Below are 72089 nucleotides of genomic sequence, written 5' to 3'. Positions count from 1 at the left end.
TTCTATATGGAGAATTAGATTTCTAAGTTTTAGAAATATTTAATGGATAATAATTAGCTTAAGTAAGAGTATGCAAGTTAGGAAATAAGAAAGAGGATGATATATGAAGTATTAAGCTGAAAAGAGTGGATTTTCGGGCATAAAAGAGGATTCTGGGCAGAGTGCATCGATGCATATTCATAGTGCATCGATGCATAAAGTTTAAAACCCAGAAATTATTTGAAGGTGTATCGATGCATTGGTAATGCATCGATGCACTCTTTTAAAATAGAAACATCGAATGCAATTAGTGCATCGATGCATAAGTCATGCATCGATGCATCCCAGTAATAATACAACATCGAATGCATTTTATGCACCGATGCATCAGTAGTGCATCGATGCATACCTTCATTAAAGGATGAAATTGGCTTTTCTATGAGTCTAAGGAATGATAGTTTAGAATATTAATTAGTATACTGATAAGTATCATTGAATTATTATATAGATACTGAGCCTACACGAGTTCGGGAACAATCTACAAGTAGGATCGATCGAGGAAAAGGCAAAGAAATATAGGTGAGTGCATATGCATAGCATAATTATAGAAATATACTCCATTCTAGACTTGTGATAAGTCTAGATTTTATATCTTGGTACATGAGCATATTCTGTATTATGAGACATGACATGAGTTCATATAAAATGCATTATATGACATGACTATGTGGGAAAAGTTATGAGCTATGTGAAAAGGTAAGAATTTACATGTCTACGCGATATAGACTACGTGAAATGTAAAAGCCCATGTTATGTAGATGAGAACTATAGGTATAGTTGGCATGCCAAGGGTAGAGGGTCTACGCGGTCCTTCGGGACATATGTATATTCTTTGGAACATGTGTGAAGTCTTGAAAGACACATACTTGATCCCTAGTATATGTATATGATTCTTAAGGAATTATATGTGGTCCTTATGGACATCATTATATGGCACTACGGTGCAATTCTACGCGGCACTTCGGTGCATTTATATGAGCTGTGGTAACAGCATAGTGCACAACCTCACATTACTCAGATACCTTAGGTTCTCAGTATGATATCATGGGCCAATAAACTTATTCATACAAATTCATGAATGCTAAAGTAATATGCTTACAGGTATGGATATTGATGATGTAGACTACATTGATTAAGTACATGTTTGCATCTCATTTCATTTCATTATGACATGGTCATTACATTGCTTTGTTATTATTATTACATTGCCTCACTAAGTCGATGACTTAGCGTGTGAGTGTTTCACATGTAGGATCCGAGAAAGTAGACGAGACAGGTTAAGCAGCTTGACAGCATTACTCCTGCAACCACCAGATCAGAAGCAACTTAATCAGTAGGTCATTTTGTTATGTAAATGGCAGTTGGCATGTAATTAAAGGGTTAAGTTGTGTATGCTCTGAATATTTTGGTAAACTTATATTACAATTTGTATATTATCGTATTTTCTTAATATAAGTTCAAATATTTTGCTATTATTTGATAAAAGTTGTGTTTTAAAGTCAATGTAGTATCTCTGACTCATATCCGGGTCGGGTACGGGTTGGGGGTGTTACAATGCTGTCGATGGTGGAGAGGTTGTCACGCAACGTCTCGTATATGTCAAGGAATTTGAAGAGCTTCCCCTTCGAACCCTTCACGGTGGCGACCGGTTATACGAAATTGAGAAGTTGGATAAACACGCGGCTAACGAGGTTATTGAAGTGGGCGGAGGACAAAGAAACGTGATCGGAGAAGACGGTTTCGACGAGCTTACACTCGCCGAAAAAGTAAAGGTTAACACATCATTTAAACACCGTGATCCATGGAGGAATCTGCTTCTCCAAAGCTTCCCATTGTATCTTTTTGTTGGTGCACATGGCACCGAAAGGTGTTGAAGAAAATAAAAAAAGGAATGAAGTCAAGAATTGTAGGCACCAAATGGTAGGTGCAGAATTTTTTGATTTTTCAACAATGGTAGAACCTCAATTTTAGCCATTATAATTTAGGGTATTTACAAATTAGTCCTTAAAGCTTCAACTATAAATACCCTAGCTCATTTAGCTTCAAAACCATCCCAAAGCATTCTAGCTTTTTCCACTACTAGAGAGAATTTAGAGAGTTTCTTGAGAGTTGTTTTCTCATTTTTATCAAGAGAGAATTATCATTGTTTTCTCCTTGGTAGATCGAGAGAAGTTATAATTCATATTTTCTCATAGTGAAATTCTTCTACCGTTGCCCGTGGTTTTTACCCTATAATATTTAGGGGTTTTCCACGTAAATTTTGTGTCTCTTTTATCTTCATTTTATTTTCTCAAATTATCAGTTGCGATTTTGCTCTATCTGATAGCAGTCTTCCTTAACAATTGGTATCATAGTCAGATTTGAGTGTGTAATATCTGCTTATTGTCTTTGTGGTTGCCACCAAAAGGTAGATCCTCCAACATAAGAAAGTAAGAAGGTATTACCCATTCTTTGAAGGTTCTAGAGAACTATCCACGATAGTGAAATAGTGGGAGCTATCCGTAAAAGAAGCTATGGCAACGAAATTTGATATTGAAAAATTCAATGGGAGAAATTTCTCATTGTGGAAATTGAAGATGAAGGTCATCCTGAGGAAAGACAGTTGTCTAGCAGCTATTAGTGAAAGGCCAGTGGATTTCACAAATGACAACAAATAGATCGAAATGGATGGAAATGCTATGACAAACTTTCATCTAGTATTAGCTTATGAAGTATTGTCAAGCATCGAGGAGAAAAAGACAGCTAAGGAGATATGTGATCATCTCACCAAACTGTACGAGGCCACATCGTTGCACAATAAAATTTTCCTTAAGAGGAAATTATATACTCTCCGTATGCCAGAATCTACTTCAGTGACAGAACACTTAAACACACTGAACACGTTATTTTCTCAGCTTACATCTTTAAGATGTATAATAGGAGAACAAAAACGTACTGAACTTCTACTTCAAAGTCTACATGATTCTTATGATCAACTCATCATCAACTTGACAAACAGTAATGTCACCAGTCTAGTCTTTGATGACGTTGCAGCTACTGTTCTACAAGAAGAAAATCGGCGCAAAAACAAGGAAGACAGACAAGTAAATCTGCAACAAGCAAAAGCGTTGACAACGATGAGAGGGAGATCAATGGAACGTGGCCAAAGCAGTAGTCACAATCATGGTAGATCAAAGTCAAGAAGTAAGAAGAATTTAAAGTACTATAACTGTAGAAAGAAGGGTCACTTGAAGAATGATTGTTGGAGTCTAAATAAAAACTCCAATCCATAAGGCAATACCGCAAACACTTCAGATGATGGAGATGCTCTATGCTGTGAAGCGTCAACCACCGTGGAAGGTATAAAGAGATATGCAGATATATGTCTCATTGATTCGGGAGCAACATATCACATGACCTCAAGAAGAGAATGGTTCCATCATTATGAACCTGTCTCAGGAGGATCTGTGTATAGTTTCAATGATCATGCCTTAGAGATCGTTGGTGTGGGAACCATCAAATTGAAGATGTATGATGGAACGATTAAAGTTGTTCGAGACGTGAGGCATGTGAAAGGTCTGAAGAAAAATTTATTACCCTACGGATTATTGGATAATAATGCGAGCAAGATTGAAACACAGAAAAGAATCATGAAGGTGTTCCGTGGAGCGCTTGTGGTATTGAAAGGCGAAAAGATAGCAGCAAACTTGCACATGCTGAAGGGAGAAACTTTGATAGAAGCAGAAGCCTCTGTTGCCTCATGTAGTTCAGATTCTGCAATGCTATAGCATCAGAAACTTGGACACATGTCAGAACAAGGAATGAAAGTCCTTGTAGAGCAAAAGCTACTTTCAGGCTTAACAAAGATATCACTTACTTTGTGTGAGCATTGCATAACAAGTAAGCTGCACCGGTTGAAATTCAACACATCAAATTCTAGAGGCAAAAGTGTTCTAGAATTCGTTCACTCTGACGTATGGCAAGCATCAGTTACATCCCTAGGCGGAGCAAAGTACTTTGTCTCATTTATTGATGACTACTCCAGGAGATGTTGGGTGTTCCCCATTAAGAAGAAGTCAGATGTGTTTTCAACTTTCAAAAACTTCAAAGCGCGGGTGGAACTTAATTCTGGAAATAAGATCAAGTGTTTCAGAACAGATAATGGAGGAGAATACACAAGCGAAGAATTTAATGACTTTTGCAGAAAAGAAGACATCAAAAGACAGTTTACAGTGGCGAACACTCCTCAACAAAATGGAGTGGTAAAGCGGATGAACAGAACCTTGTTAGAAAGAACAAGAGCAATGTTGAGGGATGCATGCCTAGAAAAATCATTATGGGCAGAAGCAGTCAATACCGCCTGTTATTTGGTGAATCGAGCTCCATCAACTGCAATAGAGCTGAAGACACCAATGGAGATGTGGACTGGTAAACCAGCTGATTATTCAAACCTCCATGTATTTGGAAGTGTTATGTATGTGATGTACAACTCCCAAGAAATTTCAAAGTTGGATCCAAAATCCAGGAAATGCAAATTCTTGGGGTATGCTGATGGTGTAAAGGGGTATCGCTTGTGGGATCCCACTACCCGCAAAGTGATCATCAGTAGGGATGTTATCTTTGTAGAATATAAACTAAAAGAAGACGGTGATAGCACTGAAAAGTCAGAGACTACGCAGATACATATAGAAAATAAGGTTGAACAAGGAGATTCTTCTGAAGCAGAACCAACACATGATGAACAAGAACTAGAGAGTTCTGAAGCTCCAACAACTCGTCAATCAGATCGTGTGAGAAGACGTCCCAATTGGCACTCAGATTATGTTATAGAATGTAATATTGCATACTGCCTTTTAACAGAGGACGGTGAGTCATCAACATACTAGGAGGCAATAAACAACTCAGATGCTTCATTATGGATGATGGCGATGCAAGAAGAAATTGAAGCCCTTCATAAAAATAATATATGGGACCTTGTGCCACTACCACAAGGAAAGAAATCAATTGGTAACAAATGGGTCTTCAAAATCAAGCGAAATGGTGACGATCAAGTTGAGAGGTATCGTGCAAGACTGGTGGTCAAGGGATATGCTCAAAAAGAAGGTATTGATTTCAATGAAATATTTTCTCCTGTGGTTCGACTAACAACAGTTCGAGTAGTTTTGGCAATGTGTGCTACATTGAACTTACATCTAGAGCAGCTTGATGTTAAAACAGCTTTTCTTCATGGAAATCTTGAAGAATAGATTTATATGCTCCAGCCTAAAGGTTTTGAAGAAGACGAAAAGAAGAACTTGGTTTGCAGGTTGAACAAATCTGTACGGTCTAAGGTAGGCGCCGAGGTGTTGGTATAAGAGATTTGATTCCTTCATTATGTGCCTTGGATACAACAGACTTAATGCAGACCCTTGTGCTTATTTCAAGAGATCTGGTGATAACGATTTTGTTATATTGCTGTTTTATGTGGATGACATGTTGGTTGCAGGACCCAAAAAAGATCATATTGACGAATTGAAGGCAGAATTGGCTAGGGAATTTGAAATGAAGGACTTGGGATCAACAAACAGGATTCTAAGGATGCAAATTCACCGAGACAGAAGTAATAGGAAGATTTGGCTTTCACAAAAGAATTACTTGAAGAAGATCTTGTCACGATTCAGCATGCAAGATTGTAAGCCAATTTCTACCTCTCTTCCTATTAACTTCAAATTATCCTCCAGTATGAGTCCTAGCAGTGAACAAGAGAGGATGGAGATGTCTCGAGTACCGTATGCATCAGCAGTGGGAAGTTTAATGTTCGCTATGATATGCACAAGACCAGACATTGCACAAGCAGTGGGAATAATTAGTCGGTACATGGCGAATCCAGGCAAAGAGCATTGGAATACAATAAAGAGGATCCTGAAATACATCAAAGGGACCTCAAATGTTGCATTATGTTACAGAGGATCAAACTTACTAATCAATGGGTATGTAGATTCTGACTATGCAGGGGATTTGGATAAAAGCAAATCTACAACAGGATATATGTTCAAAGTTGTTGGTGGAGCTGTAAGCTGGGTTTTAAAATTACAGTCAGTTGTGGCTACATCCATTACAGAGACAGAATATGTAGCAGCTACACAAGCCAATAAAGAAGTAATTTAGTTGAATATGCTATTGGAGGAGCTTGGGCACAATCAAGAGTATGTCTCTCTGTTTTGTGACAGTCAAAGCGCCTTGCATTTAGCAAGGAATCCAACATTTCATTCAAGGACAAAGCACATACGAGTTCAATACCATTTCATTCGTGAAAAGGTGGAAGAAGGGACGGTAGATATACAGAAGATCCATACCAAAGACAACATAGCAGATTTCATGACGAAAGCGATCAACACTGATAAATTTACTTGGTGTCGATCCTCGTGTGGTCTGTCAGAAACGTAAGCAACATGATGGTACAAGGTATAAAGAATGATGTGAAGATATGATTGTTCCAATCAAATCTTCAAGTGGGGGATTGTTGGTGCACATGGCACCGAAAGGTGTTGAAGAAAAAATAATAATGAATGAAGTCAAGAATTGTAGGCATCGAATGGTAGGTGCATAATTTGTTGATTTTTCAATAATAGTAGAACCTCAATTTTAGCCATTGTAATTTAGGGTATTTACAAATTAGTCCTTAAAGCTTCAACTATAAATACCCTAGCTCATTTAGCTTCAAAGCCATCCCAAAGCATTCTAGCTTTCTTCCAATACTAGAGAGAATTTAGAGAGTTTCTTGAGAGTTGCTTTCTCATTTTTATCAAGAGAGAATTATCATTGTTTTCTCCTTGGTAGATCGAGAGAAGTTGTAATTCATATTTCTTATAGTGAAATTCTTCTACCGTTGCCCGTGGTTTTTACCCTATATTATTTAGGGGTTTTCCACGTAAATTTTGTCTCTCTTTTATCCTCATTTTTATTTTCTCAAATTATCAGTTGTGATTTTGCTATATCCGATAGTTGTCTTCCGCAACACTTTGAGCATCATCAATGGTGATCTTCTCGTATCCAAGCTTATTCAAAGATTCTTTAACCATGTTCCTCTTGGTAATCATGTAAGCCTCACAGCATTCAGATTTATATCCTCCATAGACCATCTCCTTGGCGATCTTATTCAAGGTGATCAACACTTGATTATAATAGCCTAGATAGTTTTGTTCTTGATCGGAATGATGATCGACCGATTGATCTTCGCTAGCCTGATCTGAAGCCTCAAATTCTTCCATGAGAGACATGAATTCATCCGAACTGATTAGAATAACACATATCGTTGATCAAAGAACTGTGATCGGAGGTTTCTCTGGATCTTACACATGGCTCGCTGGGAGGCTTCTTCCATGGCATATTTGGTATGGAGATCTCCTTTATCTTGAGTTTCTTTCTCTGGTTTCTCTGTCTCTACAATGGAGGTTTCTTGATGGTGGTGGTGGTTGTCTTCCATGGCTGAAAATCATGAGGAGAAGTGCATGATTTTGTCGGAAGGGGAATTGAAATAGGCGTGGGTGGCAGTAATGTACGAAGGGACACTGAGGTTTTATTTTCGATGGTTGTAGTATCTGTTTTGTCGGAGGGTTAAGTCATAACCACATCACCTTGTAAGAATAAACATCGGTTCCCGGCAGAGCTGTTCATCCCTTGACTCATTGCCATCGACGTACGGAGAGTGCCTTCCCTTGACTTATTGGTGAATAGTCCCAGTAAGAAGAAGAAGAAGAAGACCCATGTGGGTGTTAAACAAACTAGGGTGTTTTTGAATTTTTTTTATTTTTTAGTTGTAAACTCAAACTTATATTAATGTATTAACGAAAGTTAACGATTGAAGTATTTAAACCGGATGAACCGATAAAGTAAGAGATCAAACACACTTAATTAAAAAAATCTGGTGACCAAAATCAATTTAACTGAAAATAAATGGAACTAGTGGCATAGTTTAGCTTTTTTTTTCATAAACGTAACTACTTAAACTGATATTTCTCTTCAATTCTTCAGGGTTTTTTTGGCCAAATAATCCATTACAAGATTAAAAATTAAAGGAATGTAGTGATCATGAAAAAGAGGAGTAATTATTATAATGAAGTAAACTCGAAGTTCAAACATAACGCATTTTAAAAGAATTTATTATTTTCAATGATTTTTTTTTAAAAAATTCTTTTAAATAATATAGTTTCTTAAACTCATCATATTATTACGATAAGTTCTATCTCCATTATAATAATTTTTTTCTCAAACTATATTTTTCTTATTTTTTTCCCCTTTCTTACATTATTTAAAAAAAATAAAATTCTAAATTATTCTAATTACGATCACTAACAATTCCAATTGATATAGTCAATGAAAATTGAGTGTGGTTGAAGCAAATTAATTATACTCTCCTGTAGACATGATCGAAAATTTGAATTGTTATGAATAGGGTTAAGCGTTCGATTAAATCAAATCGAGTAAAAAAATTTCGAATTATTCGAGTTGATGAGTCATTTTGTTTACAACTTGAAGTTACATAAGTTCAATTTGACTTCAAAAAAAAAAAGTTAGACTTGAAATTTTTTTCGAATCAAGTCGAATTTTCAAGTTTCTATTTAAATTTAATTGTAAATGTTTATAATATTATGATATTATTTGATTCTAATTTAAATGATTTTTTATAAACATATACAATACATACATATTTCTTCATATTTTTTTCATATGTGATAAACATATATCATACAAACTCGAGGGACTCGACTCAAACTTAAAAACAAATCCACTAATTACTAAAAATTTTGAGTTATTTAAGTTATTTGAGTTGTATTTTACAACTCGATCTGAACTTGAAATTTTTTTGATTTTAGTCGAATTTATGAAATTATAACTCAAAGTCAATTCAATCAAGTCGAGTTTTGTTCACCCCTAACTATGCATGTAATTGTAATCACTTTGAAATTCTTATATTAGTTTTGATAAAATGTTTAGTTATTAAATTTTAATCATATTTCATTTTAATTATTAAACTATAAAAAATTGAAGTATAGCATCAAATTTTTTCGAATTTGTTTTTCAGTTGTTGAGCTATTAATCTTGACTAGCGTGATGACATCTCATTTCCTTTGATATTTATTTTCGCAAAAATAGTAAAATTCTCTCCAATTATTGAAAATTAGAGTATTATAATCAATTCAAAATTACCTTTTAAATTATATTTTTATACAAATAGATTACTGTGAAAATAAAAACAAAACAAACTGTTATATTATATAACCAATCTTTAATTTTCATAATTTTCTTAGTATCTTAGACCAATGTTCATCAGCACATTTGGAATATGATAGAAGGAGCTAAAAATTAGAGAATAAAATGAAAAGAAAACAGTACACGGATGAACGTAAGGGGAGAGAATCTTCTCCTACAGAAGAACGTACAAAAAGATTTGAAACCCTTAAATTGGTGATTAAATATTTGTAAGAACAGAATGAGAGCCCAGCTGAGCAGATTCTCACTGCTGGTTTGACTGTTCCGGTTGCTTTTGCTGCACATCCTCTTGCTTCGCTGCTTCTTTAATCTCATCAGCTGCGTCTTCCTGATTAATTTCAATGAAATTTACATTTGAGATAGCATTACATTTGTATATGCTGGCAGGGAATTAAATTGCAGTTCCAGTTCCGGATATAGCGGGTGCTATAGAAGTCATTATGAATATTGTGTCATACAATAACAGTTTCGAACTAAGCAATTGATCAAGAGAAATTAATTTGTATTTACCTGCAAATCGGAGGTCCAGAGAGTGAGATTGTCGCGGAGGAGTTGCATGATGAGGGTGCTATCTTTGTATGATTCCTCGCCTAAGGTGTCCAACTCAGCGATTGCTTCATCAAATGCCTGTCCCGATCGCAAGGAACCACGTTAGCAACTCTAGATGTACGCGCAAACTATGTTTATTTTTGGGAGGAAAAAGATGAATTGTAACCAACCTGTTTTGCAAGATTGCAAGCGCGATCAGGAGAGTTGAGAATTTCGTAGTAGAAAACAGAGAAATTGAGTGCCAATCCGAGCCGGATCGGGTGAGTTGGAGCCAAATCGGCGCTGGCAATGTCCTATGAAACAAAAAGAAACCAAGCTTAATGTCGATAGAAATGCTTGAATCATGTTTCTAAGGGGGGAAAGGGCAGCAATCTTGAAAACCTGAGCAGATTTGTAAGCAGTGAGAGTACTCTCAGCAGCTTCCTTACGTTCGGCTCCAGTCTTGAACTCAGCCAAATACCTATGATAATCACCCTTCATCTTGAGATAAAAGACCTTGGAGTCTTTAGCGGAAGCCGAAGGGATGAGCCTGGAGTCAAGCAGCTTCAAGATCCCGCCACAGATGGAGGAAAGCTCGGCCTCTATCTTGGCCCGATAATCACGGATGACAGCCACGTGATCCTCGTTACCACGGCTCTCCTCTTTCTGCTCAATGGAGGAAACGATCCGCCACGAAGCACGGCGTGCGCCGATCACGTTCTTGTAAGCGACGGAAAGGAGGTTCCGTTCCTCGACGCTGAGCTCCTCGTTGTCGGCGGAGAGGGAGACCTTCTCCATGAACTCGACCATTTCGTCGTAGCGTTCGGCTTGCTCGGATAGCTTGGCCATGTAAACGAATTCCTCGCGGGAAGAAGGGGCGGCAGCCATTTCGTTAGATTATGGAATGGGGGCTTCGGAGAGATTAGGGAATGGAAGAAGAGGTAGGTTATGAAAAATGATTTAGATGTAAGATTACAGGGTTTGAGAGGATGGGAGAAGTGGGGGGCGATGATTGCGTTGAAGAAGGGAAGCTGGCAAACACGAGATTCTAAATTTTTGGAGAAATTCAAAAGGCTAATCTCACGCTCTCTCCTCTCCCCCTCTTTTTGAGGGAGGGATGGGATTTGATTTGAATTTTTTAATATATGATTTGAGCTTTTAAGTATTTACAGGCTTTCTTGGACCACCTCTTTTGCTCTCAATATTTTTTTTTTATAAATAACATACTATGATTATAAGATAATTTTTTCTTAATTTATTAATAATAATATATCCTACATATATATTCTTGAGATTTCAAGTCACTACGTGAAGTATATAACATTATGATCATTAGGCCAAACCTTAAAGTTTTTTTTGTTTTTTTAATTTTTTTTCCAAAATCAAACTCAAAACGTAAATAGTTCTAAACAATGTTATTAAAACCGGACCGGACCGGCCGGTTCGACCGGTTGAACCGTGAACCGATGGCCTGTCCGGTCCGGTTAACTCCCAAAACCGGATTAGCACAGAACCGGTAAAGAATCGGAAGAACCGGCTGAAAACCGGGAAAATAGGGGTGAACCGGCTGAAAACCAGCAAAACCGGTTTGAACCTGTCGGAACCGTCTTTCGGTTTGGGCCCCGGAATTGGACTTCGACTTGAATAATTGGGTTAGGAGTCGCCACCGACCATTTTAAAACGAATTTGGGTGGGTCGGACACCATCTTACCTGATCAGCGTTGTACCAGAAACGTGTCGGATTCGGGAGTCGGTTACGGTCAAAGAAGGATTAGCACCCTTGAACCGCCCTTTCGGTACCAATTAATTTGTCGGTTGTCTTAGTTGCGAAAATTTAAAATTTAAATTTAAATTTAAAACATCGATTTGAATAATTACCTTTGATCGATTGAAATTACTACAAAAAAATATATGTTAGATGAAATAAAATAAAATAAATAAAATAAAAATGAATATTAAAGAGAATGGTAAAATGAAAGGTTTGAGGACTGAATAATAATTAAACCTAAACGAGATGGTGACTAAAATGTAAAACAAGGTAATATTATAAGGACCTGAATGTGATTAGACGCAAAAATTTGGTGGTCAATGTGTAAAAACAAGACAGAAATGGAAGGGCTTAAACATGAATAGACCAACACTTTAAGCGATCAATATAAAATATGGTAAGAAATTTAAGGACCTTAACTAAGATTAACCCAAAATTAAATTAAAAGTAATTATCCTCTCCAAATAATTTGCAGAATGCGTGCAAAGCCAAATTAAAAAGGCTTTTCCTTTTCCTTTTCTCTCCTTTTATAATGATGGGTTTTCTCCCTTTTTTTTATTCATAAAAACAAAGAACCAACCGACAAATAAGAGTGCAAAATCAACAGATCTGATCAAATTCAACGAAAATATAAAGCATTCCAGTGTATTGGATAAATATAAATCTACAAGAAGAGAAAGAAATAAGAGAGGTGAAGCAGGAAAAATAGAAATACAAATCTGTGTCGCCGTTGCTTGACGCTTTTTCAGATCTCGTAGGTCACGGTCCGAAACTGACTCTCTCTTTTTCTTTTTCGGTTGATTTTTCTTTTGGTTTTTTCAATATTTTCTCTGGGTTTTGTATTCTGAATCTCTCTAATATTCCCCCTCGAAATGCTTTTGTATTTTCCGTTCGAATGAATATGTTTTTTTGTTCGGTGTTTTGTTCCACCCGTATTTTGTCCCCGAATGCTCTCCTTATTTCGTATGATTTTGCCTCGTAATCTTCTTCTCCCTAGTGTGTGAATTTACATCAATTTATAGGAATGAAATTCCTATTTTTAGACTCGATTGAGTGTTTCACTTTGAGTATAACACTAATGATTGGTGTTTGTTTCTTGCGCTGGATGTTGTGGACACGATCGAGTTGTTGCTGAGGCGCGAGACGTGCGGTCGTGATTCATGTGACGCTGGGGTGATGAGTTTGGGCTCCAAGTCAGCTGCTGGTCATCAGACGGGTCTACTGTTGGGCTACCTGTTGGACCAATGTTGGTGATGGTTCACTCCTTGTAAAAATATTGGGCTTGAGCTTGTAAAGCAAATGAAAACAAATTTAAATATAAATCATATATTATATAATATGATTTATAATGTAAATATATTATATAATATTATAATATTAGAGGTCGAAATTAGGTGTCTACAGCTGCCCTTCTTTGTCTTTTTTCGTGAAACGAAAAATATGACAAAGACAAAATGACACAAATTTCGTTCGGTGGAGTTGAAGAATAACTCCCTGTCGAATTGTGTTGTGGATGGCCCATTTGTTGCGAAGTCGAGTTCATCTTGAAATGATATGGAATTGAAGTCGTAGTCCGGAATTTGAATTGGAACGTGACTTCTCGTCGTCAAATTTTAGTTAACTTTGGTCTTCTTCTCGGTTTAAAAACTTTAGTTAAAAATCCGACTGGAAATTAATTCTTTGACTCCACGCTGTGGTTGACAGGCCCTTGAGCTGAATGAAATCGAACTCAAAGTCCTCGTTGACAGATAGCTTTTCTCGACTTAAGCTATGCTGCTGAAAAAACAGTTTCTTGTCATTAAGGTACGGTTAATCCAGGTCTTCTTTTCGACTTGAAAAACCTCGATTACAGTCGAACAGTAGTGTGATTCAAGTGTAATCGAGCTGAATGAAATCGAACTCGACAATCTTCTTGACAGATAGCCCTTCTTGCCTTGGGCTATGCTGTAAATGATGTGCCTAAGAGATGAGCGTAGTCGAACTTGAAGGTCTTTGTTGGCAGATAACCCTTCTAGCCTTGCGTTATGCCGCAAATGATGTGCCTTGGAGCTGAACGTAGTCGAACTCGAAGGTCTTTTGGTGACAGATAACCCTTCTAGCCTTAAGTTATGATGTAAATGATGTGCCTTGGAGCTGAGCGTAGTCGAACTCGAAGGTCTTTAGTTGGCAGATAACCCTTCTCGACTTAAGTTATGCTGCAAATGACGTGCCCTCGAAGCTGAGTGTAATCGAACTCAGGGGTCTTTGGCAGATAGCCATTCTCGACTTAAGCTATGCTGCAAATGATGTGCCTTGGAGCTGAGTGTAGTCGAACTCGAAGGTCTTGTGTTGGCAGACAACCCTTCTAGACTTAAGTTGTACTGCAAATGATATGCCTTGGAGCTGATCGTAGTCGAACTCGAAGGTCTTTTGTTGGCAGATAACCCTTCTCGACTTAAGTTATGCTGCAAATGATGTGCCGTTGAGCTGAGCGTAGTAGAACTCAAAGGTCTTTTGTTGGTAGACAACCCTTCTAGACTTAAGTTGTGCTGCAAATGATATGCCTTGGAGCTGAGCGTAGTCGAACTCGAATGTCTTTTGTTGGCAGACAACCCTTCTAGACTTAAGTTGTACTGCAAATGATATGCCTTGGAGCTGAGCGTAGTCGAACTCGAAGGTATTTGGTTGGCAGATAACCCTTCTCGACTTAAGTTATGCTGCAAATGATGTGCCGTTGAGCTGAGCGTAGTCGAACTCAAAGGTCTTTTGTTGGCAGACAACCCTTCTAGACTTAAGTTGTGCTGCAAATGATATGCCTTGGAGTTGAGCGTAGTCGAACTCGAAGGTCTTTGGTGACAGATAACCCTTCTAGACTTGAGTTATGATGTGAATGATATGCCCTCGAAGCTGAGTGTAATCGAACTCGGGGGTCTTTGGCAGATAGCCCTTCTCGACTTAAGCTATGCTGCAAATGATGTGCCTTTAAGTTGAGCGTAGTCGAACTCGAAGGTCTTTGGTTGGCAAATAGCCCTTCTTGTCTTGAGCTATATTGCAAATGTTGTCTTAAAAAAATGGCTTCTCTTCACAGGTCTAAGCCGGTCGTAGTTCTTTAGGTGGTTCCTCTGAGCGAGTCTGAACCAAATGAGACGATCTTTGAATGACTCCCCTTTTACGGGAAAGCCCGCTGATGAATTCTGTCAGCCGAATATCTTCCGTCGTGGAATTGAAATCTGGCTTGAAGACATTAACAGAAAACATGTTGTTCATTGTTGAGTTGAGATGAACCATATTTGATCTGAATTGGTTCTCGAACCAATCTGAAATTGATTCTGAGATCTGTAGATATGTCAAGTTGGTTGAGGTGTAGCTTCTTACTGCTGAGTTAAGCAACCACCATCGTTCTTCAAAGGCGCTTGTGAATCGAGTATCCTTCATCCTGAAGTTGAAACTTGATTCTAAAAGCTGCAAAAAATCATGTATGCCAAAATGACGAATGTGATGCACCTAAGTATGTCTAAGATGCATGCAACATGAATGAATTATGTGTTATTTCTTGGATGGAGTCTCATGTTTGGCATGTCATTCTGGTCGTTGGAATGGATCGTGCCCCATTTGCTTCCTGAGCTTTGGCTTTACAGACCTTTCATATCTGAGACTGTTCTGCTTGAAAATGTTTTTCTCCTTTTTATTGTTTTAGGAGAGAGAAATGATAAAAATGTTGTAAAATATTGTTCGCAATTAAATCAAATTGTAAATGTGAGTTCAAAAAATATCAAAGGAATCAAGAGCTCTTTTAATGCTTTCAGAGTTACAAATCTTTGAAAAATGTTCAAATGGATGAGTTGCCTTTAGGTTGGCCTCCTTTCTAAGGTTTTGGTAACCCAAAAATGTCATTTTTTTTAAATATCGAAATATGCTTTGGCATTTCATTTGGGTGCGGACAAAATGACGCAACTAGAATGACCAATTACTAGACATTTTATTTTGGTCCTCTGAAATCTTCCATTTGTTCAAGCTTTGTAGGCTCCTCCAACAAAGGCAGTGCAAAAAATATCGGTCTAAAAATGAAATTCTTGAGTGCTCGTGTGTAGTCGACTATAACAGGTGTTCCTTAACACCCTTAGTCCAACATTACCGAAAATTTCTTGCTTAGATAAATTTGATTTAATTTACCGTTATCTGGCAAGCTAGATCCATAAAGCCGGGGCATTTAACCAATTGCTTTAGAGGGACCACTTATAATCAGTTTTATCAAGTTAACTGAAGGGTTCATTTCATCACAGAGTCTTCAGCCTGACAAGAGCAGTGGAGCAAACACCGAATTGTCAAGTGTCCGAGCAATGTCATGGTTTGAACGTAATCTACTCATAAGACCAGGGCTTTCAAGTTTCCTCTATAACCAATTGCCTTAGTGGAATAGCTCAGCTTTACGGATTTAATTTCTTAAGATTGTCAAGAAGAACCTATTATAGCCTAGGTGTTTGTTGAAAGTCAAAAATTTCATCTTTAGAGTTTAATTTTCAAGCAATTGACCTAAACTGGATTCACCTACTCGACTCTTTCATTTGTAAAGATCATCATCGTCATTGAACATCTTAAATAAAAAAAATAGGAATTGTCATATGCAAATGATGCCCCATGTTGTCCGTACCTTATGAAAGGAAAAAGTTGTATTGGTTAATTGTAAGAGCAGGGTACGGTGTTTGAGGGTATATTTTGGGTAAGGTCAAGGTCCTTGTTTTAAAACATGTTACTTTGTCAAAGATCCGTAACTTTGAACCAATCACATAGTTTCTTAATTCAAATGATATTCAAAGAATTGCAAGTTTACAAATGTGATTCATTGATCGTCATCATTAAAATAACATAAATGTTCTTACAAAACTTGAAAAAGTGAGAAAAAAACAAGTTCAAATAGAATGCCTCAAATGATGAAATGATCTTCTTCACTTGGATGCCCCCAAGTTGTTGAAGTCGATCCAGTTCTGGTTACGCATCTTCTGTACGACTCTCTTGAATGTGTAACAGTTCTCAATTGTGTGCCCTGAGATACCGCCGTGATATTCACAATGTGCATTCTCATCATACCACTTGAGGTATGGGGGCTTCATGGGTTCCACCGGATATGGTGACACTACGTGGGTGTCAAGAAGTTTCTGATAGAGTTCCTTGTATGTCATCGGAATAGGGTTGAAATGTTCCTTTTCCTTTCTAGGTTCTCTCTGAGATTGGTTAGAAGTACCAGATGGTACAGCTGTAGTTGTTTTTGAGATTGTAACACATTTGCTAGCATTGTAGGTGTTGACATTATTGATCTCACGGTCCTTGTTCTTCACGGGAGGCTTTCTACTAGAGTCACCTCCTTCAATCTTTCATTGTTTTATGGCCAGTTCAACCATCTCACCGGCCATGACTAAATTTGAAAAACTTCCCGACGTGATTGCTACCAAATGCCCGAAGTAAGGTACCATCAGGGTTTGTACAAACAACTTTCTAGTTTCCTTTTCATCTAAAGGTGGATGAACTTGCACAGCCAAGTCCCTCCATTTTTGTGCGTACTGCCTGAAACTTTCGTTATGCTTCTTTTCCATGCTTTGTAGTATAACTCGATCTGGCCTTATGTCGTTGACATGTTTATATTGTTCCAAGAATGACTTAGCCAGGTCATTCCAGGTCTTGATATTTTATCGGCTTAGCTGGTTGTACCACCGAATGACTGAGCCCGACAGACTCTCCTGCAAGCAGTGAATCAGGAGCTGGTCGTTTCCTCCATATCCTGTCATCTTTTCGGCAGAACATGGTGATGTGAGCGGATGGACAACTGTTCCCGTCAAACTTCTCGAATTCCGGGGACTTAAATTTCGGAGGAAGAACCAAGCCTGGGACTAGACTGAGTTCCGCGACATCGATTTCATGGTAGTCATGGTTTACTTTGACTACCTTCATTTGGTCTTCCAATTGTTTGATTTTTTCCTCCATCTTCCTCGCTTTGTCCTCTTCGTCCAAATCCGGTACATGGTAATAACCCGGATTGTTCTTAGGGTTAAATATAGAGGACGAGGGCTTTGCTTTTGCAGCAGATGAGTCTCCTCGAAGTTCTGGTAAGATTTCAGGTGAGATAACCACTTGCGGGGTAGGTTGTATAGTTACCCCTTCCGGTGAACCTGCCCCCATGTGCACTGGTCTGTTGTAGGCCAACTAACTTGGCAACGATCTGATCAATCAAGGACTCTTGGTTCTTTGTGATTGTTTCTAGAGTATTTCGACTATTTTGGTTTATCTTGTCTTCTAGCTCTTTTTGTAGTTTCAACATATTCTCCTCGATTTGTGTAATTCTGGCTTCCATCATCTTCTTCTTCAAATGAGTGTTATGCGGATGGGGTGTGTCCAATGCTTGAGGCGGTGTATCCAGTATTTGCTCCCTTTGATGAGACATGTTTATGTTAGTTAATGTGAATGCAAAGAAAATAACAAAATGCAAAGAAAAAAAATGCAAAATGTCTAAATATATGATGCATGAAATGTCTGAGGCATTGATCCAAAAAATGTGCATGTTATTATGAATAACCCTTATTGGTGACAAAAGTGTTACGTCTGAAGAGACAAAAAACTTTTTTTGATGGTACAAATCCTGCACAGCTTCTGACAAGTTGATTCGTCTTTTTCACTGGTTGAATATCTTGTCGAACCATTCCGGCTCCTTTGGCTAAACTTGTGCAGGTGATGGGCTGCTTGCCCCAAAAGGGGTCTCGAAGGACTGCATCTCCGGCTTTCACTCTATGTCGAGCTTGATCCAAACGAAAGTGCCATTGGAGCCCTCTATCCGAAGTTTATCGACTTGTTTCTAGAATTCGTCAATAATGGTCTGCAGCTTAGCTGGGGTTTCGCCACTTGTTATCGTAGTTTTCAAAAGGAGCGTCTGGGTCAGCAACATTTTCCTCGTCTTGCCCCTGCAACCTTTGCCTCTGAGTATTCTTTGACCACGGCAGGACTTCTGAGCTTTCTATCTCTTTGTATTATAACCCCTTTTATCCATTAATGCAGATTATTCATGTTTAACAAACACATTTTTTGGTGGATCAACACATCGTTTTAAATGATGCAAACGATGAACACAAAATAAAAGCGAACAAAAAATAAAAGGGTTAGTGAGGTAAATCAAAACAATAAAAAAAAAAGTCCTACCCCACATGATATCTACCCCACATGCTTTATTTCCTACCCCAGACATGATCTCTATCCCGCATGCTAATTTCAAACAAATCCTAACCGCATATTTGTCTAGTTCGCATGCTTTGAACAGAAAATAAAGCAGGAAACAAAGCAGCCTAGGGTTTGGAATGAGGTTTTGGGGTGGGCTCTAATTCCTTATACTCTCCCGGTTTAGGTTCTAAAAAGGTACTCGAGTTCTCCTTGCTGGTGCCCCTTTGGGCTTGCCAGACCCTTAGTCCTAAGCTCATTACAAGCTTGTGTGGACTAAGTTAAACTCGAGAGGAAACATTCCCTTATGCTCGCACGGTGAATAAATTCACACGAAGACATAAGGTATATGAATCCCGAAGGCTACTTGCTAGGCCCGCACGGTGAATAAATTCACACGAAGGCATCGCTTTCACCCCCACTTAAATAGGGTTTGGAGCTCGGGTATAGAGCCTGAGATGAAAACTTTGAAAAATCTGAAATCATTAAAAAATGTTAGTACAATTATTTATTTGAAAAATAATCAAAGGTAAATAACTGGAATCGAATAAATAAATTTAAATTTGCCATTTTCGCATAAAAAGACAACCGAAAATTAATTTCGGCCTGACTCACTTACCTGTCCCCAGCAGAGTCGCCAAGCTGTCGGAACCGTCTTTCGGTTTGGGCCCCAGAATTGGACTTCAACTTGAATAATTGGGTTAGGAGTCGCCACCAACCATTTTAAAACGAATTTGGGTGGGTCGGACACCATCTTACCTGATCAGCGTTGTACCAGAAACGTGTCGGATTCGGGAGTCGGTTACGGTCAAGGAATGATTAGCACCCTTGAACCGCCCTTTCGGTACCAATTAATTTATTCGTTGTCTTAGTTGCAAAAATTTAAAATTTAAATTTAAATTTAAAACATCAATTTGAATAATTACCTTTGATCGATTGAAATTACTACAAAAAAATATATGTTAGATGAAATAAAATAAAATAAATAAAATAAAGTAAAAATGAATATTAAAGAGAATGGTAAAATGAAAGGTTTGAGGACTGAATAATAATTAAACCTAAACGAGATGGTGACTAAAATGTAAAACAAGGTAATATTATAAGGACCTGAATGTGATTAGACGCAAAAAATTAGTGGTCAATATGTAAAAACAAGATAGAAATGGAAGGGCTTAAACATGAATAGACCAACACTTTAAGCGATCAATATAAAACATGGTAAGAAATTTAAGGACCTTAACTAAGATTAACCCAAAATTAAATTAAAAGTAATTCTCCTCTCCAAATAATTTGCAGAATGCGTGCAAAGCCAAATTAAAAAGGCTTTCCCTTTTCCTTTTCTCTCCTTTTATAATGATGGGTTTTCTCCCTTTTTTTATTCATAAAAACAAAGAACCAACCGACAAATAAGAGTGCAAAATCAACAGATCTGATCAAATTCAACGAAAATATAAAGCATTCTAGTGTATTGGATAAATATAAATCTACAGGAAGAGAAAGAAATAAGAGAGGTGAAGCGGGAAAAATAGAAATACAAATATGTGTCGCCGTTGCTTGACGTTTTTTCAGATCTCGTAAGTCACGGTCCGAAACTGACTCTCTCTTTTTCTTTTTTGGTTGATTTTTCTTTTGGTTTTTTCAATATTTTCTCTGGGTTTTGTATTCTGAATCTCTCTAATATTCCCCCTCGAAATGCTTTTGTATTTTCCGTTCGAATGAATATGTTTTTTGTTCGGTGTTTGTTCCACCCGTATTTTGTCCCCGAATGCTCTCCTTATTTCGTATGATTTTGCCTCGTAATCTTCTTCTCCCTAGTGTGTGAATTTACATCAATTTATAGGAATGAAATTCCTATTTTTAGACTCGATTGAGTGTTTCACTTTGAGTATAACACTAATGCTTGGTGTTTTTTTCTTGCGCCGGATGTTGTGGACACGATCGGGTTGTTGCTGAGGCGCGAGACGTGCGGTCATGATTCATGTGACGCTGGGGTGATGAGTTTGGGCTCCAAGTCAGCTGCTGGTCATCAGACGGGTCTACTACTGGGCTACCTGTTGGACCAATGTTGGTGATGGTTCACCCCTTGTAAAAATATTGGGCTTGAGCTTGTAAAGCAAATGAAAACAAATTTAAATATAAATGCATATATTATATAATATGATTTATAATGTAAATATATTATATAATATTATAATATTAGAGGACGAAATTAGGTGTCTACAGAACCGCCGGTTCACTTTTTTTTCTTTAAAAAAAAATTAAACCAAACAACGTCGTTTGTTCAACAAGCCGAGTCAAATTCGAGTATTGCTGAGCTCGACTCGAACTCGAAAACTTTAAAAGTAAGTTCAACTCGACTCAAAAACTCACAAGCTAAAAATTATCAACTCGAAATATAATATTAAAATTTGAAATCGAAAAGGCTCGAACTCAAAATAAAATTTAGAAGTTCGATTGAAGCCTAAAATTTGAGTTCAATTGAAGCCTAAAATTTGAGCTCAATTGAAGCGAAAGAATAATTCGCTTTGTGCTCACCAAAAGGCTCCATGATTTTGAATGTCAAATTACCTCTATTATTTATAGAAGTAAGTTGGGATACTCTTCTATGTTTCTTAGCCATGTGGGATTGTTTTGTTATCATATTTTTACTCTTTAAACTTTTGGGATACTCTTCTATGTTTTTTAGCCATGTGAGATTATTTTTTTTAAAACAATTAAACCAAATGACATCATTTGTTATGATTTTTTAAACCCCAATTTTATTTTTTTTGATTATAATTATATAATTATATTTATTATTTAATATGTTTTACCTTAAATATTATGTTGTAGTTGATTTGAATCATTTTGTTTCACTTGATTTTATGGTTTTTTATTTATACATGTTATGACTTGTGATATTTTTATACCTTTTAATATTGTAAACTTAAAAAAGTGTTACATATATATTAATATTGCTTTGAATATTATGTAAAATTAAAAAAAAATATTATTTTATATAAAATCAGGTTCAACCGCGGTTGAATCCAATTGAACCAGTGAACCAGTACCTTCACCGGTTCAATGTCCGGTCCGATTTTGAAAACATTGGTTCTAAATAACAACATCTAGGAAAGCTTGAGAAAGCATCACAAGCAATAATGTGAAAAGCACAACCAAAGTAGATTGTGATCTATATATTATTATATGCATTAAGGTAATAAATTAACACGTAAAAGAATTTTACGTTCTACTTGTAAGCCTTGTAACATCGAATCTAACACTAATGCTAATATCACTGCTTAAACACATTAGATCAAAGTTGAGCAAGATGACGTAGCAGGATCGTACAAAGCAGGAAGCAAGTACTTCCATTGTCACCATTAGCATTGTAGCTAGCACTAGTAGTAGTATCTTGCAATAGGTTCCCTACATAGCCCGGATACGCCCATGTACCATAGATTCCGGGACAAGCCGATGAAGCTTCTAAAGGCACCTCCGTCGAGCCCCGGAAGTAGGGATAGACAGAGGAGACAGGTGGGGACAGTCACTTCTTAAAAAATTAAAATTATCATATATTTTAGATTTTTTTATGTATTTTATATTGAAAATCTATTTTTTCTCTTGAAATTTTATAAGTTTAAATTCATCCCTGAAAATTTAAAAACTCAAATTCGCCCTTAACATAAATTCATGCGTATGTCCCTTCCTGAAAGTAACCATTTCCGAAAGGGTTAGTAACGGTCTTAGCCATGAGGCTAGCCAAGTTGATCACTATGTCATCAAGACCCACGTTGTTGTTCGGTGCTACCAAAGGAGGAGTCTATGGCCCGTAGATCGGTTGGTAGAATGACTAAGCACATTGGCCCGGGCACTGTTGATGAACGGAGTTACCAACCCAAATGCAAATAAATTTGGAGTACTTTTGGCCTTGATGTGACCACTGCTCGATCCCAAGGCTGATAAGTGAGTCTCATATCGACTCATACCAAATGTCTGACGACAACGTCGGAAGTACTTTTGGCCTTGATGTGACCACTGCTCGATCCCAAGGCTGATAAGTGAGTCTCATATCGACTCATACCAAATGTCTGACGACAACGTCGGATGCTATTAACACGACGTTAATAGCATTATTTTGGTCACCCCTCGAGGCAAGTTAAATGATTTACTGATTTTTGAGAGATTTTCCAAGCGAATATTTCTATTCGAGAATTATTTTCCCAATGACAGGGAAATAGAAGCTTTGTTTGTGGTGAGGTGGTAGTATTTCTCGATGGTTTTCCATCATTGGGCAACCGTGGGTTGCTTGTTTTGAGATATGTGTGTTGTAACACCCTAATTCAGTTCGACCCGAAGATCCATGGATTATGATGTCACACTGAACCACTGAAATGGTCAACACAAACATTTCTTTTTAAAACGTTTAACAATATCAAAATCATTCATCATAAATTGTGCGAAATCGAAATCGAAAACGTGAGAGTCTCCCAAAACATACAAATACATCCATAGAGTATAAACCAAAATATAGTTATGACTTGATCATACAATGGTCCACATAAATACATGCCCTCTACAAATACTTAAGACATACTCTGCAAATCGTTCAGTTGGAATGTATTGACGCTATAGGCTCCTCAACGATCCCTACTAACCTGCACATGGAAACACATTTCATACGCTGAGCTCACAAGCTTAGTGCCACGAAAATAACTATGCAATACTACATGTATTCATTACCTGAACATGCTGGAGTACAAAGTCATAAACATGTAAAAGTACATAACAAACATGAGATGGGTCGAGTGGTGCGGTTAGAGGAATTTACAAGCATATTGGATGACACACTAGCCCATCTAGAATGTGATAGCTTCAAGGTAAGAACCGAAATTTATGTGCATCGGAACTTAAAGCCATTAGTCTACCTCGGGTCATTAAGAGGTCGGGGTGAGGTTCAGAATTTATGTACATCAGAAGATCACACCCGGACCCAATCGAACATAAGGTATGGTACCAAAATTTACGTACATTGGAACTCGTACTGGTACGATCCAAAATTTACATGCATCGGATGTGTACCAAATACACAATATTTGTATATTCACAAACAAAGGATGATCGCCATAGTATTAGAGTAACTCGGGCGTCCTAGTTGTTTCTCGGGTATCATACAAAGGTAATTCTTAAGTCATCATATCTTGCTTGATTTCTAGGTGAAAATTGAGTTAACTTATTTGTTTTCATTTACATTGGATACTTAAGGCTTATACGAACTCAAACACCTCATCCAGAACACCCAAACAAATTAAACAAAATTGCCCAAAAAATCACCATGGGTATCGATACTGTGAAAACAGTGTTGATACTAGACCATTGGGTATCGATACTCACCTGAGTATTAATACCAAATCTTACTTTTATGTTTCGAAAAAATATATCGGTATCGATACCCCTATGGGGAGTATCGATACTCTACCCTTGGTATCGATACTCCCATGAGTATCGATACCAAAATCAACTTCAATGTTTTCAAAAATACCTCAGTATCGATACTGACCATCAGAGTATCGATATTAGACCCCGAGTATCGATACTCTTTGAAGGGGCATCGATACTGCTCTTATAACATGCTTGGTTTTTACCTTTCACGAAGAATAATATCGATATTGTTCTTCAAGTACCAATACCGACAGACTAGAATACCCTTTTTTGAAAACAAAAATGCCTCTAAATCTCACCCATACACTCCTCTAAGACTAGAAAATCTTAATAAAGTCTTATTTGAGGTCTTATAGGTTAAAAGTTATCATCTTTCATGCTCTCAAACAACAAAATCTTTCCATGAAATTACTCTAGCATGCTAACATGAACAAAACATACCAAAATGCACATACAATGACCTACATGCAGTATGGTCAAGTTAGAATTGTGTTACCTTGATGCTAGCTTGCTGAAAACGTCTCTAAATCACCCAAGAGTGAGTTTTTCCTTTTTCCTTGCTTTAGACCTCTCACCCTTTTTATTGAACTAATTAGGACAACAAAAATGGGTTATTAACTCATTTTAAAACTTAGGAAGGTGTTAAAAATAATCCTATAACCTAGAACTTCCCCAAAAAATAGATTAAACCTCAAGGTTATATAAACCCCACTAAAAATTATTGTAGTAAAACTTGGCCAAAACTTATAAAAGAGGGCTTAAATGGAAGCTTGAGATATGAAGATTGAAGTTCTTACCTTGGAAATATTAATGGAGGATTAGAATTTTTAAAGTTTCAACCTTTAGTTTAACTTGGGAGGGAAGAGAATGAAGTAGAAGAGATGAAGAAGACAAGCTTGGTGAAGAAAAAGAGATATGAACAAAACATACGTGATATCATCCCATTAATTGGGAATTCAACTTTAGTTTAAAAAATTGGTCAATTTACTTTCCTAGTCCCTCTATATTTTGGTCAAGATTAAAACCATCCTTTTTATTTCTTATTAGGCTCATCTCAAGCCCAAACCAAATCCAATCGGGTCAAAAGCTTTATAAATAAAACCCAATCGAACAACCTGAAACTCCTAACAATTCAGGGCGTTACAACTCTCCCCTCCTAAAAAGAAATTTTGTCCTCGAAATTAATGAATAGAAGAGTTGCGGATACTAAAGTTGTATATCTTCCTCAGGCTCCCATACCGCCTCTTTAACGCCATGGTTCCTCTACAAAACCTTTAATAATGGTATCATCTTGTTTCACAACTCTTTAACGTCTTTGAGAATGATTCAGATCGGTTCTTCCTAATAAGTCAGATTTTACCTTACTTCACTTGTTCAAGGGAATAACATGGAATAGATCGGATTGGTATCGTCGAAGCATAGAGACCTGAAACATGTTGTGGATGCGCTCGAGCTCTAGAGGTAACACTAAACGATATGCCAGTATCCCAACTCTCTCTAAAACCTCATATGGTCTGATGAATCGCAGAGTCAACTTACTCTTGTGTCTAAACCGAAGTAAATTTTCCCATAGGGAAATCTTGAGAAATACTTTGTCTCATGCTGCAAACTTAATATCCTTTCACTTCAGATCGACATATAAACTATGTTTATCAGAAGCATCTTTTAATCGACTTTGAATCAACTAAACTTTTTCTTTAATTTCTTGGATCAAGTTAAGATATCTATCTTACCCTCATTGATCTCTGTCCAACACAATGGAGTTCTACATTTACGCATATACAAGGCTTTATACGGAGCAATCTGAATACTTGCTTGAAAAATATTGTTGTAGGAGAACTCTACCAAAGGCAAGTGATCTTTCCAACTACCCTCAAGGTCCAAAACGGTGCACCTAAGTATATTCTCTAAAATCTGGATAACTCGCTTGGACCGTTCATCTATCTGAGGATGAAAGGTGTTGTTGTCATGCATTTTAGTACCCAAAGCTCCATACAATGTTTTCCAGAACTGAGAAGTGAACAGTGGATCTCTATCGAAAATGATAGAGATATGGACTTCGTGTAATCTTACAATCTCGTGGATGTATAGCTGAGCCAACTGCTCTAACATGTAGTCCATATGAACAAAAAAATGAACAGATTTGGTTAATCGATCCAATATAACCTAAATTGTATCGTATCAGAACCTAGTAATAGAAAGGCCAGTTACAAAGTCCATCGTCATTCTCTCTTATTTCCATTACGAAATCTGAATTGCTCAAAGTAATCATGAGGGAACCAGATGTTCTGCCTTTATTTGTTGGCAAACTAAACACTTAGCAACAAACTCAGACAATTCTCTATTCATGCCTAGCCACCAATACAATGGTCAGAGTTTTTGGTACATCTTGTTGCCATCCGGATGAATAGAGAGATGACTACAATGCGCCTCAAGAAGGATCTTGTCATGATGTTTTCTATCAGCTGTCATATACAAATGCCCTCGAAATTACAAAACATGTCCTTCGCGTACCTAAAAACCTGGGGCTTCACCTTGGAGGACTTGCTCTACTCGGGCCTTCAATCGATCGTCCAAACCTTGTAACCTCTTAACTTTGCCCACTAACTCAAGATTGACCCTTAACTTGGCCAAAAGAAAACCCGATTAAGTCAAACTCAGACATGCTAAGAAAGTTCGCATCTCCATACGATCTTTCTACTCCATGCGACTGTAACGACGTTTGCTTTGCCCAAGTGATAATCGATCACACAATCATAGTCTTTAAAAAGTTATTCTTAGTGAGCAGATAGTTAAGGCTCTTGTGATCTGTGAAGACGTGACACTTCTCCCCAAATAGGCAGTACCTCCAAATCTTCAAAGCAAAAACCACTACGGCAAGCTCCAAATTATGGGTAGGATAATTTCGTTCGTGAGGCTTAAGCTGTCGGGACGCATAGGCCACTACTTTCCCTTCTTGCATCTTAATACATCCCAAACTATTTAACGACATATCATTGAATATAGTGAAGTCCTTACCCAATTCTGGTTGTATCAAAATGGGGGTTTACGTGAGGATTTCTTTCAACTAATCAAATCTTTTTTGGCCCTTCTCGTTCCATACAAAAGGAATTTCTTCTTAAGTAATTTAGTAACGATGCCACAATCATGGAGAAACCCTTGATAAAATGACAGTTCTCACTCTAACACTGCCTTAATCTTCAGGGGATCCACTCAGATGCCATCAATTGTTACCAAATGACCTAAAAATACCAATTTGGTCAACCATAACTCATACTTCCCAAACCTAGCATATAACTGACATTCCCAAAGTATCTGTAAAAGATGCGGTGGTGTTGATCATGTTATTCCTCGAACCAAGAGTACACAAGAATAACATCGATGAAGACCACCATAAATTGATCTAATATGGATAAAAACTCAGTTTATCAAATTTATGAATGTCTTCGAGTTATTAGTGAATCTGAATGGCATCACGAGAAACTCGCAATGGCCATATCTTGTACTAAAGAATGTCTTAGCTATATCAATATCCTTAGCCTTCAACTGATAGTACCCTGATCTCAAATCAATTTTGAAAAAACACACATACGCCCTTAAGTTGGTAGAACAGATCATCTATGTAACATCCTAAAAACGGGCTAGTGACCTAAGTGTAAGATTTTAAAATTTTGTGGTCAATTTAGATAAATTGAAAAGTTCAAGGATTTATTTAGAATATTTTTTTGAAAGATTATTTAGTAAAGATTAAAATATGAAAGGGCATTTTGGTCTTTTGGTAATTAATGAATTTAAAATTGGTTAGTGGTGTATTATATAAGCACGTAGAGGATGTTAGAAAAGGAAAGAAAAATCTGGAAGTTTAGTTTCTTCTTCTTCTTCTTCCATCGTGAGTGCTTGGTTAAGGTAAGAATTTTTCCAGTTGGTTTTGATTCTTGGGGTGTTAGGAAAACTTAAGGAAGTTTAAAGATAAGTAAAAACTAAAAGATGGATCAATTATGAATGATTAAATAAAAAGGGTTTTTTGAGTGAATTGTTGAGAAAGAGTTGGTAAATGAATTTTGATGTGAGTTTTGACTTGTCATAAGCTGAGATAATAAATCTAAAATGTTAGAAATGATTAAGAACAATGTTGATTAATTGGTATGATTTTTGGTTTCAAGTATGCTAGTGAGATATTGGATATTTAGATGTGTTAAAGTATTATAAATTGATTTGGTTAAATGTTGTTGAGTTTAAAGGCTTAATAAGAGAGTAAAGTGAGCAATTTAGCTAAGTTTTGGTCAAATTTTGAGTTGAAACGAATAAATTCTGGGTAAGAGATATCATTACTGGATGAACAGTACCAATACTTCAAGGTAAAATAGGTGATATCTTGGTCTAGGTATCGATACTAGATGAACAGTATCGATACCATAAGGTAAAAGTGGATGAATTCTTTAAAGAGCATCGATACCAAAGTAGTAGCATCGATACTAGGGGTATCTTACCAATGTTTAAGTATCAGTACCATTTTTAAGAATGAATTCCAGAATGTAGAAAGGGTATCGATACTGAAGTAAAGTATCAATACCACAGTAAGAAAGTATCAGTACTATACCTAGGGTATCGATACTAATCAGAATGAATAAAACAAGTGCTTTTTTAACTTATGTTATTAAGGATTGATTATATTGATTTGAGTTTCGATATTTATATCAATCGTATTATTGTGTAGATATCGAACGAAAGCCAATTCCGGATGAATCGAAGATATAAGATTGATCAAGTGAGAGATAAGAGTTATAGGTGTTGCTTTTGACTAGTGAGGCCAAGGTGAGTGCATACTACTATAATAAATGGCGATATGGGAAATAATACTTGTGAATAGTCTATTTCCAATATTTGGGTTTTATGATTTATGAATACTAATATGTTGTGATATGTTTTCTATGTATACCTGAATACAAGCATATGTATATATGTTATATGCACTGTTCTACTTAGTCTATGTGATTACATGAAAAGGTAAAATAAACTATGTGATATTTACTTATGTAATACGTGAAAATGTATGTGATATATGTTATGTGACCATAATTTATGCGTTATGTGATCTATGTGATTACATAAGAAAATGATATAAGCTATGTGATACCGAACTACGTGAACATGTAAACATGTGATATAAACTATGTGATATCGAACTACGTGAACAAGTGAACATGTGATATAAACTATGTGATATTAAACTATGTAAAAATCTGAAAATGTGATATAAGCTATTTGGCAATGGTCTATGTGGATACACGCCTATGTGATAAGCTATGTGAAATGTGTAAATGGTAAAGCTCATAAGTATGTTATATGAGAGCTAAAGGCATAATTGGCATGCCAAGAGTCGAGGGTTCTATGCGGTCATTCGGGACAATACTATGTGGTCCTTCAGAACATTTCTACGCGGTCTTTCTGGACAATACTATGTGGTCCTTTGGGACATTTCTATGTGACACTTCGGTGCAATTTATATGAGTTGTGGTGACAACATTTGTGCACAACCTCAATGCACTCACATACCTTAAGTTCTCAATGATGTACCATGGGCTATTAAAAGAAAAAGATATAAATGAACAATGAATGATAATAATAATGATAGTGATGTTGATAATGATAATGATAGTGATGATGATGATGATATGTATATATATGTGTGTGCATATATGTGCTTTCGTTATATGATGTGTTCCATGTTTTTTTACATGATTGTGTGAAATGTTTAGAATATGATTAAATGATGTAATGTTTTAATATACATTTTATATGCTCACTAAGTCAACGACTTAGCATGTGAGTGTTTCATACGTAGGTTTGGAGAAGCAAGAAGATTAAAGTTAGGAGTCAAAACAACATAACCCTTCTGAATATCATATCAGAAACAAATTTAACAGTATGTGTTTTGTTGTATTAAATATGGTTGGCATGTAATTATAGAATAAATTGTATATGATCTGATATTTTTTGTAAACGAACTTTACTGTATTTATATAAATTATTAAGTATTTTATTTTTCATTTGGAATTTGAATTTTCTTTCTATACTTTTATTAAAGGATTCCACCATTTATATATAAATAAAAGTTTTAATTTTCAACTATCTTTCAAAAGTAAACGATTTGAAAAGTTAATATGATATATCGGATTCGTATCTAGGTCGGATACGGGTTGGGGTGTTACAATCTATCTGAGAGAGAGGGTAGCTATTCTTGATAGTCAACTTGTTCAGTCGATGCACAACCTCATCGACCCATTTTTTTCTTGACAAAGAGGACTGACACTCCCCAAGGTGAAACGCTCGATCGAATAAAGACCTTATCTAAAAACTCTTAAATTTGGTTATTTAGTTCCTTCAACTCTGTCGGTGCCACGCGATAGGGTGTAATAGACACCAAAGTTTATCCTGGCAAAACCTCACAATCAGGAGGTAACCTTGGTAACTCCTCTCAAAACACATCGGAGAACTCGCGTACAATATATATGTCCTCAAGCATTGGAACGAAAACACGCGTATCCACAACATACGCCAAGAAGGCTTCACATCCCTGACTCAACAATCTCTGAGCTCTGATTGGAAAAATGACTTTGGAAATGCAACCTGTACTCCCACTAGTCATCACTACATTGGTTTTATCATCCTTGTGAAGCTTAAGTTGTATTTCCTTACACCTCAAACTTGCGTCATGTTCAGAGATTCAATTCATGCCTAATATCACGTCGAACTCTCAAAACGGTAGCTCCATTAAGTCGGCTAATAATACCTTACCCTGAAGTTCTACGGGGCAACAACGGCGAACCTTATCGACCAAAACGTCTAATCCTATAGGACTAGAAAATCTGACTCTTATTTCTAAATCCTCAGCTGAGATATTCCTTTCTCAGACAAGGTCATAATATATATAGAAGTGTGTAACACCCCAAAAATCGAATTGGTAACTGAAATGAAAGTTTTTAAAATTTAGTGACCAATTTAAGAAAAATTAAAAAGTTTAAGGACTTAAATATGAATATTTTGGTATTGGATTACATAGTAAATATGGAAGGATTGAAGGGTATTATGGTTTTTTCATCTTAAAGGATATTTTGTTTCCTTTATTAAGAGATAAACACATGGGTTTCTGGGAGAGATATATGGAAGCCTTTTTCCTCTTGCATTCTTCTTCTTCCCGTAAGTTTCATTTCAAAGGTGAGTTGGATTAGAATTGTTTATTTCTTGAATTTATAAGTTGGTTCTTATTCTTTGGGTATTATATAAGCTTAAGGAAAGCTTATATAAGATTGAAACAACAAGAAGAGAGAATTAGAAAGGGAATTGTAATAAGGGTGTAAAAAGGAATTGTTGGTATAAAGAAGTTTTTGAAGTTTTATTGATAAATTTGACTTGTCATAAGAATGATTAAGAAGTTTAAAACATTAGACATGAGTTTGGAAAACATTGAAAGTTTAGTGAAATTCTTTAATTTAAGAGTTATAGTGAGATATTGATGATAATGAAGTGTTATAGTGCTAAAAGATGGTTTAAGTATATCTAGTTTAGTTTAAAGGCATGAAGAGAGTCAAATAACTAGATTTTGGGGTAAAGTGTTGGAATTTTCAGGTTTAAGGAAATATATTTTGGGTAGTAGTATCGGTACTGATTGAGTTAGTACCGATACTACAAGGTAATTTATAGGAAACTTATGTGTAGGGTATCGATACTGCATGAACAACATCGATACCATAAGGAAGAAGAGTGATGATCTTCATGGGGTATCGATATTGAAGTAAGAGTATCAATACCAGGGGTATCGATACCAATAGGGAGGTATCGATACCATTCTTATAAGGACATTACAGAATAGAAATTGGGTATTGTTACCATGTAAGGGTATCGATACTATAAGCATAGAAGTATCAGTACTGTGCTTGTAGTACTGATACTACTTGAGTTGGGAAATTGAAATTAGCATTTTATTTAGTTGCATTGGTATGAATATTTTCGAGTATTATGAATTTCGATAATCAGTGGATTGTATATTTATATATATATCGATCGAAAGCAAAGTTCGGATAGGTCGTCAGAGTTATATTCGAGAGAGAAACAAGAGATTGGTATTGTCAAGTGAGACAAGGTGAGTATATGATATTAAGCGTAAGTTATGTTAGAGAATTAAGACTTGCGATGAGTCTAATTTCAATATTAGGTTATATGAGTACCGGAACATAAACATGTAGTAATATGATGCTAGATGTATATGAGTAAATGCATATGTCTAGATGTTAAGTGCATATTTATATGTGAACTATGTGAATGCATGTATGTATGATAATAAGTTATGTGATCATAAAAGATAAGATATGTGAAAGTGATATATGTGATTACATGTCTATATGAATTCAAGAAAACGTGACATGACATATATATGATAATGGGATATGAGACTCTACGAGAATGTTACATGATATATGCGATATGAAACTATGAACTTGTATGACTATGTGATATGAATGTGCATATGTGACAAACATAAAAGATAATGCCCATGTTATTTGTTATGAGAGCTAGGGGTATAGTTGGCATGCCAAGAGTCGAGGGTTCTACGTGTTCGTTCGAAACATATATGTAATCCTTTGGAACATATATGTGGTACTTCGGTACACCTATTTAGTCCATTTGAATATGTATCTGGTCCTTAAGAAGTGGTCATTCGAGATATATATGTTATATGTGGTCCTTTGGGACATCTATGTGGTCCTTTGGGATAAATTCTATATGCCCACAGTGGGAATTATACGAGCTGTGGTGATAGCATATGTGCACAACCACTATGTACTCACATATATTTAGTTCTCAAATGTATACATGGGCTTTAAAGAGAATAAATAAATATAGTATGATGCTATGTGTGTTTCTTTGTGGAAATGATATATGTGTTTTATGACATATATAGAAATGATAAGTACAAGATCATATGATAAAAAATGAAAATAATGATATGTGTGCATATAAGTTTCGTGTTGTATGATATGTACATGCATTTGTTAAGTAGTTATAGTTTTTATTATTTGTTACATGTCTCACTAAGTTTATGATTTAGCGTGTGAGTGTTACTCACGTAGGATCCGAGAAGTTCCAAAGAGAAGATATGAAGAGGACACATTGTAACTTCTGCAAAGATCAGATCAGAAGAATTAATAGTAGGTTTCTCTGTTGTATTATAGTGTTGGCATATATTTAAAAGAATTAAATTGTATAAGCTCTGAATAGTTTTTGTAAACTTTTTTGAGTAATATATGTAAATTATTTTGTATGTTTAAATTAAATCTAAATTTTCCTCTATTTTATATAAAAAATGGTTTGAAAGGTTGATGTGACATCTCAAACTCGTATTCGGGTCAGATACGATTTGGGGGTGTTACAAAGTAGGTGAAACTAGGATCTACTAATATAGTAACTAGAATGGAGAAAACTGCAAAGATACTTGAAATCACATAGAAGTGGGTCATATTATCTTGAAGTGGCTCTACCACCATTAGAAGACCCCCGACACGCTGGACAGATGGCGCATATCTCTGAGATGATGTAGGGTCTAAACTCTGAGTACGAGGTAGTCTCTGATTAAATAGTTTAAATACCCACAGGTAAAACAACCTCCAATCACTTGATAACACTATCCAGGGTACCTTCTACCATAAGTTGGGCACACTAGATGATTTGGTGTCCTCTCTGATTTGCCGACGCTAGACCAGGAAGTTGATAATAAGAGTCTCCTATGAGAATCAGATCTACCTCCACGGTCTGATCTCTGAGCTACCCCTCTAGACGGCCCTAATGGCGGTCTCCCTGAATTCTAAGGGCCTATGACCCGCTTAGCTAATGTTTGAGATCGCCTAGCAGTCACTGGATCCCTCTGGCTCCGAATCACTGAATCTCTCACCACCTGAGCTTTCTTGAGAAAAATTCTTTTGACTACCTTTGTCTGGGGAGTCAGCTCCACGAAAATGTAATGGGGATCAACTGCCAATTGAGCTTAAATGTCTAAATAGAGGTCATCCCTAAACCTCTAACAATGACGCACCTCCGTTGAAATGAGCTCTGACGTATACATACTCAGCCAAAGAAACTTCTTCTCGTACTCAAGTATGGTTCAGTCACCGTCAAATACAGGAACTAGTCATATAGATCGTCAGTGTATGCCTCGTCGATGTACTTCTCACAGAACTCTGACAGGAAGAACTTCCAAGTGGACCTCTTTGGCTCCATCGCTAGCTCTACGGTCTCCAACTAGTCAATCGTGTCATCCTTTAGAAGGGTAGTGAGGCATTCCAACTTGTCCTCGGGTGTAAGGTGTAACTGACGAAGCGTACGGAGTGTCTCTCGGAGCCATTGGCCTGCGAAGATATGATCGTCGTCCCCATATCCATAAAAATTGATAGTATGATACTTATGGATCCTCTCGATAGAAGACTCCTAGGTAATATGGTAGGTTAAACTGAGGGTATAGGTGAGGAAGGCGGTATAGAAAATAGGTTCGAAATAGCTCGGATGATATGTCTAAGGGTCGAAGTCATATCGAGAAAGAAAGTCACCTCATTAACTTATGCTTCCGCAGATTCCTTATGATCAAAATTTGGAACGTACTCGTCATCGAAATCTCCAGCCAAAGAGGCACGACTCTCCTCTTGGCCCTCATGACTAGGGATCGAATCGTCGGCCATAATCAAATCCTGAAATTAGAAGAAAAAAAAGAAGAAGATGTCACTATCAACATTCCAGAATCTTAAGTACTCTTGATACTCTAGGGGCATGTACTCATATAAAAACTAACTCTGAGTCGCAGATCCTATAAACCACTAAACCTGGATGTTCTTATACCACTAAATGTAACACTCGAATTCAGTGTGACCCAAAGATCCATTAATTACAATGTCACACGTAATCACCGAAATAGTCAACCTAATTTTTTTTAAAACATTTAATAACATCAAAATCATTCATCATAAATTATGCAAAATCGAAATCAAGTTTACAAAATGTAGGAGTCTCCCAAAACATACAAATACATCCATAGAGTATAAACCAAAATAGAGTTATAACTCGGTCATGCAAAGGTTCACATAAATATGTGCCCTCTACAAATACTCAAGAAATACTCTGTAAATCGTCTGGTCTGGAATGCATTGACGCGATAGGCTCCTCAACGATCCCCTACTAACCTATGCACAGAAACACATTCCATATATTGAGTTCACAATCTCAGTGCCACAGAAATAACTATGCAATACTACATGCATTCATTACATGAACATGTTGGACTGCAAATTCATAAACATGCAAAAGTACATAACAAAGATGAGATAGGTCGAGTGGTGCGATCGGAGGAATTTATATGTATCTCGGATGACACATTAGCCCATCTAGAACATGATAGCTTTGGGTAAGAACTAAAATTTACGTGCATCGAAACGTAAAGCCCTTAGTCTACCTAGGATCCTTGAGAGGTTGGGGTGAGGCCTAGAATTTACGTGCATCAGAAGCTCACATCCGAACCTAGTCGAGCATAAGGTACGATACCAGAATTTACGTGCATTAGAACTCGTACATGTATGCTCCAAAATTTACGTGCATTGAATGCGTACCAAACATACAATATCCATATATTCACAAACAAAGGATGGTCGTCATAATGCTGGAATAACTCGAGTGTCTTAGTCGTTTCCCAAACATCATACAAAAGCAATTCTTAAGTCGTCCTATCTTGTTTGATTTTTAGGTGATAATTGAGTTAACTTATTTTTTTTCACTTGCATCGGATGTTTAAGGCTTATACGAACTCAAAACACCTCAGCTCGAACACCTAAACAAATTAACCAAAATTGCCCAAAAATCATCATGGGTGTCAATATTGTGTTGGACCCTTGGATATCCATACTTACCTGAGTATCGATACCAAATTTTGTTTCGATGTTTCAAAAAAATATCTTGGTATCGATACCCCTATAGGGGGTATTGACACTCTACCCTGTGTATCAATACTCCCATGAGTATTAATACCAAAATCAGCTTCAATATTTTGAAAAATGCCTCAGTACCGATACTAATCATATGAGTATCAATACTGGACCCCGAGTATAGATACTCCTTGAACGGGTATCGATATCACCCTTATAGCATGCTTGGTTTTTGCCTTTCACGAAGAACAGTATCGGTATTGTTCTTCTAGTACCGATACTGACAGACTATAATGCCCTATTTTGGGAACAAAAATGCCTCTAAATCTCACCCATACACTCCCCTAAGACTAGCAAATATTATTAAAGTCTTATTTGAGGTCTTATAGGTTAAAAGTTATCATATTTCATGCTTTCAAATAAAAAAAAACAGATCTTGCCATAAAATTACTTTAGCATGCTTACATGAACAAAACATACCAAATTACATATACAATGACTTACATGCAGTATGGTCAAGTTAGAATCATGTTACCTTGATGCTAGCTTGCTGAAAACGTCTCCAAATCACCCAAGAGTGAATTTTTCCTTCCCCTTACCTTAGAGCTCTCACTCTTTTTCTTGAACTAATTAGGACAAAGAAGATGAGTTATTAACTCATTTGAAAGCTTAGGAAAGTTTAAAAAATGATCCTATAACCCATAACTTCCTAAAAAATGGATTAAACCCCAAGGTTCTATAAACCCCAGTAAAACCCATTTTTGTGAAACTTGGCCAAAACTTGCAAAAGATAACTTAAATGGAAGTTTGGGAGATGAAGATTAAAGTTATTACCTTGAAAATCTTAATAGAGGATTAGAATTCTCAAAGTTTCAACCTTTAGCTTGACTTGGGAGATAAGATAATGAAGTAGAAGAGAGGAAGAAGACAAACTTGGTGAAGAAAAAAATATATGAACAAAACAGTCGTGATATCATCCCATTAATTGAGAATTCTGCTTTAGTTTCAAAAATTGGTCAATTTACTCTCCTTGTCCCTCCACATTTGGGTCAAGATTAAAAATGCCCTTTTTATTTCTTATTGGGCTCATCTCAAGCCCAAACCAAATCCAATTGGGTCAAAGGCTTCATAAACTAAGGGTGAATCATTCTAAAACCCAATCGAACAACCCGAAACTCTTAACTCATAACTTGGGGTGTTACATGTGTAAAATTAGATGAAAGGGAGGTGACAAAATCAGATATGATAATCGAATATGAAGGTTTGAACTTTTCATACCAAATATGATTGACTGTGATTTTTCTTGAAAGAAGAGGATCATTGTAGTATTTCAAGAGTCGAGGCTCACCCAATTTCCTACCAGCCAAACAAATTTAAAACAAAGAGATAAAAATGAAAGCATTTATGAGACAATAAGTTATAAAAGAATCCATTTTTGATTTACATACCGAGTTGATGTGATATCTTTCGGTTGTGGATTTGTGGGTGGAGAAAAGGGTTTATGTATAGGTCTAAAAATGAGATAAAATAGGATTTTTTTCTGGGGTTAAGTAAACTTAATGAACTTGCTGAGGAACGGTCAATAAATAAAGTTTCCTTATTCGTAAGTGAGTTGGGCTTTTCCCATTAACGAACTGTAACTTCTCCAGTAAGCTCCTTTTTTTTTTCAAACCCCAAAGTAGTAAACAATACAAGATACGTTGAATTCGTGCACCAATGAAATATAGCCATGTGATTGATTGCTAATCGAGAGCAAGTGGAATAAGATTCTTGCGTAAGTGAACAAAAGGCATTACAACTTAGTCACAGTTAGCCTAATATCTTAATTGACTTAAATAGTCTAGACTTTATGGGACAATATGAAATATTTAAAGGAAATGAGGGGAAAAGGAGTGGATAAAAGTTTTGGTTACTTATGTTATAATTTATTATATCTTAAACAACAATTTTGATGGGATAATGTAATGAAAAATTTTAATGGTTGGTAAGGAGTGAATGAAGAATTATTTTATCAACGAGGGTGGTATCACATAAATCATTTGACGTCTTTAGAAAGATCTTGTGTGCCAACCTCTTTCCTAGGTTGCATGTAGTGTGAAAGTCAACTTTTACAATGTATCAATCTAGAAGACGTCATGTCATTTCAACATCTTTTTAAAGACGTTAGATGGTTAGAACGTCTTCCTCACACACTATTCATAACACAAAAATCCATATCAACCATTATTTTTTTCACCACATTATCTAAAGAAATTTGTCTATCTTAATCACTTAAATATTAATATATGTTAATTTAATGATGTGATATGTTAGTTAAAATTTATTTTTTAAATCAATTTTTGAATGTCAAAATTTATTTTTTTCATTATTTTTATTAGGTTAAGGTGATTAAAAAAGAAACTCTTAAAAAAACTCTTTCAATCTTTCTAAAAAAAAAAACTCTTGATCAAAATGGATTTGTGCAGAAAGAAACGTTATCAAGTATAGAATGTTTCTTTGAGCATAGGAAAAAAAAAGAAAGAAAGGTCAAATTTTCAATCTTTATACACATTAATTTGACTCTCTCTTTGTTTTAGGGTGCTATTTCAAGTCCTCGTATGTAGAAGTTAAAACCAAAAAATTGGAAAGATTTTACCTTGTTCGTCCCAACATTCGCTGCAAATTCCCATTAACAAGAAACAATTTTTTATTATTCTTTATAATCCATAAAAAAATAACCCTAATCAAGATTAAAAAACTTGCAAATTAAAAACCAGGAGCTCATGCATTGATAATTGATTTAGAATAACTTCAATGTACAGGTGGGAATATATATATATATATATCTTTGCATGGCAAGAAATCTTTTAGGGTTTCATCCAAAATAAAAACAAAAACAAAATAAAAATTCCTACAATTCTCCAAAATACTTGAGTTTACAGGTTAGTGATGATGACTTCGGCTCTTTAATTTTTTATTGTTCTTTTTCCCAATGGCCACACTGTCTCTGTCCGCATTGGAAAATGTCGATCCACCATGGCTTGCTCTTTTTATTGCTTTTCTTCCTGAGCACCGACTGCCACTCCCTAGGTCAGCCTTGGCAACGCTATTGGTTAACACTTGTCTTTCTCTTTGTGGTTTAATGGGTTGCTTGTTTAAGTATCTAAGCTTAGGAAGCAAGCTACAAACCGCCTTTCAAAGCTGTTCATCAGTGTTGTTGCTCAGAAATGGATTTCTCAACAGATTCAATGCTTGCAATGTGGTGTAGTTGGCAGCAAGCTGCCCAATGCCTTCATCATCGACATCTTGTTGAAGTTAAGGCCTAGAACTGTTAACTTGCGATCTTGTTCCCGACAAGGAACAATTCTTTGATCAATGCAGTTTGACAACCCTGCATTATAGAAACCACAATGCAGTTTTGTTACATGCTATTTGCTTAAGGAAAAAGAGGTTCACAAGTTATTTACCATGTCCGATTCGAGCAATATGGTTGTAGCTGAGGTCGAGTACTCGTAACCGAGTTAATTCTCGGAGTCCTTCAATGTTGTTGATCTTGTTTTTTGACAAGTTGTGAAGGCCCTTTGGAAGTGATCCTGGAGTTACTTGGACTGCAAGAAAACAATAATATCATCATCATATGTAAAAAAGATGGGTAACTTCTGTTAAAAGCATACCTATGAAGTTGTTTGACAAGTTGACAAATCGAAGGCTGGTGAAATCTGAGATCATTGGAATAACTTTCAGATTTATTCCTGAAATGTGAGCAACAACAGAGGAACAATCGAGAGTCTGAATGACATTATTGGCGTATAACACCTCCTCGGTCGGGATCCGATCCGAACCGAATGGAGATTCGAGTGTGGTATGTTCCTTTATGGTGATTTACAAGTGCCTACAGAAAATGGTAAAATTGTGCCTTCATGACCATTCGTATCATCTGCAGGTTGTGTAGTTTCCACATCAAGACCTCTAACCCACTCATTTACTCTTGCGAAAGACGATAATGATGATGAAGGGAATGTAAACCATTGGTTCTGAAGCCATAAGCTACTTGTTACCCCATCGTGTAAACCTTTCCAGCTTAGGTTATCGTCGCATTTTCCGTTGAAGTCTTTGTTTTATGATGCTCCGATATACAAACTAGGTGGCTCCATCTGACCCACATTCAGTGCTAGATCTGGCTCTACAACATCAGTGTTGCAACAAGTCATTTCAGAAGCAGGGATACCGGCCTTAAAATAATTTGTTGCTCTTGTAGATAACCCATGCAATTCTTCTAAAGACCGAGACTTACGAAGAAACTGATCAACTGCCATTCTTTTAACATTACTCGTCTTCAAATTAGAGCAAGAACGCTTAAGGATCGGTAAAGCACTGAACTCAGTACTTTGGATCCCCGGGTCACATATATGTGCACTTTCAATCATATCGATAATGTTTTCATCATCATTTTCATCTAGGTTGATGAACACTTCGTCAGTGTCAATTTTAAATGAATTTAAAGAAACCACCCTTTTGGTTGTGAAATCAAATGATTCGCCTGAACTGATCACATGGGCTTGGAACTCGAAATAGGAGAAATGTATACTAGTCGAGGCGTTCTTATGCTCATCTTCCCCTTCATATGCCTCTGATGCTACAAATCCAATAGGACTCCCACGACTGATTACTTTGGTATTGGAAAGAGATTCTACCCGAATGACATCAAAGCTTTTTGATTTCGATTTGTTTTTTTTTTTTGAAATAGGGTATTTTGTATTAAGAAAGGTTACAAAGTACACCACCTCAAGGGCCTCATTAAAAAACCTCCCTAATCCTAAATGGAGGAAAAAGAGTGTACCTTGAGGTGGTAAGTATCAAAGGCACAAAGCTGTAACATCACCTAAACCATACCCCAGCCCTACCACAACCCCAAATCAATTCAAGAATAATACAAACACAAACAACCCATAAAATGAATTGAGAACTAAACCGAGGTCGGACACTGACAGCAAACCAAAGGAACGAACCACCACATCAAACAGAACATCAACCGCACACATACCTTGAACAAAGGCTAGCATTGATTCATGGAGTACCACACTTGTTGAAACTAACACTATCTACCAACAGACACGGCCAAAGACCGAAGCATAATACCAGATATCAACAACTACACGAGACTACCCAGCCAACCCGAATCATCTGGCGGAAACGAAAAGAAACCCATCAAGAATCATCACAATCAACAACAAAAGCTTCCCGGATAAAAAGGAGATCACTCGACAAACTAAGAGGCAAAGCTTGCAGTACTACTAGCGGAAACAGCACCCAAATTGCAAAAGTTACCACAAGACACGTGCAAGTCTAATAAAACCCACTAAACCAATGCTCTCCTCCACCCACTGGTAAAACAACCCATCTGACGACACTATGGGCATATCGAATAAACTAATACCGACAACCCCAATATTCCACAACAGTAGCTTCATGCGGGTAACAACTTAACAAGGCACCATCTTCACTTTTCTTTTTAAAGTATTACAATGAAACATTCTTCAATAAAAGTTTACCTCGATACCAACATCTGCATTTGAACCCACCTGCAGCCTAGGAGACATCTCGACAGCAACTGCTGCTGAATTCGTCGGTCCAACATCGGTCGGAGAGCCAACAATGAATACACATAGCAAAAACACACGCAGGAACGGACGGTGAACATCATCTATAAGCAACACCACAAATCAAAAGGCTTGCCAAAGCAAACGTGAGACGACTAGCAACAACGACACACACTCAACCTCGGAAGAACTTCAAAGCACAAGAACAACACCACCCACCACAACACAGGCCACTGGGCAACCACACCCACCAAATAGGGAATAGAGAAATAAAGTAATCCACCAGAAAATAGCTTGTCAACCAAAAACACTCAAAAAAGAAAAGAACGCCTAAATAATCGAGTAGCAAGTTTGGAGACAGAAGCCAAACGAACCCTAATCCCCAAAAACACCATGGCTAGGCCGACTAATCCCATATTTAAAGAACAAAAGGAGATTCAGTGACACTGTGATGGCCTTTTGAGATCTTGAGTGAAACGGTCAAGAGGTATCATAAAGCAGCAAGGGTGGTGGTGGAGGCAGTCACCACCGCCCAGACAACGAAACAACAAGATGAGAAACCAGAAAAATCCCCGGTGTTTTGTTGTATGTCTGGTAGAGAGGTAATTTAATATGAACTAAAAAGTGATTCACTCGTGATTTCGATAGTATAAAGTGATTTCAATTTGTAATACCTCAAATTTTGGTTAGTGACTAAAATATAAATTTTTGAAAATTTAATGGCTAAATTGTGAAGTTTAAAAAAATTTAGGGGCCAAAAGGATAATTTTCCAAAAGTTTATAGACCAAAATTATAATTTTCAAAAGTTATTTTGATCCCATAAATGAAAAGTTCAACCCAAAGAATGATATTTTGGTGGGAATAAGATTTTTGATCTGAAATTTATGTTAAAAGCTATAAAGTTTAAAGTGAGGTAAAAATCTGGTAAATCGGATCGAATAAAAATTTTGATAAAATTTGAAGAATATTAAATTAAGATTTGAAATATTATTTCTACATTTTAAAATGATAGAAAATAATATGGACAATTGAATTTGAGAATTTATTTCTATGTTCAATTTGGACCATTGGATGAAAATGACAAGATTGATTCTTGAAAAGTCGCATGGATAAAGTTGTCAAGTAATAAGATTTTGTTCATCTTTATCTTTGGAAGATGATAATCAACATGTGGCTTTGTATGGATGTAATTATCAAGTTTTATTAATGGTAAAATTGTCATTTCTTAATTAAATGAATTTTAAATTCATTTAAGCCTAATAAATGACAAATTAACTTGAAATTAACTAGAAATTTCATGAAAATAAGACCTTCTTCAACCTCCATTTCATGCTACTCATAACCTAGGTAAGAGAAATTTTATTTTTAATTTTTGAGCAATTTCCTTTGGATTTAGGATTAAACCGTGAAATTGAAAATTGCTCTATTCGAAGAGCTCTATCATTTGGTACTATTATTGCATGCTAATCTTGATTGAATGTTAAGTTACCAAATTTTAGGGTTTATTTTCATGTTAAGGTTTTATGAATTGATGATGGATTTTGAGGTTGTTGAAGCAGTAGAATTATTTTTAAGCTTGTTTGATGATCAAAACAACCTAGAAATACTATATTGATTTTTGTTTTAAACCCTAAATTAGGAGAAATTTGTGATTTGATGAAATTGAGTTAGGGGTTTGATTGTAGAGGTTTTAAAATATTAAATAGAGGTTGATTTCATGCTCGAATCAAATTGAAATCAAGTGAAATCATGAAACCCCACCCCTTAACTTTCTGCCTAAGCTTTTGGAAGCGAGAAAAATTATGAAAAAATTATACAAGGGTTAGAATTGATGTAAGAAGGATCCTAAAAGCTTTATAAAGATATTTGGATCAATTTGTAATTTTAAATTAGACATTTTATCTTATGATATGGAACAATATAGAATTGTTTAGTTGTTTCCTAAAACTGATATTGATTTGGATGCTTAAATACTATAATATTATTTTACGTGATTACATTATTTATTAAAAGAATTAAATTGGATAAATTTTAAAAGTTAAAACTTTTACTGAATTTTCAATCTTAGAATGTATGTAAAGCTTTGACTCGCATTTGGGTACATATAAAGTTTAAGGGTGTTACACGATTCATCGATCTCGAAAGGCCGCACCTGTTCTTCAATCCCTTTTTGAAGGTCTCTTGCACTTTTCTCTTGTTCGACAGCTTCTGAAGGGCATCATCCCCTGTAAAATAAATCGATAGGAGACGATGAAGCAAGTAATTTTTTTAAAATATACACAAAATAGAAGCAATAAAATGAAATCTTCCCACCTTGCCTTTCTTCTTCTTGTTGTTGCTCTTTGATCTCAATAAAGGGAAACAAAATAAGGTAACCATTTCTATAAGGTTGAATAGATTTCCCTCCTCTTTTTATCTTCTTCCTATTCTGAAGCTTACATCTCTATTCAATTCTCAAGCTTTTCTGGAAATTTGTTTTACAAAGATCACATGAGAGGTTTATAGCCATAAATCAACCAGAAGATGCCTAACCATGGACACCGGGAACGGTAGTTCTAGCTACATAGTTGGCCAAAGCTGTATGACCAGTTTACAAAAGCATTGAAAATCAGATTTTTAACCACCAAGAAGTGGTATTTTCCGGCAGGGATCATTTTCAACAACGAGGAAAGAATTAGAAAGAAACATGTTGATTGAATAACTAGTCTTTAATGCATCCTTATGGTGCAACACAAATATTCAAGCTCTTCACATCTTTAAAAAGATCAACATGTACCGGAAGGACATGCATGCACCATATGGGGTGGTGTTAATGGCTGATGAACCAGTTTAAGTCCCTCTAAAATCCCACATAGCTATGTATCTAAAACTGAACAAAAGCCCACCGCCACAAGAAGTTGTCCCTAAACTAGTTTGTCCTGCGCTGTCAGAGTTCAATTTAAACTACCCGTAGCTGGAATTTGCCACACTCCATTTTGCTGGTTATGCGAAGAACGTTGGGCCATTCTTTGAGTCGAGAACAACCGAGTATTCATCACCTCGTTCACCAGTCGATTGCTTTGAAGGAGAATGTTCTCCCCTGCTACAAAATTTTCATCAAAGAGCAAACAATTTCGCCTTGCTCATAAACTCCAAACTATAGCGCCAAATCGAAGATCCCAGTTCTCATCACTAGGAGGGAAATATCCAGGTTAGCTTAAATTACGTTGAATCCATGAGAATAAATCCATATGCATGAATTCCATAATCCTTTCCGACTTAATTACAACCACCCAAGCAGATTTTTGCCAAAGGACATTCTCTCAACACATGTGAGGTCGATTCTAGTGCAACCCCGCACATTGCACAACCCATATCCGAAGTGAGATGTCTCCGGGGTTGCTCTTCACTTGATAGTAACTTCCTTTACAAACCAACCACAATAACATCCTAATTCTATGGAGGTCTGTATATTTATTCAAAAATTCCAATTAACTCGTAGCTGGGTCGAATGATGTATTCAATCTTCTGTGGTAGACACTTCTTATCGTGAAACATCGATTATTCTCCTATCTCCAACCCGGTCTATACGCACTAGGAATGTTCAAATGAGTAATTCAGTTAACCGACTGAACCGAATTACCCAAATTTCATTAATTGAATTTTTCTCCCTTTTAACCGTTAACCGAACCGAATTTTTTTTCAAAAAATCGAACCGAATTAAGTTTGGTTAATTGATCGGTTAACAGAATTAACCGAAATTTATAAATAGCATATATCATATATTTAATATTTTTAGTTAATTCAATTAAAATCGAGTTTAAACACCCATAAAGCTAAATAATATATATATATATATAACAATTTTGGTTAATTTGATTAATTAACTGATTTTGAACCGAATTAACCGAAACCGAAGTTTGAAAAAACCCATTAACTGTTAACTAACTGAACCTAAAATTAAAATTTCGGTCGGTTAATCCGACTTTAACCGAATATTGAACACCCATAGTCCGCACCCATTTGAGAGTGGCAGGGGAACTGCTGCAACAAAAGATAGAGATGCAGACGGGAGTATCGCGATTAATGTTCTCCAATTTCAATCACCATCTGAGTCAACCCACTCGGCAACCTTGGAAGAAGCAGGCACCCCACTCCCATTTGACGTGAGAACATTACTAAAAGGACCTAAATCACCCAACCAATTATCCTTCCAAAATTCGACCATCATACCGTCTCCAAGACTATGTTGGAAGCGTGGATGGGCTCACGATAATTTATAACTCGAACTTTTTTATTTATACGAAACAAAATATTTTACAATGACACAACCTCAATATTATAATATTAGCTTCTGCTAGTTCACAAAATACTTATAGCTTTGCTAAGCTTTTCTTACAATTCTCTCTAATTTTTTTCTATCTACTCACACTCGTTACTTTTTCCTCACTTGTATATTACATTGCTAATCTCATAAGTTATATTTATAGTATACATAAACCGACTTGTTTGCTAGATATCTTGCTACACCAATAATTGCCTAAGCTTCCTTGACATAATAGAATTTGTCATTTGCTTGCCAAGTGTTTGGAGCCACCTTGATTAATTTTGGAGCTTGTCTTGACTTTTATACGTGTTTTGCTACCATATTTCTTGATTAATAAACATGCTAGAAGACTCTTTTCTAGAATGTTGTTGCCACGTTTTTTATATTACTCAATAATTGAGTTTGATATCCAACACTCCCCCTCAAACTCGATTTTCCATTCCAAGCTTTTCTTTGAGTCTGTTGAATATATCTGCTCTCAATGGTTTTGTGAAAATATCTACTAGTTGATCTTCAGTTCTGCAGTAAATTAGCTCCACATTTTTGTTCTTCACCTGCTCTCGTATAAAGTGATACTTTGTATCAATATGTTTGCTTCGGCTATGGGAGACATAGATTGTAATTGGTTCTTCTTGTGCCAAATTTAGCTCGTGCAAAATATTCTTTAACCACATTGCTTGACAAGTGCACGCTGCTGCGGCTATGTATTCTGCTTCACATGTTGAAAGAGCTACCGTTTGTTGCTTCTTTGATGACCATGAAAATACTGCAGAGCCGATATGAAAGAGATATATTCGGTTGTGCTTTTCCGATCGTCTAAGTCTCCCCCATAATCACTATCAGAATAACCAACCAGCTTCGAATTTTCTGATCGCGTGTAGAATAAGCCATGATCTGTTGTACCTTTGATATATCTGAGGATTCTTTTTGCTGCAATCCAATGATCTTGTTTCGGATTCTCCATGAATCTGCTTACCAATCCCACAGCGTATGTTATGTCTGGTCGTGTGATAGTCAGATACCTTAGACTTCTAACGATGCTTTTAAACAACGTCGGATTCATTTGCTCTCTTATTGAATTCACACTTAATTTGATTCCTGGTTCTGCTGGAGTGGCTACTGGCTTGCAATCTTCCATTTCTGAATTTTCTTAAAATTTCTTCTGCATACTTCTTTTGTGATATAAATATTCCTTCTTGCATTTGCTTCACTTCAACTCCAAGAAAGTATGACATTTCTCCAATATCTGTCATTTCAAATTCTTTAGTCTTAGCTTTCTTAAAATTATTGAGCATACCTGGATTATTTCATGTGAAAATCATGTCGTCCACATATAAGCACACGATCATGATAACACATTCTTCATTTTTCTTTGTGTATAAGGCATGCTCGTATGGACTCTTCATGAACCCGTTTCTCTGGAAATATTCATCAATCCTCATGTTCCATGCTCTCGGGGCTTGCTTCAGACCATATAGTGCTTTCTTCAATCGGTAAACTTTGTCTTCATGTCCCTTTTTAATGTATTCAGGTGGTTGCTCAATATAAACTTCTTCTTCTAGGTAACCATTTAGAAATGTTGACTTCACATCCATTTGATAAATTTTCCATCCTTTTTGTGTTGCAACTGCTGTGAGAAGTATGATGGTCTCGATCCTTGCTACTGGAGCAAATACTTCATCATAGTCTATTACTTGTCTTTGCTTATAGACTTTGACAACTAGCCTCGCTTTGTGCTTCTCGACCTTTCCTTCTTTATTGGTCTTTGTCTTGTAAACCCATTTTACTCCAATTGGGTAATGACCTTCTGGTTGTCTTGTTAGTTCCCATGTATCATTTCTTTCTATTGAAGCAATTTCTTCATCAATTGCATTTCTCCATTTGTCATCTTCAACCGCTTCTTCGTATGTTATTGGATCACTGTTCACAAGTAAGCAGAAAAGTGAACATTATTTAGTTCATAATCGTTGTACCTTTCTGGCATTCTTCTCTCTCTTGTGGATCTTTGAAGTTCTGTGGGAGGTGCTTCAGGATCTTTTATTATGTTGTTGGCATTGTTGCTGCTGCTGCTTGAGGACGATGGTACATTTTGTTGAGGACCTTGATCATCAGCTTGTTCATCTTGATTGATAAGATCATCATCTTTAAAAAATAGTCCTTCAACTTTCTTTTCCTCTTTGCTCCATCTCCAATAGTCTGCTTCATCGAACTTGACATCTCTTGAAATTATTATCTTCTTTGTAAGAGGATTATATAATCTGTAAGCTTTGCTCCTTTCATCATAGCCAATGAAAATACATTTTTCTCCTTTGTCATCAAGCTTCTTTTTGGTCTGTTCAGGAACGTGGGCATATGCGATGCATCCAAAAAACTTGAGGTGTCCAACTCCTGGTTTCTGTCCATTCCATCCTTCGTTTGGCGTCATATACTTCACGCTTTTTGTTGGACATCTGTTCAATATGTAAACTGCACATCGAACTGCTTCAGCCCAGAAATTTCTCGGTAGTTGCTTGCCTTTTATCATGCTTCTTGCCATGTCCAGGATTGTGCGGTTCTTTCTTTCTGCAACTCCATTTTGTTGTGGCGTGTATCTGGCTGTCAGCTGATGGATGATGACATGCTCTTTGTAGAATTATTCAAATAACTTTGATGTATATTCGCCTCCTCTATCTTATCTGAGTATCTTCAAATATTGACCGCTTTGTTTTTCCGCCATTTCTTTGAATTCTTTCAATTTTTCCAGCGCTTATGACTTTTCTTTCAAGATGTAAATCCAATATTTCCTACTAAAATCATCAATAAAAGTTATGTAGTACCTGTTACCGCCAAGCGATGGTATGTCAAAAGGATCGGCTATATCTGTGTGTACTATCTCCAGCGGGTCTTTGGGCACGCCAGGATCTACCAACTTCAAAGCTTTGTCTATGTTGTTTTCCTTTGATGCAAGCCTCACATAATTGATTTGGAGGGTTGATCTCTGGTAGTCCTTTCACCATGCTCGTTTTTTATAACAGTTTCAAACCAGAAAATCCAAGATGTCCATATCTTAGATGTCACAGCCATGAATCATCTTTGATCACGGTCTTCATGCACTTGACTTCTCCCGACTCGATATCAATTGTAAAGAGACGATTTCGAGTCATAGCAGCTTGGGCTATCAATTCTCCTTCTTTATTTTTGATGGCAAGCGAGCGATTCTTCATCTGCACTTCATATCCTTTTTCCAGGAGTTGACCAAGACTGATGATATTGCTTTTCAAAGCAGGTATATAATAAACATCTGAAATGTATTTCTTTTCTCCATTTCTCTGAGTAATCATGACTTCGCCTTTTCCTTTTATTTCTGCTTGTGAGTCATCTCCGAACGTTACTCGCCCATGAACTGTTTCATCTAATTTCACAAACAGTTCCCTTTGACCACACATATGGTTGCTGGCACAATTATCAAGATACCAAATATTTTTCTTGAATTTCTCATTTCCTTTATAAGTGAGGAATACATGAGATTTTTCAATTTTCCTTCTTCAGCTGCTGCTACATTATTTCTTTCTTCTTGTTTAGGAGCAGATCTACACTCATAACTATAATGACCATACTTATTGTAATTATAACATTGTACCTGGGATTTATTTTCTTGTTGATATCTGCCCCTACCTCTGCCTCGAAATCCTCGTCCACGACCTGATGTTGAATTGTTTCCACTTATTTGATTGGTGTCATATCGACCACCACGTCCACGAGTTCCTCGTCCTCCTCTGTATCTTCCATGATAACCACCACGATTTCCCCCGACCTCGTGTGTAGCTGCTGCTAGCTTCTCCTTCGTTGACATTCATTTTGCTTTGTAGAGCTTGCTCCAAATTTTCTGAATCTTCATTTTGTTTTATTTTTCTGCTCAGGCTAGAAGTGAACCCACAAGCTCATCAATCGAAATTTGGGATAAATCTTTCGATTCTTCGATTGCCACCACCACGTAATCAAATTTTCTTGTCAATGACCGCAAAAGTTTTTCCATCACTCTAACATCGTCGAGTGATTCGCCATTTCTTTTCATTTCATTTACGACTGCTTTCACACGGCTAATATAATCATCGATGTTTTCTGTATTTTTCATTTTTAACATCTCAAACTTAGCTCGGAGAGTTTGTAAGCGTACCTTTTTTGCTTTTTCGGCACCTTGTAGATATTTTTGCAAAATCTCCCATGCTTGTTTTGCGGTCTTCGCATCAGAAATTTTTTCAAAGGTAGATTCGTCTACTCCTTGAAAAATAAAGAATAATGCTCTTTTATCTTTTCTCCGGGATTCCTTCAATACTTTTTTTTCTTCATTGGCCAGGGTTGCTTCAGCTGCTGCATTTTCAGGCTCGGTGTAACCATCCTCGATGATATCCCAACAATCTTGGGAGCCTAGTAACGCCTTCATTTGAATGCTCCAATTGCCGTAATTCATCTTTGTCAATCTCGGGATTTGTGATTGAATCATGTTTGCCATCTTCTCCACAACGTTGAACTCGAACCAAGCTCTGAGGCCACTTGTTGGAAGCGTAGATGGGCTCTCGGTAATTTATAACACTCAAGCTTTTATTGATACGAAAGAAAATATTTTACAATGACACTACCTCAATATTATAATACTAGCTTCTGCTAGTTCACAAAATACTTATAGTTTTGCTAAGCTTTTCTTACAATTCTCTCTAATTTTTCTCTCTCTTTTTCTCTCTACTCACACTCGTTACTTTTTCCTCACTTGTATATTACATTGCTAATCTCATAAGTTATATTTATAGTACACATAAACCGACTTGTTTGCTAGATATTTTGCTACACCAATAATTGCCTAAGCTTCCTTGACATAATAGAATTTGTCATTTGCTTGCCAAGTGTTTGGAGCCACCTTGATTAATTTTGGAGCTTGTCTTGACTTTTATACGTGTTGCTTTTGCTACCATATTTCTTGATTAATAAACATGCTAGAAGACTCTTTTCTAGAATGTTGTTGCCACGTTTTTCATATTACTCAATAATTGAGTTTGATATCCAACAGACTCCACACAATCCTGTCACGAACATCTCCCTAGAATGAGCTCAAAACCCTCCAAAGACAAGAACACCCATGCTTGGAAATTGAAACCGAAGAAACATCTGTCTCATTCCGAAGAACACAGTGGATTCGAACCCAATTTTCATGAGAAGTGCCTCATGCCGAGTCCCCTTGTTTAACAGTAGTACATACTTATCCTAGCCTATTCACTCTCTTCTTCTAGTCGGTACCCCCCTAACAAAACCTCTTATTAACTAAATATTGGTATGTCTCATGGATTACTCGCTTGTGCAACAACGACATAGCCAAATATCTATCAAGATCGTTAACAGGAGTATATTGGAATCCACTGCTTATATCGATCCTAGTAAATTCAACAACCTTCATAGAAAAATAAATATTAGTCTTAGGTAGACTAACCTTATGACCAGATGCCACACAAAAAACATCAAGGACTTTCTGTATCACATCCAGTTGATTCAACGAAGCCTCACTAAATAAAGCAAGGTCATCTACAAAAAACAAATGGGAGAGGAGGGGACTACCCCATGACAATCGGATTAAAATCCAAAGCTTCGAATCCACTGCACATTGAATTGCTTGCGTCAGCCTCTCCATGCACAAGTAGATAGGCTTAAAAGACTTTGTAAAATAATCACATTATCAGTAATTAGGAGACCCGACACAAAACTGGTTTGCCCTTCAAAAATATAAGTGGGGAGGTATGGTTTTAACCTGTTTACCATTTAAAAAATTATATATATATATATTAAAAAAGGCCCAAAGTTTTCAAAAATCTTGAAAAGGCTCCCTAAAACTTTGAAAACACTAAATCTAGTCCCTACACCCATACCCACCTCCGCCCACTGTCGCCATTTTCGTTGATTGGACTTCCACCTGACCGCGCCTATGATATTAAATCGCAACAAAATCTACTCCAGCGAACGCGGCTAAACGACGGTCATCGTGAAGACCACGAAGACTCCACAACATCCACAGCGACGTCCGACTACGAAAATGGCAAGGAAGGTGTCGGAGGATGTGGTCGTGGCCGAAAATGGAGGTGGAGTTAGGGTTAGGATTTAGGGATTTTAGAGATTTTTTGTAATTTTAGAAAACATAGGGTTTTTTAATATAATATTTTATTTATTTATTTTAAAAGTATTTCAAAATTATCTGAGCATGACACATGTCTATTAACGAAGGAAATTAATGTCGTTTATAGCATAAGCACTTAAAGTGATAACGTTTATAACGTTAGGCACCGAAATCATTAAAAAATAATTTAGACACCTATTCGTGAAAAGCATTATAGTTTGAATACTTATTTTATATTAAGCCATAGATTTTTCCAGTGAAAAAAATGTAACAAGCGGTTAGGGTTTCTTTGATTATTTTCTCTTTTAAAAACATACAAAGAATCTCCATATCTATCATAAAAAAATCGTCTCGTATAGCACACGTGTGAGAATAAATCAAAACCGGTTGACATAAATACCAGTTAATATTGCATTTGACGCGTGAGGACTGTAGCTTGCATGTTCAACTTCTTCTACGGTTCAAGTTTGTATCACCGTCCATCAAAGGGAGCTGTTTGTAGATGAAACTAAAGAACTTCTAGAGTCCATGAATGAGCCCAAATTAACATAACAATTGGCCCGGTTAATTAAAACCCGGTTAAATCCGATCCGACCCATTTTAATATCCACGTGGCCACGTTTGGTTGGGCAATTAAATCTGTAAAATAAAATAAATCCCACCCCAATAGTTCCGTCCAGAACTATTCCGCTTTTTCAGCATTCGTGCTTTTTTTTCTCTTTTTTGCGTTTTTGATGGCCACAGTCACTGCCACCGTCGACCACCGCAACCACCTCCATCTCGAATCCATCCCCGTCGTTGACCTCCGTCTCCTCTCCCAACCCGAACTCCTTTCCCTATCTTTATGCTCCTCTTCTCCTTCCCTTTCCAATGCCGAAACCGAACTGTTCACTCCCAAAATTGACCGCTCCGTTTTCAACGAGTCCGCCGGTAGTCGGAAACAGACTTTCTTCCGTCTCCGATTCGGCGGTTCCCGCAGCCACCTACACGACCAACATTCCTCACCTTCGTCTGAACCCTTCGCTTCTCCTCTAAACCTAAACCCTGGATCTCTTGACGAAGAAAGCTCTAACGCCCTCTCTCTGCTTAAATCACTTTTCAATATCGATGATTCGATGCCTGCTAACCCCGAAATCGATGAACCGTACGACGATAAGGATCTTGTGCCGGTTCAAATCGAATATCCGAACGGGAACTCGAGTTTGCAGAATATTCCAGTCGACATTGTTAGTTGTAGTGTAGGAAAAAGGAAGCGAGGGAGACCGAGGAAGGACGGGAAAGATAATTGGCTGATCGAGAGCGAGCGTTTACCAGTAGAGGAATGTAAAGAAACGGAAACCTTATATAAGCCAAATGAAACACCTGATGCGGTTAACAGTAGCAGTTGTAACGGAGGGAAGAGGAGGAGAGGGAGGCCACGAAAGGAGGAGAGTCAAGGTAGAATGATTGGAAATGAGCAAAAGAAATTTGAGAGCGAAATTGAGAGTGCAGCGTTGGGGAATGTGGAGCAGATTCTAGGAATTGAAGAAGAGTTGAGGAGGAGGACTGAGGGGATTGTGACAGAGGCGCAACTTTTTGAGTTTATGGGAGGTTTAGAAGGGGAATGGTTGACTAAAAACCATAAGAAGAGGATTGTTGACGCCGCTGGGTTTGGGAATGTTCTTCCACAAGGGTGGAAGCTTTCGCTCTTTGTGAAGAGGAGAGGCAACCTTTTTTGGTTAGCATGTAGCCGATACATAAGGTTTTCCATTGCATTTTTTTCATTAAACTTTACCTTAAAATTCTTGTTAATGATAATCTGCATATTTTATCGACAATATTTACTTTGTGCGAAATATAAAATACACATAGTTTCTTGTTACTGGGAGCCTTTTTATTTAGTTGAATTTCCTTTCTCATTTTTCCCCTGTTGTAGAGAATGATCTAGAGTCTCTGCTTTGAAATGTCATTGTTTTATCAATTTTCAGTGCTAATTTTATGTGATTTTTAATATAATGTTCTTGAATATTATCTATAAACTTTGAATGCTATATTTTTCCCTTGTTTGGTTTAGTCCTCAGATTAGCTGTTGCATGCATGATACCAAGTAAGAGAGATTTAGAGCACTTATAAAAGAAAAGGAACTAGATAACAATCGGATTTGAAAATTTTGTTTCTTATGATTTTCAGTTTTCAGTTCCTTTTTTGCTAGCTGTGTTGGTCATGTCATTTTTATCCCCTCTTCCCTAATACGGTACCTTCCAGCCCTAACGGGCAACAGTTTGTATCCTGCAAAGAGGTTTCTTCATACTTGCTCTCTTTTGGCGGACTTAAAGATTCAAGCCTGGAAACTTCGAATATCGTTGACAGTGGCATTGATTTTGGTGTCAAACCCTCATCTGGAAATGTAAGTTTCTTATTGTGCTAGTGATTATCATTCACACTTCATCCCCGCATGATTATGCAGTTGATGATGAGAATTCTAAATGTTCTCTACAGTTGACAAATACAAATAAATCTTCTGAATTCGAAAAGCAAGCTCCCTTACAAAGAATGGATAGTCCTAGGGAAGTCCAGAGAGTTGAAATAATAAAATGCCACAAATGCACCATGACTTTTAATTTGCAAGACGATTTTATATGCCACCTGCTATCATCTCACAAAGGATCAGCAATGAGTTCTGGGCATGGTACCCCAACTATTGAGGAGGTAAAAAACAAAAGTGAAAAATATGAGTGCCAGTTTTGTCATGAACTATTTGAAGAAAGTAATTGCTACAGTAGCCATATTGGGATTCACATAGAAAACAATACAAAGAAAGTTGAAGGTTTTGTTGGAGAGCAAAACATTGTGCAGCCAATAAACTCTTCTGGCAACAATGAAATGGGACCTGGTTTTCACTGCAGTGAATCTAATGAAAATCCTCTGGTTCAGACGTTTACTGATAACAATAATGAATGCAATTTATTGTCCCGTGATGAACAGGATAAGGTTAACAGGAAAGAGAAAGTGTTAGCTGAGAAAAACTGTGATAAACAAGGTAAATTCTATTCCGCAATTGGTAATAAAGGAGACGTCAATGATACTGCTGCAGCTGCTGATCTTAATGTTTGTTTGGGTTCTGAAAATGTCTTGTTTACTGCTGATAAACAAGGGATTTCCCAACCTTCACGTAAAACAGATGTTGGATTTTCCCTTCCAGTAGATGAGAAGAAGAGAGTGTTTGCTTCAAATACCAGTTTCCTTGCTCCAAATGCCAAGGGAAATATCATTACTGATATGAATATTGAGGATAGACATTTTCCTAGCTTTTTGAAAGGAATGGAAGCTGATTTGAAGGATAAAGCTACAAGGGATGAACGAAAAGCTGGCCGTGCTGATACTAGCACAGGGCTGGATAATGTAAGAGCTGATGCTAAGCATGAAAATTACAGTGAAGGTTATTCACTCATTCCTACCGGAAACAAACAAGGAGTTAATCTCGTAGATCATTTGAAAGGGGCTTCTGTTACAATTGATTCTGCACATGAAAGAGGTTCTGGGTGTTTAACTTCGTCTAAAGATGATCAAACACGTGTCGTCAACAATAATTCGATTCTTGTCTCTGGCACAGTAGTTGATCCCAAGTCCATTATGGTCAATGAGTCTGCAAATATTGATCCTACTGTTTGTTTTCAAAGCCATTTCCCTTTGAAGAAACACTCACACGAGAAAAGTGAAACTGTCTTGCTTACATCACATGGAAGGGATCAAGTTTTTCCTTCTGACAATAATGCATTTAAGGTCTTTAACAGGACGGTAGAGATGTCTGAACTTGAAAAAGCCCAAAATTCTAGAGGATTAATTCAAGGTGTGAACAGGCATGGCAGTGGTGTGGCTGCTAACATCATGGCTAGTGTCGAGCATGAAAAGACTAAAGATCGTCAGTTTGGTCCATCCTCATATAAGAAACATATACCAGCACACCAGAGTATAAACAGGGTAAAGGGCCTGAGAGCATTCTCTATCAACAATATGCTAATCAGCAAAACAGTAACTATGAAAATAGTATGAACAAAGCATCTTTCTTTACGATAGAGGATCCCAAACACAAAGTGGTAAGCTCCTTTGCTGGAAGTGCTTATACTAGACCAGGCACATTTTCTTCGACAGGAACTGTGCATGAAAGTTGTCCCCCTCAGTTTTCTGGAAACAGGGATAAAATTGCTGGTAAAAATAATGTACCTGGTATTAGAGGTGGTGTTGTTCATGAACCAAAGCAAAATAAAGTTGCTTTTGGGAATTTCTTCGGTCTATCCAGTAGCGAACAAACACATGTGGCAAATAATGTAAACATTGTTCATTCAGGCACAGCTCATAATGGGTCTAGGTTACAGGATTTTGAAAATGCAAGGAATAATGAAATAATGATTGGTTATTCTAATCATGCCCGACCTATTGAGGATTCCATGACTGGGCTCACATGGAAAAGTAATGAAGGAAATGTTCTGCTGAGTGGTTTGGCTGATACGTCATCTCAGTTGTTGCCATCATCCAGTTATTACCCTACATTTGACTGGATGTCACATAAGGTACAGAATTCAGATATGATTTCTCATTCTCTCCCATAAGTTGTGATATTATGCAAGAAAAAAATCATGAAACTGTTATTTTTCTCAGAAAAACAGTATGATATATGTTTCCAGTGATGTATGTTATGTTTAGTTACTAGTTGTTTTCAAGATGTGGATCTTGATTTTTAAGTTTTTATCTTAATAGAAGTAAAGATCAAAACCAATCGCAGCTGTTCATTGCGGTAGAAAGCGAATAAATAAATTATTTTTTCCCACTTAGTTCTGCTTTTTAATAAACAAATTACTGTTGGTTTGTATAAAGAAATTTGACAGTACAATTTTCTTGTAATTGATAGGGTGAAAGTGAAATGTTCGATATTAGTGGAAAGTGCAGCAGTATATCGGGTTTTGACGGGCTGCAATCAGATAGCATAGAACACATGGAATATAATTTTCTGACTGCTCAACCAAGTTCTTGTTCAGGAAATTCCAAGGTATCATTATATGATTAAGAGGCAATGCTGAAAGTAAATAAACACATAAAATAAATTAGTGGTTGTTTCCTTAATGAAATTTGACTGTAAACTTTTGTTGTAATGGACAGGGTGGAAGTGAAATGTTCAACATTAGTGGGAAGGGCAGTAATGAATCAGGTTTTGGAGGGATGCGATCTGATAACTTAGAACATATGGAATATAGTTTTATGACTGCTCAACCGAGATCTCGTTCAGTAAACTCTAAGGTACCATCATACGATTCAGAGATGGCATTAAAGTTTGATTCCTCTGTTTGGCTTGGAAAGGATGCTTTGCCATTGTTGCCTAAACTAGCTGGTAGACATCAGGTTATCACGTGTTCTTGCTGTGGAAATGATCTTTATAATGAGGCTGTTGACATCGAGGCACAAAGAAGCTCAATGGTTATGTGTGCCAACTGTCGGGCTAGGTTCTCTAGGAACCATGGTTTTATGTAGAATAGCATGTTTACAAGCATACCAGTATGTGTGATTATCAAGGTCTATGATACAAGGTAATTTCCACATCACACGGAACTATTATTTGCGTGATATAAGCCAAGTTTTCATGATTGGACAGATTGATTGATGTATGTACTATTCTCTAAAGGAAATTACAACTGCTAGAACCATTTTCATAGTTTCCAACTCAAGGTGATATAGTTCAAGTTGATTGTGGCTAATTATTATCACACAACATGATCAATGGAAACGATGCCATCACCTACATACATTAGCTTAATTTTTTTTGTCCCTTTTATCCTTTGCATGTTATTCTATGGAATACACTACTAATAATATGCCTCTCCTGTAAGGGTTTGCTTGGCATGAAGAATGGAAAGAAGTGACGGAAAATTTGTTAATCAAATGGTTAATATTGATAACCACATTCTTACTTTGCATTGCTTAGCCATTAGATTAAAAAAATTTATCGCCACTCCTTTCCATCCTTCGTACCAAGCGCAGCCTAAGTGTTGTAAGGAATAAACCTTGCTAGAGTTTTCAGCATCCTTCAGTGGGATTCAATCTAGTTGATTCCCTTCAAGGGTGTTTTAAAGCTTGGGCTCTGTGTTATAGTGCAATATATAATATAATATTACATTGTAACATACCCTAACTTGATTCCAACTGCCGTGCCAAAAAATTTTAGGGTGGTACTCCTGTATGAATTTTGGAAACTTCTAGATCTGACATCATGTATTTGCTTATAATGTGCTGGGCCCTTTCGTTTCAAATGATGTGTTTTGATGTTCTAGTTACTCCACTCATCTTTCAACTTGCAAAAATAACTTGAAATAGTTGGAGTTACTCGGAAAAAGTGCATATATGTTTATTCAAAAATAAGTCTACCGGCAATCTTACACTGATGGGGTGAAATTTATCTTTTTATTAATACACGTGTGTTCTGAAATTTGGGCCTTTTATATTTGCATGTCATTCTATACGCTCATCTCTGTCATTTTAGGAGAGCATGGAAAATGAAATGAATGGGAGCCTCTTTTTATTGCTTGCTTATTTCCATTGGCATTTGTTGATATTTTTTTTCTTCCCTCTCAACCTTGATGCTTCTAAACCCTATAGACAATGATTGTTAAAGATAGTAGTTAGATTTAGGTGCACTAACAACTTCTAAACTTTTGCAGACAGCATCGAAACAAATTTGAAGGTTGTTCCAGTCTGTTGGTTGATAAAATTATTGTCCTCCCAAATTGCACAAGGCAGAGTTTGCAGTTCTGGTATGACTTGTTTTGCCTTTCACTGTTGGTGCTTTTCCCTTGGTCCAAATCATCTAGCTCATCAGTTGTGTTGACATTTGATTCTCAAGGATATTGTGTGGTTCCCCTTATTTCCAGCACAAGTAAGAAGTGAGAAAAGCATTACGATCTGACTTGGCATAACTGAGACACATAACCTTAGCTTCTGTTGTACTTTTACGCATTTTAAATGTTTTGTGTAGCAATTACTTCTTTGCCGATTGAATTGCTTGGGTCTTGCCTCATTTGTATGTATGTCACAACCCCCCAGTCTTTCTTCATCTGTTGGTATGCTATAGTCTGAACTAGGGTCGTAGGTTAGCAATTAGCATTAGAGACCTCAGCACCTCCCCTCTTCCCCTGGATTTGCTTGATGATTCCATGTAGTAGTTAAAATCATTGTGTTGTTGTATTTGATATCAGGTAGCTTTTCAGTTTTCTCTAGATATCAGCATCCTTTTATGACATTTCCTTTTTGTGCATTTGTTTGCACTGATCTTGCCATACCATCTTCATGATAGAACCCCGGAAGTTGGGACTGTAGATGTTTGATATAGGAGCAATTTTAACATTTCGTATGGTGATGTGTACCAATGTTATGGAAATGGAAGCTTTTTTGGAACATAGATTTTAAAGCATTGCTGTAGTTTTTGTTTTTAAGGTTGCCACCACCCTCTAGATTGTGAACTTATGTTAGGGTGTAGATTTTAGAAATTTACGGGTATGAAATTATAAAATTTCAGGGATAATCAATAGAAAATACTTAGAATACAAGAAAAAAATTTAAATTTCTTGGGGGATCACACTGCCAACACGTCTCTCAGTCCATCCTGTTTTTCAGGGAAGATAATAGTGGATTTAGTACAACTGTTACTATTTGCATCTGATCCTTTTTCTATGTTATGTTGGAATTTAGTTTTACTAATTTACCATTTGAAATGTTTTTTTTTTCTTTTCTCATTATTTAATTCTCACTTTACCTTTGCATAATTTTTTTCCTCGGTTATCCTATGTAACGTTTTATTTTAATATCTCAGTTAAGAAAAAGTCTCATGATTTATTTTTTGAAACTCAAGGGTCTTTTCAAATTTATACGATTTATAATAATTTTATATATTCAATTTTGTAAAATATTAAGCATAATTATACATACATACATACATACATAAAATAAAATAAAAATTCTAAAAATTATAGAAATTTTTTAACGTACTAAGTTTTTCTTTAATTTTTAAAGACTTTTATAACAATTTATAATTATAGACCTATAATTTATTTTTATAAAGTTTTTTTTATTCAATTTCAAATAATTTTATTAGTTTTTAAATTCTTTATGATTTTGTATAACATGTGACGTGACATATTCTTATTGGATCATGTGAAATTCTAGGAGAATATCACTTGTGGGTAAGACAGAATAATACTCCTAACGGAATCATATTTTCTGGGACAATTGAACAAAAATTCTATAAGAAACCGTGAGAATTAGACTGAAATATTAGGTAGAAATATCCATTTAATGTCGGTATTCGTGAAATATGTTGATTCTTGGCATTAAAGGTTTTTTTATTTGGCTATGTCCGAATTAGGGGAAAATAGCAGTTTAGTCACCGTTGTTAGGGGAAAAGATCATTTCAATCGCCGATCTATTAAATACCGAACTACGTCAACACTCGATGTATCATTTTCTTGGATATATTAATACCCTCCAATAGGTGGTGATGCATCAAACAAAATAAGATAAATTTTTATTATAAAGGCTAATAATAAAACTCATGACCGTCCTCAGAGCACACCACAAATCCAACAAGGGTTTGAGATTTCAATTAAGTCGAGTTGAGTCAAAAAATTTTGAGTTATTCGAGTTGATGAATCTTATTTTATAACTTGAAGTTGATTTGAATTTTTTTCGAGTTGAATCATATTTTTGAGACTTTGTTTGGATTTTATTATAAATAATTATAATATTATGATATTATTTGATTTCAATTTAAATGGTTTTTTATTACATATATATTTCTTCATATTTTTTCATGTGATATACATATGTTATATAGAGTCGATGGACTCAATTCAAACTTGAAAATCAATGTACTAATTATTAAAAAATTTGAGTTATTATCTGAGTTATTCGAGTTGTAATTTATAACTTGATTTGGACTTGAATTTTTTTTTTGAGCTGAGAAGAGTTTGTGAAATTATAACTCGAAGTTAATTCAAGTTTAGTCAAGTTAAAAAATCAAATTTTCGAGTCGAGTTTTGTTTTCCTTAGTTAATACATTACCATGATTGAGAATAAATAATTTTATGGGTAACTACACCAACGGTCACTAATGTTTGATTAAATTTTTATTTTCTTATTGAAGTTTCAAAAGTAACGAATTAGTCACTAATGTTAGTGATTTGTAATAAAATGGTCACTGAATTGTTATCTTCGTTAAATTGGTGATGTGGAAATGTTAACAAAAAGGTTAATATTCAATTTTACCCTTAAACTACAGTTAAAACATCAAATAAGTCATTGAACAATGATTTTATATAAAATTTATACCAAAATTTTGTAATTTGAAAATAGAAGGGACTATATCCACCCTTATTGGACAAAAACAATAACATATAACTAACATCAACAATTATGAGAGAAAGTGAAGCAAGTTTATGATTGTTTCTCTATCAACAATTGAGTTTACCATAGTTATGGTTGTTATACCTAGAATCGAAATGGATATTACATATAAAATTTCTCCAAATGCGATTGTGCACAAACAATAATACAAAAATAAAGATCAATCAAAGCAATGTAAAGAGTTTAAACTTTTAATATTATTTGGTTCTCTTATGTCTAACTATCTACAACAAGATCTCTTAGTTTTGCTGAAATTAAAGAAACTCGGAAAGCAAATCCACTGTAAATCAACATATTATAATCAATTGTGATATCTAAGCATGATAAAATTATGGTCCCAGGAACTACAAAAAAGAAAATTTTCTCAATTGTAAATAAAGCGGTGTGTGTTTAAATATGGGTATAAGCATATGCAAACTAGAGATCTGGGAGTTCGTTAGATTCAAAGAATGCTTTTCTATATTACTATGGTAGTTGTATTATTTTTCAGGTGGAGAAACAGTGGAGAGATAAATGAGTTGTTTCTATGTCATCCGAAGCTTTTGAGGAAGATAGTTAAAGATGAAATGTAGTTAGGTAACACGAAATCAATAAAACGATAGAAATCAATGATAAATAGGTTGTTTTAGTGTCAGTTTTGCTATAAGGTTCCAATCACTTGCTCTCTGGTCCGGGTGGTCAAATCTGCTTGAGGTATCAACTTCAACACGTGGTTCACATTATCCTTCAGCTTCTTTGGATGGTGACACCTCCATTTTCTTGATTGCAACAACCTTTAGAATACATAAAGAGAACATTTGTATATTTTCTGTTACCCTTTGGTTCATTAATGCCTATTGAAGTATAACTCATTCATGGAGCAAGCAAAACTATTGCTACACAAACATTAGGAAAATTTATGAATACCTCCCTTGATCGTTGTTATTAGCGGACCAAATTCAAAGATTCAAGAAAAAGCTAACCGACCATTTTTTTATCATTCGTCAATAAATATAATTAATTTATGAGAAAATCGCCTCAGTGACCAAAAAAAAGTTATAATATACGATTTTAACCAACTTTTTTTGGATTTGCCAAAATGACCAACAAAATCGCAACGCGAAATAAAAATCGCAACGCGATCCCCAGAATCGCAAATCAGTTTCCAGAATCGCAACGCGATTCTTGAAAATCGCGATGCGATAGTACAAATTCGCATTGCGATTTTCCATAATCGCAACGCGAATATGAAAATCGCAACGCGAACACATAAATCGCAACGCGTATCCGTAAATCGCAACGTGTATCCGTAAATCGCAACGCGTATGGGTAAATCGCAATGCGTATCCGTATATCGCAACGCGTATCCGTAAATCGCAACGCGTATCCGTAAACCGCAACGTGTATCCGTAAATCGCAACGCGTATCCGTAAATCGCAATGCGTATCCGTAAATCGCAACGCGTATCCGTAAATCGCAACGATAATCCGTAAATCGCAACGCGTATCCGTAAATCGCAACGATAATCCGTAAATCGCAACGAGAATCTGTAAATCGCAACGATAATCCGTAAATCGCAACGAGAATCTGTAAATCACAACACTGAAATTTTGGGTATATAACACTGAAATCATAAACTAAATCCCTAAATCGCAACTCATTCCATCTCCATCTATCACTCTCTCCGGCGACATCCGTTCCTATATCCAACGACATCCTTCCCCATCCGGCAACAGGTCTTAGTTTCGCATCTCGTTTGTTTAGTTACAACCATGAAATCATCTAATGTTGATCATGCTTGGATAGATTTGTGTTTTGGAGGGTCATGGGATAATGTTAATAGTGTTTTACAATATATGCCTTTACCCATAAATCTTCAACTAAAATTGTCTTTACAAAAGTTAACTTATGAAACTCTAATGCTACGTGTTTCAAATAAATTGAATTTAGAGCCCCTAAGTGGATTTAGGCTATCTTATCAGAGAAATGGTAAAGTTTATTTGTTAACCGACAATGAAGATGTTGAACGATTCATTGCTTACATTAGTGTTTCACAAGATGATGTTACATTGTATGTTGTTGAACCTAGAAGTAGTATTGTTGGGTCAGTAGCGGGTAGTAATCAACTAAGTTTTTCTCAAAACCCACAACCTTTCTCTAATCCAAATCCCAATCAACTTTCAGCACCAAATTCCGGTTTTCGTATTGACCAGTTAGACGATGATGAGCCAACAGAAAAAATTGTGAGTACTAGTCAGTATTCGAAATTTGGTCTTGGTCAATATCCGGACTTTGATATTGGTCAATACACGGATTTTGATGATGTTTCAGAAGAAGAAACAGACCATGCGTGTAATGATATTGATATTGGTCAATACCCGAATTTTGATGATGAAACAGCCGTTGCCGAAGAATGTAATGTTGATGATAATGAGGAGGAAGTTACGACTGTGAATGAACATGTTGAACATCCATTCTGTAATTCATATAATCCTGAAGAAGAAAAAGAAGAAGAAAAAGTCCCCGAAGAAAAGAAAATGCCACGGGCGTATAACTGGAATATGCCAGAATTACTTCAGATACCGGAAGAAGAGTTGATAAAGAAAGCAGTTGATTGTTACACAAAAGTTATTCGTATCAAGAAAGATGATTGTTTTGATACAAAGGAAGACTTGAAGATAGCTTTATATACGAAATGTGTGGAAGATGGCTATCAACTAAAAGTTAACAAATCAAACAAAGATCGTTTCGAAACAAGGTGTATGATTGACAAAAACTGTACGTGGCGTATGATTGCAAAGAGAATAAAGATTGCAAAATGTTTCAAGTTAGGACTTTTATTGATAAACATACATGTTCAAGAACCCAAGTTTTTCCTCACCATAGACAGGCAAACAAAAAGGTATTGGGTGGTTTTCTGGCTGAGTTAATGTTTTTGAATGGCAGGGTATATCGGGGATATGAAATTATGACTGACATGAATGCTCGGTTCAAGATTAGTATATCATATTCTCAAGCTTGGAGAGCCAAATGTTATGCCTTGGAATTGTTGAGGGGGTCGCCAGAAGCATCGTTTGCCCAACTGCCGGCTTATTGTCACAATTTAAAGCTGAAAAATCCTGGGTCGGTAACTCATATCAAAACAGATAGAGATGGACGCTTTGAGTTGCTGTTTATCGCCATTGGTGCTACGGTTAGTAATCAATATAATTTTGTTGACTCATTTTTGTTAGTTACATGCATTTCACATTTAAATGATTATATTTCTTGTGTATATTATTTTGTAGATTCGTTCGTTTATTACTTGCATGCGCCCAGTTATTATAGTTGACGGAGCACATTTGAAAGGTCGATACCTTGGAGTAAACTTATTAGCAGTAGCCATGGATGCTAACAATGGGATATTGCCAATAGCTTACGGGGTTGGCAAATCTGAAACCTCTGATTCATGGACATGGTTTATGGGGCATCTTAGGGATTGCATAGGTCCTATTAGCAATCTGACAATCATATCCGATAGGGCAAACTCAATTGACAACGCTGTTAGAAGGTGTTTCCCAGATGCTTTTCATGGACTTTGTGGTGTTCATTTGTATAGAAATCTAAAATCAAGGTCTGCTGGTATAAAAAAGCACAAATGGACATACTGGAAGGCTGTAAAAGCTTATCGGGAAGTGGATTTCAATAAGCATATAAATTGTTTAAGACGTGTTTTGCCTCAGTGTGCTCAAACACTAGAAGATGTCGGGTTTGAAAGATGGTCAAGAGTACATCAACTTGGAGCAAGATATGGTTTCATGACGTCTAATAGTGCAGAATCAATCAACGCTCTAAGTCGTCATTCCCGGAAATTACCCATTACTATGTTAATGGAGTTTTTTCGAGCCTCTATTCAACAGTGGTACTACAAGAAAAGAAACCATGCAGGTATTATTTCTTTGAATTCGTAACTTATCATATTTATATTTTACTAAGTATTGTTTATTTAAATTTACAGGAACATTGGAACATCGTGTTACACCATGGACTGAAAAAAAGATAACGAAACGTGTTGTGAAGTCAACGTCATGGAGAGTTGAACCATGTTCAAACACTTTGTTTCAAGTACTGGATAATAACTTAAATGGGCTAGTCGATCTAAATGCAAAGACGTGTAGTTGTATGAAATGGCAAACATCTGGTTATCCGTGTGGCCATGTTATAAAAGTTGCTCTTCATTTAAACCAAGATGATTCAAGCGCATACGCTATGGATTGCTACACTACAGAAGTTTATCGACAGACTTATGCCGAGATTGTCTACCCTATTCCACATCCTTCTGAGTGGGACATACCAGATGACTTACAAACAGTTTTGCCACCAGCCATGGACAGAAGGCTACCTGGCCGACCAAAAGTCACGATCGTATACCGTCTAAGGGTGAAGAGAAGAAGAGATCGACATGTAGTCGGTGCAAGGAAAGTGGTCATACAAGGTTGACATGTGGATCACCAGTGCCATCAAAATCATCTTTTCCTCTACCAAAATATGGATCCTCATCAAAATCCAAAGCTCATATGGTGTGAACTTTGTATTATGTAAACGTTGTTATTCAGTTGTATTATGTAAACGTTTTAACATTTAACATTTTATGTGTATTATGTAAACGTTGCCATCAAAAGCTCATATGCAAACGTTGTATTATGTGGATTTTATGTGTGAACTTTTAACATTTTCAGTTGAATTAATGACTCAGGCCAACCATTTTGACTTAACCAACTCTTGTTATTCAGTTGTTATCACTATTAGGCATGCATTTGACTATCGCAACACGGAAAATACAATTGCAACGCGAAATGAAAATCCCAACATGAAAATCGCAATGCGGAAATGAAAATCGCAACGAGAGAATCGCAATGCGAAATGAAAATCGCAATGCGAAATGAAAATCGCAACGAGAGAATCGCAATGCGAAATGAAAATCGCAATGCGAAATGAAAATCGAACCGACATAATCGCAATGCGAAATTAAAATCGCAATACGAAATGAAAATCGCAATGCGAAATGAAAATCGCAATGCGAAATGAAAATCGCAACGAAAGAATCGCAATGCGAAATGAAAATCGCAATGCGAAATGAAAATCGCAACGAGATAATCGCAATGCGAAATTATAAACGCATTGCGATTTTCATTTCCGCATTGCGATTTTCATTTCGCATTGCGATTCTCTCGTTGCGATTTTCATTTCGCATTGCGATTTTCATTTCGCATTGCGATAGTCATTTTTGCCTTCAACATAATGCAGATTGAAATCAACAAAATCAACCATTACATTTCAATCAATTAAACAAGCACAAATAAGAATTATGTTCGCATCAATTACACAAATCAACTTTTACAAATCATCTTTTACAAATCAATTAAACAATCAAAAAATAAGCAATAATTCTTATTTCCGATCATCTACTATTGAATCAACTTTTACAAATCAATTAAACAATCAAAAACAATCAATTAAACTATTGAATCAACTTTTGCAGCTCGACATCATTTTCACGCAGTTCACTTCTGAGATTAACCTGCAGAAACCAAACATTTGTTCAAACAACACTTTCTACGCAAATTATTGAATTCTAGTTACTTAACCAAACATTTTCATTTATAAGTATATAAACTTACCAATTGTTTATGGACATTTTTATAACGCGGATGCAGGTAGGCAGCGTCTCGTATATATCGATTTAGCCATATAATGCCGAAACCACAAGCCTACTGCAGCTTTATCTCTATCGGTGGGAGGTAGATACTTGATGCTTCCCGTCGTCAAACGCTCCAACGCCAAGCATACGAGAGGACCACAATCTCCTCTGGCTCCGCTCGTTTGTTGTGGCGCGGTCTCGTCTCTAATAACTGTAATATTGAGCTTCTTTGGCTTCTTGTTTCCAGAACGAGTCCAATAATTGATCGCATCCAAGAATTTAGCCAAATGAGAGCTCCATCCCTTAATAACATCTCTTAAATCAGCCAATGATATGTAATTTATCATGCTGTCATACACTATTGTCTTAAGGGATGGGAGCTGAAGCTCGACGAGAATCCAATGTTTACGTTCCAAAACAGGGATAAACACCTGCAATCATAAGTAATAATTCATTCATTTGCGCACTTATTTCATAAAACCTTTAAACTCAATCTAAAATAAATACTAACCTTATCGACCTCCCACCATGCAGGATAAAGTTTAGCTTGTCCATTGCCCAAATCAAATGATTCATCTCGTGCATTCTTCAAGTGAACGGCGTGAAAAGACGTCGGCATTATTGTATATCGTATATTTTTATTTTTCTTAAGTTTTCTTATTATTAGAAGATGTGTCACCCACGCATCGATATGCTGTTTTACAAAAAAAGACATATATTAGTGACTTACATAAATTTAAAAAAAAAATTAATCAAATTGAAATATAAGAAAAATATAAGACTTACCCCCCCATCGAAATAGCCATTGTCTTCGACCCCTAATAATACGCCCCACCAAGGCCGTTCAAGCAACAAAAAGATATCATCGGTGAGCTTGCATATGTCAGTGAAACCCTTGCTCCGCTCATGTAGATAAAAATCAACTGCGGTCTTAGCCCAAAGGGTGTTATCCAAAATTGTGTCCGGTAGTTGTTCCCTCTCCTCTTCAGATACCGGTATGGTACTGGCCGGTAACTCATACGAGAGCCAACTCTCATCCATCATGTCCGGAACCGGTGGGGGTTTCTCAATACTTCGATATATTACCCCATGTGAATCAGACTCTGGAATGGTGGGAGGGACCTCTTCAACGATGACAGTTGCCTCTTGAACGGTGGGAGGGGACTCTCGAGGAATGATATGGGGGGCCTCTTCAACGATAGGAGTGGACTCTTGAGGGATGACAGGCGAGTCGGGCTTCTTCTTGCGGTGTCTTCGCACTATTGGGGTGTACGGAGACTTAATAGCACGTGCACGCTGTCTGATGCGTGAACTCCGTCGTGCAAGCATAACCCGACGTAAAGCATCCACTCTATCGGGCCGCTAAATAATTAAATACAAAAATCAGTAAATAAACAGACATGATCTTTAAACAGTGAAAACAAAGACAAATATGTTTCAAACTTGCATTGTATTCACCCAAGTCATTATTCTATCATAGTTCACAAAATGCATCAGATAACAAAGAAAAATATGTTTCAAACTAATACCCTGAAGTTAGTATTTGTCTTTGTTTTGTCTATTGGTTGAAGTAATGCAATCCATTCAAGTTTCAATTTGCAGAAGAAGAAGAAATAGTTTACTTTCGCAACACGAAACTTAAAATCGCAACGCGAAACCAAAATCGCAACGCGAAATGAAAATCGCAACGACAGAATCGCAATGCGAAATGAAAATCGCAACGAAAGAATCGCAACGCGAAATGAAAATCGCAATGCGATTTTGGTTTCGCGTTGCGATCTTGTCGTTGCGATTTTGGTTTCGCGTTGCGATTCTGTCGTTGCGATTTTCATTTCGCGTTGCGATTTTGGTTTCGCGTTGCGATTTTAAGTTTCGTGTTGCGAAAGTAAACTATTTCTTCTTCTGCAAATTGAAACTTGAATGGATAAATTTACTTTCAACCAAAAGACAAAACAAAGACAAATACTATTTCACAGTGTTAAAGAATACACAGTTTAGCAGAATTGGCAGCAACCGAACAAATTTACTTTCAACCAAAAGACAAAACAAAGACAAATACTATTTCACAGTGTTAAAGAATACACAGTTTAGCAGAATTGGCAGCAACCGAACAAATTTACTTTCAACCAAAAGACAAAACAAAGACAAATACTATTTCACAGTGTTAAAGAATACACAGTTTAGCAGAATTGGCAGCAACCGAACAAATTTACTTTCAACCAAAAGACAAAACAAAGACAAATATATTTCACAGTGTTAAAGAATACACAGTTTAGCAGAATTGGCAGCAACCGAACAAATTTACTTTCAACCAAAAGACAAAACAAAGACAAATACTATTTCACAGTGTTAAAGAATACACAGTTTAGCAGAATTGGCAGCAACCGAACAAATTTACTAAGCAATCTAAGTGAAATGGCTAATCTAAGTGAAATTACGAGTAAATTTATCATTAAGTTAAATATGGAAAATCTTAAACTTACCTCGTTGCGTAGAGTATGAACCTCATTCTGCAACGATACTATCATCTCACGTAGAGCGGCAACCTCACCACGTAAAGTTGACACCTCCACACGCCATGCACCATCGTTATCGCGTAGAGTACCGATCTCCTCACGCAAGGCATTGACCTCATCACGTAACTCCCTTGACTCATCCCGTTGAGGTGGAGGTGGAGAACAGGGAGATAGGAGTCGTGGCATCTTTGCCGGTCGCCTATCATGAGGTGATGGTGGAGAAGAGGCTCGATGATGTGACGGGATAGGTGATGGCTCTCGTTCTAGAGATGTATAGTCGGGTCGATCGGGTGATGGCTCTAGGTGAGGTGATGGCTCTCGAATTGGAGGAAGTGGATGCTGCTCATCATCCGTGCCATCAAAAAAATTCTGACTAGCTTGCCACCAATCAGTGGCAAGCTCTTCCTCCGTGGGTGTCAGTCTTTGTAATGGAATGTTGGCCTCCTAAAATATAAAAACTCAAACAAAGTTAAACGTCTACTATTAATAACTTGTTTATATATTATATGAAAGTATTTGTGTTAACTTACATTATTTATTGTGGCATATGGTATTAAGTCTTCCCAATCCAACAGAGTTTTCCTCTTCCAGGAAATAGCCCTGGGAATATCATTTGACGTTTTTATTGCATATGTACGCATGCTGGGGAAAGCCTCGAATATCCAAATCTACAAACAATATAATAACAAAATTAGTAATTGTTAAATAATTAATTATAATTTTAGAAACATTATATAGAAATTCTTACCTTAAAGGCCCAAACAAAGCCTGACAAAGTGTATTTGGACCCATCGCCCCGCAAACTTTTGCGGTCATCAAAGGCAGACGACAACTTAGTCCAGGTAGCTTTCCATATATACGAACCCACGGAAACAGATTCCATGCATTCAGGTCCTCTACCAATATTATTAGCTCCCGATGAATAGGTTGTCTGGCCTCTCTGCCTAAAAAGCCGGCATACACAAGTAGTAGAAGGCATACTCGGACAACATCGACGTCTTCCATCCGAGTGAAACCAGCTTTCTTATTAAATAATTTCTTCAGGTCGTCGACATGTAGGTTCGGCTTCTCCATTGACTCATCCGGAAAAACCCGGGATAACCATGATGGGCGGGCGATATGACGAGTGTACCGGCCTACATCATCGTGTCCGAATCGTAGACCAGTGATTAAGCAGAACTCCTTCCGCCCAAAGCAAGTATACGCTGGTGGAAAATGAAACCATATCTCTTCCTCACCACGTTGTATACTGTCGGGTAGATTTGATGTCATGGTCTGAAGCCACAAATGGGTCAAATTAGCATCTCCACCCGGATGCTGTACTCTCAGCCATGGCCCGAAGCAGGTTTCCTCAAACAATTGTCTTTGAGCAGGTGAAAGCTTCTTTGCAATTGTAGTGGCCAGGCTGACTTTATTTCTCAAGGTCAATTGAGCCGAAAAAAATTTCTACAAAAACAATAAACATACCAAGTTAGATATACCAAAAACTACACTGTGAAGATATACCAAAAACAATAAACATAAAAAGTAGTAGTTTATTCTTTAAACTAAAATTTGCAACACTGTTTTGTCTTTTGGTTGAAATGAAAATCGCAACGAGAGAATCGCAACGCGAGATGACAATCGCAACGAGAGAATCGTAACGCGAAATGAAATCGCAACGAGAGAATCGCAACGCGAAATGAAAATCGCAATGCGATTTTGGTTTCGCGTTGCGATTTCCATTTCGCGTTGCGATTCTCTCGTTGCGACAGTCATTCTCTCGTTGCGATTTTCATTTATCTCGTTGCGACTCTTCTGCAAATTGAAACTTGAATGGATTGCATTACTTCAACCAAAAGACAGAACAAAGACAAAGACAAATACTAACTTGAAAATCGCAACGAGAGAATAGCAACGCGAAATGAAAATCGCAACGACAGAATCGTAACGCGAAATGAAATCTAAGTGAAATGGTTAATCTATTATTGAAATGACCAGTAAACTTATCATCAGTTTCAATATGAAAAACCTACAATAATGCAAACATTTCAAAATACAAATAATTAAAAAAACTAACCCTCGGAGGTTGATTTTCCATTTCTGAATATTGTGAGGGATTTCTGACCGTGAATGGTTGTGAGGGATTTCGCCGGAGATGGGGACGGAAATCTTCGGAGATGGGGACGGATTTCTTCGCCGTAGAGAGTGAGAGATGGAGATGGGACTGAGTTGTGATTTTAGGTTTTAGGTTATGAGTTGCGATTACGGGATTTTGTCTTAATATTCTTTTTGTAATTTGAAAATAAAATACGCGTAGCGATTATAATGGCGCTTTAAATATCGCGTTGCGAT

General features: G+C 36.5%; 2 protein-coding genes and 2 pseudogenes across 2 annotated transcripts; 1 reads left to right on the top strand and 3 right to left on the bottom strand.

Annotated features, from left to right (window-relative positions):
* Window positions 1-9389: 9389 nt before the first annotated feature.
* Window positions 9390-10901, bottom strand: LOC120126308 (14-3-3-like protein). The gene is made up of 5 exons (XM_039144531.1): window positions 10724-10901; window positions 10201-10692; window positions 9990-10112; window positions 9781-9897; window positions 9390-9598 (listed from the first exon to the last, which is right to left on the bottom strand). The coding sequence occupies exons 2-5, from the start codon at window positions 10684-10686 to the stop codon at window positions 9515-9517; spliced, it is 810 nt and encodes a 269-aa protein (XP_039000462.1). The 5' UTR covers window positions 10687-10692; window positions 10724-10901; the 3' UTR covers window positions 9390-9514.
* Window positions 10902-22017: 11116 nt separating this feature from the next.
* LOC120126278 lies at window positions 22018-38897 on the bottom strand (annotated as a pseudogene).
* A 154-nt stretch (window positions 38898-39051) lies between these two features.
* On the bottom strand, window positions 39052-45916 carry LOC120126277 (annotated as a pseudogene).
* Window positions 45917-52848: 6932 nt separating this feature from the next.
* Window positions 52849-57518, top strand: LOC120126326. The gene is made up of 5 exons (XM_039144544.1): window positions 52849-53895; window positions 54399-54540; window positions 54633-56704; window positions 57043-57180; window positions 57291-57518. The coding sequence occupies exons 1-3, from the start codon at window positions 52889-52891 to the stop codon at window positions 56184-56186; spliced, it is 2703 nt and encodes a 900-aa protein (XP_039000475.1). The 5' UTR covers window positions 52849-52888; the 3' UTR covers window positions 56187-56704; window positions 57043-57180; window positions 57291-57518.
* The last annotated feature ends 14571 nt before the right edge of the window (window positions 57519-72089 follow it).

This window comes from Hibiscus syriacus, unplaced genomic scaffold, assembly GCF_006381635.1.
Source record: "Hibiscus syriacus cultivar Baekdansim isolate YM2019G1 unplaced genomic scaffold, ASM638163v2 tig00110457_pilon, whole genome shotgun sequence".
In the NCBI taxonomy this organism is placed as follows: Eukaryota; Viridiplantae; Streptophyta; class Magnoliopsida; order Malvales; family Malvaceae; genus Hibiscus; species Hibiscus syriacus.
This window is presented reverse-complemented; position numbering and strand designations above follow the sequence as displayed.

Bases quoted from the DNA above. Each gene is read 5' to 3' on its own strand.
- LOC120126308 (XM_039144531.1), bottom strand. From the start codon at position 10,686: ATGGCTGCCGCCCCTTCTTCCCGCGAGGAATTCGTTTACATGGCCAAG. The intron at 10,113-10,200 runs GTTTTCAAGATT...TTTGTTTCATAG, and splicing joins CTGCTTACAAATCTGCTCAG to GACATTGCCAGCGCCGATTT. The intron at 9,599-9,780 runs GTAAATACAAAT...GAAATTAATCAG, and splicing joins TCTGGACCTCCGATTTGCAG to GAAGACGCAGCTGATGAGAT.
- LOC120126326 (XM_039144544.1), top strand. From the start codon at position 52,889: ATGGCCACAGTCACTGCCACCGTCGACCACCGCAACCACCTCCATCTC. The intron at 53,896-54,398 runs GTTTTCCATTGC...GGTACCTTCCAG, and splicing joins GCATGTAGCCGATACATAAG to CCCTAACGGGCAACAGTTTG. The intron at 54,541-54,632 runs GTAAGTTTCTTA...TGTTCTCTACAG, and splicing joins TCAAACCCTCATCTGGAAAT to TTGACAAATACAAATAAATC.